General features: G+C 35.7%; 1 protein-coding gene across 1 annotated transcript; it reads left to right on the top strand.

Moving 5' to 3' along the window:
• The first annotated feature begins 425 nt into the window (after positions 1–425).
• LOC129756459 (putative phosphatidate phosphatase) lies at positions 426–56,138 on the top strand. The gene is made up of 7 exons (XM_055753350.1): positions 426–745; positions 6,768–7,346; positions 26,196–26,302; positions 26,893–26,937; positions 52,211–52,411; positions 55,205–55,384; positions 55,481–56,138. Exons 2-7 carry the CDS (start codon positions 7,055–7,057, stop codon positions 55,775–55,777), a joined length of 1,122 nt encoding a protein of 373 aa, XP_055609325.1. The 5' UTR covers positions 426–745; positions 6,768–7,054; the 3' UTR covers positions 55,778–56,138.
• Positions 56,139–56,854: the final 716 nt, after the last annotated feature.

The raw sequence follows: 56,854 nt of genomic DNA, 5'->3' as shown, positions 1-56,854 counted from the left end.
TCTGCATTACTAGTGTTAAAGTTTTTATTTTTATTATTTTGTTCACCCATAATCCATGTCTCTACACTGGGAAGGGATTTTTTTACATTTATAATGCTCTTCTTAACACATTAGGAACCACGACGAAAATTAAGCCGAGCATCACCGCTGAATATCGAAACCAAGGTGAATTTCAAATCAATAAACGCGCTTGTACTGTAAAAAAGCTTGAAAAATAAGCTTTAATCGTCTGATGGATTTTTAAAACGTGTCAAGCTTCCAATGAATGTTTAGTAACGTCACCCCACAAACAACTTTAAAAAGGGAACACCAAAACAGAGCATTTCTGGGCATCTCTCGCGGAATTTGGTTGAGTCGGAGAGCGTAAAATGTCATTCAGACAGAATTCTGTCTTTGCATCGAGCATCCCGTCGGAAGGAACGGAGCACAACACAACACAAACGTTTGAGATATCGAGGGGGACGGTTGTTGTGCGCAGTATCGGTCGAGTACGCGAGAGTTCTGTGAGAAAATGTAACAGCATTTGTCGGTGTCGCGTGAAAGACATTCATTAGCCGACTTGTCGCGGTTGCGGAAATAAACACCACCGAACCAAAACCAGATAATGATTTAAGCTATTTTCGTTTATCACGATTTCTGAACATTGTGCTTCTGTAGCCAAGTTAAGTGATAACCAAAGTGCTGTGACAATAACTGAATGTGCCATTCCAGTGCTCATCGTTTCTATCTGTTTTCATACAGCCAGGTGAGATTTATTTTATGTAAAAAAAATGGCAAGCGGATTATTTCACACAACTATTGTTATACTCTTCGACCGGACTTCGGTTATACAACTATCGATCCCGACCCGCGGTTTATGCCCCCGTAAAAAGAAACGCGAACAGATTCAACGAGCTCGTCAAACCGGTTTCCAGTTTGCCAAATATAATACGCCGAGAGGGTTTTTGAGTTTCTAGATTATTACGGTGAAACTTTTAATGAATTTCTCATCATCTGTGTTGTTCCTCGTCTTTTGGCGCAATTATCGAGATTGCTCGAACTTCCCTCTTACGAGTTGATGCATGCTAATCATCTAACCCTTCACAGGTTAGAGATAAAATATCACCATAATCGATGTGTGTAAATATACTGAAAATCATAAAAGTGACTCCTAGAACTCACACAGCAAATAAGAGGGCGCGGAAAACCAATACAGGCTGTTTTGTTATCAGGTTTTTATTTTGAGTGGTTGTTTTCTGTTTACTTGCGATCGTCTCGCGTGCCTTTTCCATTCGAATCCAATACACGATTCTAGAGGATAGAATGAAAAGTTTGTTGATAACAGTTTTGGAATGGGCTTGTTCGAAAAATTAAGGGAAATTTTTTAAAAACTGAAATCGATGTGTTTTGAACCACCGTATCAATAATAAAAGATTATAATCGAAGGTTTTTTTTAAACAGCTAAGCGACTTAACATTCACTATTTGCAAATTTTTTTGCTCATCTCAAGTCCCAAGTTTGTTCTCCAAAACTGCTATAACTAATCAACTAATTTATTTATTTATTATAATTAAATTCATCGAACATAAATGTTTAAATGAATAGGTGTATATAGTTACAATCAAATTTAGTAAAATAATTTGGACTGACGAATTCGACGAAAAAATCGGATTGATGATTCTTCGAACTAATGTAGGTGTTCAGTATCCCGAAACATACGCATCATTACACTAAGTGGTTCATTGTAGCCATACGATGTTCGGTGAATTTGATGTGACATCAACGAATTAGATCGCAGAGTTCTCGACGAGACACTGAGGTTTATCATCCTTAGAAGATTTGGCGATTGAACTTCTCCATTCATAAGCCTATTGAAGTCTTTGAAGCCTATAGAGTCTTTTGGCGACATTCGAGGGTATCGAGACCCAAAAGCTAACACCGATCCGAATAAGCTGGAAAATCTTCGGTATGACGCCAAGGCAGGTGTCGCAAGACGAATCTGACAAACCGCTTCTGTACACGTACAATCCTCAAAAACCAACTTAGTTGATACGGAGCCCAGACTACAGCAGCATGCTCAGTTAGATATAGATCTGACGCAGTACTGTGATTTCAAGCACAAAGGATCTTTGAATTCACGTGACACTTTGGTGGTGAAGCCGAGCTGACGATTCGCTTTGTTGATAACTGAAGAGCGTTGACTGTTGAAAGTGAGCTGCGCATCGAGGATCACAACTTCAAATTAACCAAATTACACTAGCCCACCCACAGTGGTCCAAAAGGATAAAAAGGGGAACTTTTTTCCTAGCGTCTTTGTCTTTCATTTCAGCTCTAAAGTGTCTTCAGAATATTTGCTCTCAAACAGATATTATAACAGAAGAAATTCAAATCACGTTTTGCACTAGATTTGAACGACGTTTCCTAGCCAACTTATTGCGACTTAGTTTTATTTTTTTATCAATCTCACGAGCGTTTATTGCAAAAACGTGCAAGTGGATTTTAAAAACTCAAAAATCACATTGAAGCTTGAACCAAGTGCAACAAATTGGTGTTAGAGCCATTTGTTTTCATGCTTTCATATTTGAATACAACAAGCATATAGAGTTGTTTTTGACATTTCTTACGCACACTTGCTGAGCGTGTACAGATGAGATGGGACAATTAACCTCAAAAACTCCCGGTACAAAAAACGGGCAGCCGGACGACACACATGGTCGTTTTTGAGGTTAATTGTCCCAAAACTCGAAAGTGTTGGTGAAACAACCAGCATAATATCACGAACACTACCAGCGGCAAATAGGACTATACTGGATGTGTTTTGCGTGTTTCCATACAAAAATTGCCTCAAGGCATAATTCTGCATAGCATGGAATTTTTGTATATAAATTTTGCTACAGGTATTTCTAAAAGCGGAATATTTTTGATGTGTGTTGAGATGAAAATCTCAATCCAACTGTCATCGCCGTCGCTTTGCGTAATCATAACTTTCTATATGGGTCATTCCATGTCAAGTGTGCACAGCGAAAAAAAATCTTATCAGATAGCAGATTTTTTTTTGTTGACACCGAGTGGCACTGAACAATAATTTTTTTTTAACTGATTCACTGACCATTGTGAACGAATTGTTTGCCTCTACTGCTCGCTTGCTGCTACTTGCTAGTAGTCATAAATACAACTTCTAAAATCGGAGATTGCGGTATCAAAATATCCAGTTGCCTTCTGTAACTGCATTAGTATGGAGTTGACTAAGTGACTTTTATTGTTAAGCTTCTAAATAGTCGGGAACAGAGAACGATGTTCAGAGGATACATTTTTCAAGAACACACGATTTTTTACCTCACTGGAGTGGAATTTGTTCAAATTGCGATCAGAAGTGCATAATCTAAAGTCTATCTGCAAAAACCATTCTAACAAGTTCGGTAAATTGAATCCTGTTGAGAGCTATGTTTTGACGTTTAAAACGTCACTATATCAAAAAATGAATAACATAAATTGATAGGTTTTAATAAAATCTTCACAACGCATATTTTGTCATTTTGGTATGATTTTTCAGTCCGGAGATATAGCATTTTAAAAATGATGAATTTTTCAAAATCGTGAAAAAAAGGGAGGGTCATGGAACGAGGGGTGGGCGGATCATTCTCAAAAATTGAGGATTTGTATTGTAGGCCTCAGAAAGTCTTTCGGCCAAGTTTGGCGAATTTTCGATAAGATTTTTTTTTCGCTGTGCACACTTGACATGGAATGACCCATATGCTGTTGACTTAAATACGCATCATATGCTTCTTTTATTCATCATTATTTTTATTTATACATATTTTATGTTTTATACATATAAACTATATTTTTATGTTTTATACACATTCCGAACTTAAAATACTATCTGTAGAGTTTTCTTATGCCATATACAGAGTTATGAAAAATCCATCCTATATAAGGAATTTTGCCGACGTTCGCGAGCCAGCAGGTTTTAGAAATTATTCGATCATTCACAACTCTCTTTTTTGTTTCGTCATCTGGAATTGCTTTAAAACATCTAAATGAATTATGAAATTTCAACTCATTAACTTTGCACGTTATCTGGTCAATTTCCCACGATTTCTTACAATTTTTCAAAATAGAAAAAAAAACTAAAACAGACAGAACTTGGAGAAATTAATTTATTCAAAAAATAAAAAGTTGCCTAATGATACCCTAAAAATGTAGAAAACCATACCGTTTTTTTCTTAACCTTTATAATAAAGAAGTTATAAAGCAAAGAAATAAAGTAGCCCACACTCCCCTATTGAAAGTCAATAATTAACACGTTCGTTGCCATGGGACCCATAAACGGGTGACGGCTCTCTTACGCAAGGTAGCATTGTTTTTAGCAGCGTGGAATTGGTTCGGAAAAACGGACAAAATCCGAACAATAATCGGACGGCTTTGAACTGAAAAATTTCCTTTTGACAGTAATCGGTCCTTTTGCGAGACACGCTCCGATTCGGGATCAATTGAACCCACAGACCATTTGTGCCCATAAGCCCATTTTTTTTAATTTTTTTTTTGAAAAATTTCAAAGTTCTTAAATATGGCGTTAGAGATTCATATTCTCCAACAATTGAAGTATTGAAAAAAAAATTATCCATGTTGAAAACGACTGAAAATGACGAAAGATATCTTCTAGTAACATTTTTTAAGAAGATCCACCAAAGTTAAACAACTAAAACATATATGTTTTATTTTTTTTTAAATGTTACAGCAAAGATGCTCCATTTGGTACATTTTTCTGGAACATAAGATCTTCTGGAACATAGATTCATGGATCTTAGTTAGATAATCCAGTTACGAGATATGGCTGAGGAATCAAGTCACCCCAGGTATCAAGCGTCCTCGCTCTCCCCTATACACCTGACACTTACACTGAACAAAATCCGGCTATAAGGTTTATTGGGAATTTTAGTGTTTTCGCACTAAAGGAAAATCCAATACTTTTTACCATGTAGACGATAGATTGATTTTATAGGAAATTTCAATGAATTCAACATCTAGACAAATTGGTAAAAAATATTGTTTAAGGTAGTGAAATGAATTGTTTAATCAGAGTAATAAAATATGATCGTATTTTTTCTAATTTATTGATTTTTATTTTTAAATTGTATTTGTTGTCGTATGTGATACGATCAATAATGTTATTTACATTGTAAGCTTTAAATTAAAATAAACACTATTATTAAATGCAATACAATTTTGCTTTTTTAAATAAGTTCGAAAAAGGCAACTCTTTGAAAATCGGAACACTGCACGGGAACACGGAACACGCGTGGCGTAGTTTGTATTCGGGACTCCGCCTGCTCCAGCTCCGCTGCTGTTTTCTCTCCTACTATAGTAGTACATTCCCGATGCACGAATCTTGAGCTCAGTTCGCCGATGAGTCCAACGGAATCTTTTTTCAATCTGAAAAAAACCATTTGTGTGAAGTTTATCATAACATTATCCATTAAATTCTAATTTACCTCTACTCCCGTTTCAACTTAAACTTTTAAATGTAAAAAAGAGCTCCGATTTCCGCCCAGCTGTGTTTAGGGTCGGTCGTTTCTAGTTGAGAATTTCTGTATGCTGGGTTATGGCTTGCGCTTTTTTTGGGGCATAGAAACATTCCGGTGAACCCTGAGAAATTGGATGCAGCACCATATAGCGCTTTTCCTTGGACATCCAAAGCACATCCGACGGTCATTCGGATGTCTGAAATCGTAATTTTGTTATATAAAAATGCACAAGTTTATGCATATAACACAACTTACCGTTAGTAAATCCTCTTGATAAAATTTAGCACGGATTTTTCCAACCCAGTGCTTTAGGGAGGCCAGTAGATTTTTGACCAGAGCAGATGATAGTATAACAATAATTCTTCCAGAAATCCAACTGTCGTGAGCATTTTTACCGAATCCCTGATGATGGTGGCGTTCCATTGTTACGCCTCATCTCCCAGCGGGGGAACAATTTTTTAAACATGTTGCATTTGTTCTAAAGTCGAATGTCTTTTTCGCATCCTTAGCCTTGTTTAATGTTTTTGTCCAACAGAATAGCTACCTCTTCCTAAAACATAAAATTAATGACATTATAATCATTTGTTTGAATTACGAAACTTATAACTTACCAATCGAGTAGCACTGAAACTGAAAAATAACGAACCTCAAGACCACCGAATGGATAAATAACAATCTGTTAAGATGTATATTACCATAGAACTGTTTGAATTTATAGGAAATTTTATTATTCGATATTGACTTCAACTAGCTGCTGAGATTCATTGGAATTTCCTATACTTTGTACTGGATTTATCAATAGTTTCTATTACACATTGAACTTTAAGATTCACTAGATTGACCCTATAAATTTTATTGCCAGATTTGGTTCAGTGTACTAGTGAATCCTTGTTTTTAACATATATCTTGCCGCCGACCGTGGCCTAGAGGATAGCGTTAAGTCTTCTAAGCCAGAGGTCATGAGATGGATTCTCGGCCACGACATAGTACTCTTTCTGTGGGCTGGTGGTGTTAGCATTAGTAAGATGCTACCCATTATATCGTTAAAAGATGTACGCTTTAGTCCAAAATATAATTTAGATCTTTTCAAAGAAACATGAAATTTCACTGAGATCATCTAGCTATGTGTGTGTTCGTAAAGGCCTTTATGTCCACATAAAGGAGAACCTAGTTTGAAAAAAGGGGTTCAGGTTCTAAAATCATCCAAAGCATTTGCTAATACCCGAACTTTAACAGTTCTTTTTTATCTTCTACTTCCAGATATCTGTCATTTGTATGCTTCTTTATAAACGCGCATAACCTGAACAGAATGAATGAGTCATTCCCATCGGAATAAAAAATCTCCACATTTGCAGCAAGTCAATTGGTAAGCAGCAGACCAGCAACTCAGTAGGGGTGAATTGTGATTCACCTTCATAACTTATGTCCAAGCTAAGTTCCCGCGATATTGTGTTTGTGAGAAAGCATTATCTGAAATTGTGAGAAAAATACCTCAGATAAGAAGGCTCCACTTGAATTCAATCATCAAACGTGTGCTAGTAGCCTAAATGAGTGTCTCAGGTGCAGTGCCGACCGAAGTTACGCCATTGAACAGAAACGGTAGTCAAAATCAAACAGTGACAGTTAGTGCTAATTATAATAGCCAGCAACAACATCATCAACAGGAAGTGACTGTTCATTCTGTTGGTGATACGAGCACAAACAGCAGCAATACCAGCAGTGCCGCATCTAACCCACATAGTGAGGCTGCAATCATCGGACGAGATAAAAAACGAGCCATGGATGACACCAAGCGAATATTGATACGGGTGGGCTTCGATTTTATCATCCTGTGTTGTGGTATGTATTCAATTTCGATCAATCCGACGCCAATTTAAATTTACCAAAACATGTTCAACAATATTATTAGCTAGCTGACTATAAGTTGGTTTTTTTTCTGATATTTTACTATTGTTCAATGAGAAGGTCAACATCGTTGTACTGAATAATTTAAATTGTGGAGTGTTCAGGCATAACTTTCTCGGATAAATTGTTGTGGTTAGTAACCACATCAACTGAGCATAGTCAAACGAAATATATCGAGACAGACAACCATGCATGACTCACTGGTGGGGAAGTCAGAAACAAATATCACAATAGTTTTAGAAAAAAAACGATTCTCGACTCCGTACATGTAAATCAACGATCGAGGAACCGGGGCAAATTATCCAAAATGGGGTAAAAATGAAATTTATTATCTATTTTATAAACCTGTTGGTATTTTTTTCTCTTAAGCAGTTTAGCGACATACATATGTACACAGCAATTTTTTTTTTTTGCTGGAAACCAGCAAAATTTTGCTGGTTTTTGTCCCGCTGACTTTCCAGCAAAATTTCCAGCAATTTCAATTGCTGGAAAAAACAGCAAACGTTAATGCTGGTTTCCAGCAATTCAAATTGCTGGAAAATCAGCAATCCAGATTGCTGGAAACCAGCTATTTCTTTCAACACAACCGGCAGTATTTAGTATAAAATTTATATTTCAATTCAAAATTAAAGTTTAATATTGGCTGTGCATATAATTAGCAATAAAAACAACTATTTTCTCCCATTTTCAATAAGGGATTAATTTATTTTCCAAAAAAAAACTTTTTTTTCACAACTTTCTAACACCGGCTCTGGGGTGGCCGCTTCGTGCCAAAATGTTGATCATCCGCCACCTGTAAAAATAGATTTGATTAGTGTCTTCTATGGAATATCTACCTGTGCAATAAAAACTTACCCTTGACTTGATGCCTGGTTGCTAGAATATAGAGGAAAATAAAATAATTATATTAATTTAACCTAAATTCGTAAAATAGAATCTCACCTTACTTCAGCGTACGAATCAAAAACAAACTCCAAATTGACAACTCGATTTTTTTTTTATAAAAACGAACACACACATATAGGATCTCAGTGAAACTTCATGTTTCTTTGAAGAGATCTTTTTTTTTTTTTACTTAACTCTAAGGCGTACATCTTTCAAGGATATTATGGCTAGCATCTTACAAATGCTAAAACCACCAGACTACAGAAAGAGTACTATATGTGCCGTGATCGGGATTCGATCTCATGGACTCTGGCTTAGAAGACTGGAACGCTATCCTCTAGGCCACGACCGGCGGTTTGCTGATTTTCCAGCAAACTAGATCAATTGCTGGAAAGTCCAGCAATTTTAAAAACCGATTGCTGATTTTTCAGCAAAAATGACAGACAAGCACATAACCGAATGCTGAAGAATCCAGCAATTCGAAAACCGATTGCTGGTTTCCAGCAAAAATTTGGATTGCTGAACGTTTCCAGCAATTTTTTTTGCTGGAAATCGAGGCAAAAATTTACAGTGTAGCAGTGATTGAATTTCTCATGAATATTGAATGGGAAAAATGTCGGCTTGCTGTTAAATTCCTTACAAAAAAGTTATTGAATTCCTCGTGAATATTTTCTTATGGGGCACACAAATGACATGCTTGCTCAGTGCGTACGGAGACGATACATATATTTATAATAAGATTTTTTTTTAAGTTTGCGACAATGTATTTTATTAAGTTTATGGTTTATCGGCAAATTAAAATTCTAATTAGAGAGTAATTAAGACAGAAATGAAAATTGATAGGTGAAAAGGTCAAAGCTAGGGCACTTTGGGTAGAAAAAACGAATAGATGGTGAAAATGTGAGCTAAGAGCTTTGTGTTATCGACAGCTTTAAACTACTTGTGTGATTCTTTACCCAGCGCCAGATGGTTGTTTGTAGTAAGTGACGAAGAAGCAACATTGCTACCCACAACCAGCTACGGAAAATATAACCTGCAATACAGGTACAATTATAAGACATCCTATGAAACTCAGAGGGCGGTTTTCAGATTACTTTCCAGTTTTTGATACACGTACTGTCAGTTGGATTGTTTTTGCGCGCGCAAGCTCGTGGTTTACCTTTTGCCTCCACACTCCATTCTTCTGCACGCCGCCAAAGATGGTTCCTTAATACTAGTCGCTCGAATACTCCGAGCGTGCGCTGGTCCTCCTCAAGCAATGTCCAGGTATTGTGCCCGTAGAGGACAACCGGTCTAATAACGTAACGAATTAGGAACGATTAGTTATTAGTTATTAAAGAAATACAAGAAAACAACCTACCACATTGTAACAATAAAAAAGATTGTAATCTTACCTTGCAAGAATGAAATAAACAAATAATAATAATGAGCGTCGTGTACAGTACGGTGTCCCAAAATTGCATAACTTCTGGGAATCTGGGGGCTCACCCTCCAAATGGTAGATTAAGATGTGCAGAACCAACTTTTGTATGGGGCCGACTGAAAAAAAATATGTTTAGAGGTTCCGCAAGCGCGATCTTTGAAAAAAGTCCACTTTCAAAAGATTTGATTTTAAATAAATTCTGGGTCCAAAGATTTTCATGTAATTTATATATTTTATATTTTTTTAATTTTGTTCGAGTTAAATACTACACGTAAAATATGAAAAATGAACCAAATTTGTATCAAAATGTAAAACAAGCAAGCTATTTCCAAGAAAGAAAATTTTTTTGGTGAAAAAATGTCGAATTCAATTGACCAAAATGTGTACGAAGCCTAAAATATTTTTGTTACTAATGTCATCAAAAGATGCTAATTTTTGTGCACTTAAACTTTGCTCAACAAAGCATGTTGTTTGTATCATCGTGTGAAGAGCTATTTACGGTTCAACGCTTAATAAAAATCACAATTTAGGATATTTTTTATTTAATTTATCAAATTTTTCTTACACTGAAAATCGAAAATACCCAAACTTGAGAACTGCCACCCGCCAAACCTAAGTTCAAGATAGACAACTTAAGTTTGTGAAAAAATCACAGCTTGCCAATACGCCAAACTTGTCCTTCAAGCGGAGAACTGTTTTTTTGGGGGTTTTTTGTTGTAAGCGCATCTGATTCTGTTACCTCCATCGTGGCAGATTTAGGTTTGGGGGGTAAGTTCAAAGCGAAGAACTGTTTTTTTGGGGGATAATTTTTATTCCCGCTTCATTCGCAGAAAGTCTCGCATATACAATGATGTAGCTGCCTCTCTCAACAACTCTTCGGTGGTCGAGCGGTTAGCATCCTGAAATGGTAATCGCAGAGCCATTGTAGGTATGGGTGTGATTTCCGTACCTGCAGTTATTTTTTTTTATTTTGGTTTTCATTTTATTGCGGTATCAGATTTTGGGGGATGAGTTCTCCTTTAAGAGCTTAACTTTGGGTTATGCCACCAATAGCCAAACCTGTAGGGAGGGAGTTTCATTCGGGTTGGCGGGGAAAGTTCTCAAGTTTGGGTATTTTTGAGGTTCAGTGTAGTGAATACCTACTTTAAAATCAAAATACTTGCAAGAAAGTCTTGGATGGTTTAAGGAAGTCATCAGAAGGCCATATGCCAAATTTGAGCGGAATCGGATAACAGGAAGGGGTTGCACTGAATCTCAAGTGTGAAAGGGATTCTGAGACATAGTGATCTAAAGAAGCATAAAAAACTGGTTTTTCATCATACATTTTTGTCTTTACCAATCGATTGCTTGATTATGTAGATTTTATTAAAATTTCAATTAAGACTAACATTTCACCTGAAGACTACAACTCGATTGGACTTAAAACAAAAAAGTTATGGCTGTTCAAAGATTCCCAGAAGTTATGCAATTTCGGGACACCCTAGTGTAGGCTTGCCAGATACTTTTAGAAAAAAGCGGGACATTTCACGAAAAAAAAGCGGGACACAGCCGAAAAAAGCGGGACACAGCCGAAAAAAGCGGGACATTAAAGAAACTCTTAAAAAAGCTTAATTGTGTAGCCAAACTTTCAAAACGTTTACCTCAGCCAAAGTTGTTAATAGAGAGTACACAATAGTTTTTTTTAACGCGGATTTATTTTGCTCAGTTTTTTTACACGTGATTTTAAACGGAGAGATAGAAAATGTTTCAAGTCGTGCATGTAAACGGCGGATTTGATATAGGATAAAAAACCTTGTGTAATTTGTATAAATATAAGTTTGTTTTGTAATTTGTTCAAAAATTTGAAAACTCAAGAAAATTTTTATCTTTATATACTTTGGATAATTGAGTCGGAAAAGGTGGTGTAAAATAAAAGGCAATTTAATCAGGATTAATCTCTATAATTCTATAATTTACAATTGTTTGGAAGCAACTTAAACAATTTTCTCTTCATACATTGGTTAAACGTTCTCCAAGAACACTTAACACAATCAGAATCTTACTGTAAGGCTAAGAGCTTTAGAGTTATTCAGTATTGTCTTACATAAACTATGAAAAATGCTGCTTATTTTTAGAAAAGGACGTATTCGAATGATTTTCTGTTCATCACAGAATTCAAATTGAAACAAAAGTTTAATTTTTTTCCAGTGTTAGTCAGTAAAAGTTTCCTAAGAAAAAAAGCAGGACATTTCGAGAAAAAAGCGGGACAGCGGGACATTCAACAAAAAAGCGGGACATGTCCCGCTTTTGCGGGACGGATGGCAACCCTACCCTAGTGTACAGGTTACACTCCGTGAGATGACTAAGTCTTCTCGACCGCCGTTGCTTGTGGAGTCCATAGTAGGCACGACTTCCTAAATCATTAATTCATTCAAAACCCCTGTTACCCCCTATGTTACTATAAATTCCGAATGATTCTGTGCTTTGATTGAGGCACACCCTTTTGTGTTTAAAAAAAAAACCGTTCATAGGTATTATCATATTGAGACGTTCAACACTTCCAACCGCAAATAAAATGCCATAAGATATGATGACTAAACGCTACACAGATTATTATTGTCTTATCAGAAAAATAACAATGGCGAATTTGCACATGATAAGTTCAAGCTCTTTATTTTTGTTTCTTCCGAATCTTGGGACATGAGTTATGACAACGAGAATAGCGTGTAACTTGCGTATCGTTGATGCAGTTATCATAAATAAATCAACACGAATGAAATGCGACTAAATCAGACAAAATTGCACAAAGTACATAGGAGAAACATGCTCAGATCAAGCTTAGAAACAGGCAGATCATCTTTACCAGTGCACAGGTTTTCAAACATTTTTTACCCACCCCCCCTTTTGTGAAATTTCAGCGCTAAACTTCCTTCTCTGAACAAATAAAATTGTAAAAATCTTTAAAAATTAAAAAAACAGACCAGTGAGAAGGTTGTGAAGCTTTGTGTATCATAATGTTGTTTCGAACATGTACAAAACATATTGTGTTTTTTTTTTCATATTAATTGTTGTAAAGACTGATTTCATAATTCACTTCATTCATTTTCACTTATATGCCAGTAAGAAACCGAGAAACAAATTTAGAACAAATCAGGAACATCTCTTATTTGTCTGAAAGTCCTTAAAACTGCTTACAGATCAAAATATTGGAACACTTAAATTCGACTCGTTTTATTTTCCTCTTAGTTTTCAAAAGAAATAGAAATAATTGCCAGAGAAAAAATTATCTTTGGTCAGCTAGAGTCTAAACTTTAACAGGGATCAGGTCATTAAGTGTTGGAAAGCATATTGTATCGAAGAAAGTAGGAATAAATATAAGAAAATTGTTTGCGGGCTTTTCTCAAATTTTTCGGCTTTTTTACTTTAAAAACTAGAGTACATACAAAAATTTCTTCTTATATAAACTATTATATTGTATATATATATTATGTATTTTTAAAGGTTTTGGCTGAGAGGGCAGCCTTTAAAAATACATGCTTTAATTTTAATTTAATTCATTTCTGATTCATTCTGATTCGTAGCTCCTCTTGCTTGCACTCCATTTTGAAAACTAAAGAACTTATGTCGAAAGCCATTTTTTCCTTATTGAGTTCCTACCACTGCGACCAGATGTTAGAGCTTTTGTGGTTTGTCCCCTGTTTAATGTAGCTAATCAAGATAGATCACTCTGATTGATTTCAACAGTGTCACTTTCTTGTTGTTTAGCATTTTCCCAATCTGGAAGAACTACACGAATGAAGTTGACAACCTTCTTGGAACTTATAGAATGTATTTCGGAAGGATCCAATATACCTTTTCCGAGTAGTTTTGTTCTTTTTGATATAAGACAAGGGCAGTCACACAGAAGATGCTCAGATGATTCCTTCTCAGCCCTGCAAAATCGGCATACGTCAGAATGACTCTTGCCTATTAGTTTTAAATGATAAAGACATTCACAGTGTCCTGTCATTAGTCCTGTAAATGTTTTAAGGTCTTTTTTAGATAATGCTAGAATCTTTTTCGATTTGTAAACATTTGAAACAATCAAAAGCTTTGATTGTCTTGCTCCTAAAATGTTCTTCCAGTTTGTTTCAACCATTCGTTTTTCAATATTTTTGAATTCCATTTTTAGAAAGCAGCGAGAGACGCCGCAGAAGAGTTCAGGACCTAAAAGCGGTGTTGAGGAGCCCTGTCTAGCTAGCATGTCAGCTTTTTCATTACCCTCAACTCCACAGTGTCCTGGTACACAACATAAAGTAACTGAATTATTTTGAGCAAGTTTTTCAAGTGCCTCAATACTTTCCCAAACTAATTTTGATGAACATTTCATTGACTTTAAAGATTTAAGTGCTGCTCTGCCCTCAAAGTACTCTGCAAAGTGATCCTGAACAGGATCCAGGAGAAAATCGACGCTACACTCCGACGGCAACAAGCTGGATTCCGATCCGGACGATCATGTGTGGACCACATCACAACGCTACGAATCATACTGGAACAAATCAACGAATTCCAGGACTCTCTTCTGCTGGTGTTCCTTGATTTCGAAAAAGCATTCGACCGACTTAATCATGAAAACATCTGGGCGGCTCTTAGACGACGAGGGGCCCAGAGAAAAGGGATCCAGCTCGCAATTCGGGACCACCTGAGTGCCATGTACTACGATTAGGTTCTGAAACACTGAATGAATGATTGAAAATTGGTTTACCTAATGTCCAATCCTGATTAAGGCAAATGATTGGATTTATTTTGTATTTGTCGAGAATTTTTGAGTTGGCTCCCTCTGTTCCTCTGTTGGTTTCCTCAATTAATAGTTTGTTGTTTTCTAGCCTTAGAACTTGTTTTTTTTGCTTCAAGTTGTACGCATTTATGAATAGGTAGGAGCCACAGCATCGCTTCCATGGATTTTGTTGGTGTACTACGCATAGCACCTGTTATGCATAAGATTGCCACAAACATTATAATTAACGACATATTTTTGAATAATTCTCCATTCTGTTAATCGGCAATTGTATAACTGGTTCCACCATTTTCGGATTTCTCTGGCCACTGTTGCTGTTTTGGGTATTCTTTTTTGTCTTCCACGTGAGATCCGTTGGCAGGTTTGTTTCGAAATGAAGTTCAAACCACCAACCGGCGCTCTTCCTGGAATCATTTCTCGAGTCTCGAAATCGTTTCATCAACCAACTTTCTGAGATCATCGCAAGTTTAGTATGTACCGAAAGTTGCAAAATTGGAACACGGCTGTGCTTCGAATGAAATTAAGCATTCCGCTCGAAAAAATTTTAGCTATTGGAAGCAGTAAAACGAGCCGTGCTTTGATGGGATAGATTCAGATAAAATGTTTAGTGCTGTAACATATAAGCCAACTTTACAATTTCCCCTACCTTCAAATATGATCGGACTTACTACCGCTTAAACAACAACAAAAAAAAACTAAATTGGAAACATCGTTGTTGACACAGTAAATTGGAAAATAAGCCTATTAACGTTAAGTATGTCAACGTACGCAATTCTATTCTTCCCTCTACATCTGATGCTGGCTGACTGACGGCATGCGGGGATGCAAAACGTTAGCAAAATGGCAGCAGTCAGGCAGTTTTGATGGTTCACGTTTTTTTTTTCTGATCATGCAAAACAAAAATCAAGTTTTTGAGAGACCGTTGAAGTCAGACATAAAGTTACCTACATCTTTTGGGTTTTTAACAACAAAACAAACAAGAAAAAGTATTCGAAAAAGCATCTGATAAGTAAAATGCATAATTAGCTATATGTACCTACATTAGACCACTGCAAAAAAATACTTTTTGCTCCCATATGTTGTTTCGATGCCAAAACACTGAATTCCACAACTTTAGCTTCTTTGAGTTACGGCAAGTGTTGTGTTCAATTTTGTCGAAGATAGTTAAATGATTAAATATAGAACATTTGAATTATGCTTCTATGTATAGTAGACTTGCGACTAGTATTTGGTCCGCAATCTGTTAAGATGATTCTTTACTCGATTTGACTTAGAGAAAGGTTTTTTTATAACGTTTTCTAAAATCTGTTATTATTTGTTTTCATTGAAAAAAAAAATTGAGTTGCTGAACGTTTCCAGCCATTTTTTTCGCTGGAAGTCACTTAGGCTGGAACAAATATCAATTTCTAGTTTTGTCACACCCCCCCACCCCCCTTCAAAATTTCCAAAAAAAACCCGAAGGGGGGAATAAATAAAGTTTTAAGTAATTTATGTTAATTTCGATGAAAAATTCGAAAATCTAAAGATTACAAGACCAAGAAAACAAATTTAGTAAGATGGAAGTTATTTCACCTTTTGTTTTCTTGATTTGATTGAATTATTCGATAAAACATTACTTGATTTATAAGTTTTGTGCAACGATATAGCATGCAATTTTGTTGCACACAAGCTTCCATGCAATTTATTCCAATTTATTTGTTTTTCGCATTATTTTTTACGGCCATGGATGTCAGTCGAATGGTTCATGCCGAGTTTTAAAAATCTACCATATACATTTTGTAGACTTTCTCAAAAAACTGCCCATTTCAATCAGCTCAATCGGACATAATTTAGGGGTGCCTCAAAGCGCTCAAAGTTTCGATTTCAATCAAAAATCCCCTTAGGGGGATACAATGGAAATTGAAAAAATCGAAATCTTAGTTTCGATTTCAAATAACATAAAATGCATTAAACATCGGAAAACATTCTCATTAGTCCAGCGCATCTACATTTATTTTACGCTGCTACCGGACAAAGTTATTTTTTTTAAGCCACGCAAACATTGACAGAATCGAGTTGATTTTAAGTCAAACAATTTTTTTCGAGAAAAGATTATTTCTCTATTTCGACTCTTTAGAGGGGGGACACAGAATCAAATTTCCCATAACTTGGTCAGATATTTTCCGATTCCTTTTTCTAAAGCTAGGCAACCTTCAGAGAACATTCTTAACACATTCTTGTTGGTTCCAACGCACCTGCAATTATTTTACACTGCTAACGGACTAAGTGATTTTTTTCAACCTAAGCAATCATTTTCGACCCATTTTGGTCAAAAATCGACTCTAGGATTTCAAAAATCACATAAGAGGATCAAAGGAAATGCGAACAATCGAAATTTTAATTTTTTATGCCAAATTACTTAGAACTGCATGAAACGTCGAGATCTGGAGTTATCTCGAAAAAATGGCAAAAAATCTACTTTCTGGGATTTTCGGTTTTCCGGTCTTAGAAAATCAGTATTGATAACCAACGTAATTTAATCATCAAAACAACATTCATAGCTCGAGGTTTAAGCTGATGTGATAACATTGTTTCCCTGCATTGATCGAATTTTCTCTGATGAACAAAGGTAAACATAATAATAATTTGATGCTATTGAGACATGGGGACGGCACCTTTTACAGCACTTTCGTTTTACTTAAACCGATGTACTTGTGCTTGATTGATCCTTTCATTTCTCAAATCAACAATCAAAATAAACCTTTGAAGCGAAACGGTAGGAAACTCACAATAAAGCAATTTGCGCCCACATCAACACTTTTGCTACTGTGCGTACTTGACATAACATAAAACTCACATAATCCGTCGTGACCCCTCATCGTCGTCGTCGTGGTCGCGACACGGAACCAGCTGGCTGACAAACGCAATAAGCGCTTAAAGAAAGCGGAAAATGGAAAGCACGAGTGTCTTTTCCAGTTCAGTTGACGATCTCTTGAGAGTATGCACTGCTAAATTGTGCACTCGTGAAGATGTTTTGAAAAGCAAAGAAGTGGTCGGCTCTTGTGTTTTTGTATAAATATTTATTTCGCGCCTCTTGTTCCCAATTTGTCCGACCGCAGCAAAACTTTATCTCGTGTGTTGAAAGTGAAGTAATCGTAGAAAGGCAAACGACAATTGGTTGAGTTAGGTACCTACTACAGCATGCGTACTGCATTTCGGTACTGCCGGTCACGATCTATGTTGGTGTAGCTAGGTGTCATATTCCTACTTCAACAAAATTATTATTCTAAAATAGTAATAGTTACTTCCAATTCCAGCATAAAATTTCTTCTTAGTTTTTTTAAATTTAAATAAATATGACTAATTTTTATCAATAGGTTTACAAGTTACAACACAAGCAACGGTTTGGTAACGTATTCGATGGCTAATGTTGAGCTCAAAGTAGGTTTGTAATCCAACCTTATTAGCTTTCACGGAGTCTAAAATATGAATTAAAAGTTCCTTAAAACTTCACCGGCACATGCGGCGAGAATCGTTCTCATAACCCCAGATGCACAAAGCTTTTAACTTCGTATCGTATGGTTTACGAAGATTCTGATGAATTGAACTCTTCATTGCAGTTAATTCTCATTGATGTACTGGTAAAGACAACCTAATTTTCAACTTAGTTCTACAACTAAAACGATTTGTTTTGTAAGCCCTATCACCAACCAGCAGAAGAATGTTGTACATATTTTCTTCGGCCATACGCACGCCGCCATCACAAAGCGGCATTAAAGAACTGCAGCCAGCTAAGTGAGTGGATTAATTAATTATTGCTTGTTCAGTTAGAAGTTTGCCCCTTACGATCCGATCCAATCCGATTATGTATACATTCTGGTTCTTCGAGCGTCGTGTTATATGCTCAATTGATTAATCTTATTTATTCTAGAAGAGAAAAAGGAAAAAGAAAGAAACTTTACACTATATTGTGAAGAAAGCTATTTGTAGGTTATCTGGCCAGCTCAAAAGGTCAATCGAAAAAATAGTTTATGTACATTTAACATGTGGTTTACACATTCGAGCCATCTGGTATCAATCCCACACGATCCCCAGGCGACGATCAAAGCAAGGGTGCGAGAAACTGTACTTATCTTTAGAAGTTAATCAACAAGGCGCGAATTAACACGATAGTTATTGTCGGCGTGTGGAATTTGCAATACCAACGATCGAACATATGTAATTATCAGTTGGTCCTACTGCGTGTGGCCATTTGTTTCCATCGTTGGGTGAATGTGTCGAGGCAAGTGTGAGTCTCTATATGATGAAACATTTGTGGTCATATGCTGTGAACTGCAATAACTTGAGTCGTACTTTCCATTACGATACAATAATTGTTTATCATTCTACATATTGGGCTTGTGATATAGCTCAGTTGGCAGGTCAGTTGCTTCCTGAGCCGATGTCCGCGATTTCGAGCCCAAGAGTGAACACAGTTGAACCAGATAATTCTATACTGGCGGACAGTTACGCCAACTGCAACGGTGACACAAAAAGGACCGCAAAGATTCTAAGCCCGAAAACACCAAAATTTGGCATTCTCTATCTCAGAAACAACTAGACCATATTCTTTTAATTCAGTATCTTTGAGCTATCGAAAGTTTTCTACTTTTTGACCATCCTAGTACTCATGTTACAAAACGACATGCTTTTTCTCAAGCATCTTCTAGGTTTGCCCAAAAAAGTTGTTTGACTTCGTGGCTTTCTTTTTAAAAAAGCATGTTTCTCTTTGGTATTAAGCTCTTGGCAGCATCGTTGTAGTGGATGATTTCGGCCGAAAAATGTTCTGCTTCTTGGTAGCCAGAAAGAGTCTGGTAACGTAAAGCGCGTAGGTGCAAAGAATCAAGCAGCAGACAATCGATAATGATATAATAGACGAACATTCGTTGTAGATAAGTTCTCCTTTGGCTCAGCAACGTCAATGATAATAGGCCCCATCTATCGGAGTACGGTGGCCCCAGCCAACATGAAAAGGTAATAGGTAAATGATAATCCAAATCGAATATTAAAACATTTTCAATGACCACCGTAAACAAATTGGTGATTTTCTATCATTCATTTACGACAAGCTTTTCAAAAAAAAAAGTTGAATCGCATAGCAATTTAGTCAATTCGTAAATATGTCTCCAAGATGTTGACTATGCTCATTCGAAACTTACGATTTGAGTGAACTGATTTACGATAAATGGGCGGTCCTCGACACTAAGGGAAGAATGCCACGATGTGGTAAATTCCTTGCAAAAATAAAATAAAAATAGGTCCTCGACACTCTATCCGGTCTCTCCCTTCCTTTGACCGGTTCGTGGAAAGAGAATCTCATATATACAGGGTGACAAAAAAGTCCTGTCACACTTTTTTGGAGTCGCCTGTAGCCTACACGTTGCATCTCTCTGGTGCCATCTATATGTAAAATGAAAGGGCTAACTTCGCTGCCCAAAGTGGCAGAGTTTCGTTTCTGTGCAGTTTGTTTACATTGAGTTGTGAGCTATGGCAGAGTTTAGAGCAGCTGTTATCGCTGAATATGTGAATGGGTTCAAAACCGGACACATATTCAAACATCTGAAACCGCTCGGAATCAACCGGAAATTCGTGTACCGGACCATAAATCGGTACCTAGAGACCGGAGGCACCGAGGACAAGACACGATCTGGACGACCAAGGTCTGTGAGAACTCCAAGGCTGATAATGATTATTCGAGACCGGGTTAGACGGAATCCCGCCCAATCTGCACGGATTCTGGTCAGGAACCTCAAAATGAACCGAGAATCAATCCGCCTGCTTCTGCGTAAGGATTTAAAACGTACACCGTACAAAAACAGGGGGTTACCAAAGCTACAATGGACAAGAGGTACCAACGGTCGCGGGAGTTGCTCGGTTGGCGCGCAGATGACGAGATCATTTTTTCAGACGAGAAGCTGTTCGTTTTGGAGCAAACAGTGAATCGTCAAAATGATCGAGCCTACAGCAAGCTCCTGCGAACAAGCTGAACGTTTCCCGGTTCCAAAATAAGACGTAAGTGATGGTTTGGGGAGCCATTTGCAAGAGAGGTAAACAGCCTCTTATTTTTATCGATAAAGGGGTCAAAATCAACGCAGCGTACTACTTGGACACGGTTTTGAAGAAAAATGTTTTGCCTCAAGCTGAACTATTGTTTGCAGACGATTACTACTGCTTCCAGCAAGATGGTGCCCCATCCCACACCGCAAAGGTTGTTCAGGCGTGGTGTGAGGAAAATTTGACAGATTTCATTCCAAAGAACGAATGGCCTCCGTCGTCTCCGGATCTGAATCCACTGGATTATTTCGTGTGGGGATATATGATGTCGAAGCTGAACGACTATAAATTGACAAATTTGGAGCAATTCGAGCGAGTTATCAGTAAAATCTGGGACAAGATGCCGATGGAGCACGTGCGCGCCGCCTGCGACGTCTTTCCGAGACGTCTGAAGCTGGTTAGATTAGAGAAAGGTGGTGTAATTCCAAGATACCTTCTGTGAAGTATCTTTATGAGCTACTGAATAAAGCTATGAAAGCCAGATTCTGATTTTCTTCTTATTCTTTGAAATATTGAGATTTTCGTGTGTGACCGGACTTTTTTGTCACCCTGTAGAGCTATAGCGTGGTTCATATCACATGGTGAGTTGGCATCGTGTTAAGATACCGAAGAGCAAACTCGGAGGACTGGAGTTCAAGTCTCGGTCGCGGAAATGTTTTTCGTTTTATTCATTTATTTATTTATTAATTCAAACTTTGTAGACTACAATACTTAAAACTACTTAAAACTAATGTAAGCTATTGTTGTGTTTTTGTATGAAGTTATTTTAAATGCCTTTTTTAATTGTGTTTTGTTCATTGTTACCTCTATAACTTCATATTGACAGTAGTACACACGAACACCACCTAAGCAAGAGGCCTCAGCCCTAACCTCAAACCATGGGAGAAAAGAATCGATTTTTGGAAGCGGAAGCGATGTGGAAAAGCGATACACATATGTTCGTGTTTTGATTTTTTTTTTGGGTGTTCAGGGGTGCAAAGTGCATTGATATTTGGAAAATGATTATATTTTTCTAATTGCATTGTTATTGAAAAACTTTATCATGAGCATTGAGAATTTGCAACTTTCCCGTAGATTTCTATTCGAATGGAAAATTAAACGCATCATTTATATGTTTAAAATAACAACTGTATGCAACCCACACTTAAACGATGTAGTGAATTATATGGATATGTTTAAAATAATCAGAGCATGTAGGCGATTATTTTTAAAGTCAACATAGAGACGGGGCTTTCATTAATTTACTTTTTTGTATCTGTAAATGATTTTGCAGTTGCAGTTAGAGACAACTCTTTTTCAATCTATCAAGCAGTACATGAAAATATATTTAAGATGTTTTAACCCTCCAAAGCCGTTCGGGTCAATATGACCCGAAGCGCACATTTCAAACATCTTTATCATCATTCCAATATACTGATGAACTGGTAGTTTAGACAGACCAAGTATGTTCTATGAAAATAATGATCAAATTAACGCCGAAAAACTAAAATTTGAGTTTTTAAAATCGGTTCATTGAGAAATGAAATACAGCTAAGCAAAGCAACAACTGGATGTCGTTTTTTTAAAGTACGACTTTTTTCTACCGGAAGATCTGTCATTGCGGTAAAAACTTTCATTGGACCCCAACATATTTATACATTGTCGGATAGATGGATTCTTGACAATTTCAAACATCAATGAAATAATTAAATACAGAAAAGCTGTCAGAAGTTATGAGTATTTTAAAAATAAAATTGATTTTTCGGACTTTTAACTTTCTGAACCAGTTTCTGAAATCCTGGTAATACATATCGACTTTATTTTGAAATGTTGAGTAATTAGAATAAATTACCTACACAATGAATATAATATCATCAAAATCGGTTAACATTTACAGCCAGGAGAACGAAATCAAATTACAACGCATATTTCCCCGAAACGGATATTTAGCGAACGGCTTTGGAAGGTTAAATTCACCTTTAAAATTCATAAGCAAAAGATGGCTTATCTTCATCCATTTAGGGACGCCCCGTAATGAATTCAAACGTTGAGCTATTGATAGTTAAATAATTGAATCCATCCGGAAATATTATAATCAGTTCGCAAATACTGATTTTAGTAACGCACCTAGCATCACTGGTGAGGCAGCCAGCAAATCAAAGTTTGAGGTTATGGCTGAGGCCAATTTTTCGCCAATATTATCGTCCATATATACCCTTATAGCGAGCCCAGAGTGGTTTGAGAGCGTATTTTTACGCACACTTCAAACAAGCAAAAACGTAATCCCATGGGCCTACTGAGCTTTCCTTATGCGAAAACAGTTCTAGCTTCTGTGAAAAGCGAAAAATCGACAAGAAGCAACTATTCTCAGCGAGAATCTGAAAAATGGCAACGTCGAGGGAGATTAACTAGAATATACAGGAACTATAATTAATCAGCAGAATTAATTGAACAAGCGGAAAACGTTTTCTATCCAAAAATCAGATGACTTTGGTCCAAAACCCTAATCAAATTCATTATTTTTTTCAACAGATATTGTTTAGACCAAAGAATTTTGAAAAATCGAACATAAGTCTAAAATTGACTTACTTCAATGTATTATACATCAAAACCTGTTTCAAATCATCAACAACAAAATCAATTCATTCTGATAGTCTTGGGAGCACATTGATACTGGCATTGAAAAATGAACATCACCTTCTTTTTAATTATACGCTTCTTTGCCGACAGTGGAAAGGAAGTATCAATAAGAAGCATTACAGCTAGTTGAACAAATATCCGGAATGCTGCCTCGGCGGTGTTAGATCGGTACAAAAAAAAAGTACATTTAAGTATACATGCGTTCCCGGAAATATCTCAAAATTTATTACCTTCATAATATACCGGAGAAAGTTTTTCAGATCACAGCAAAGTTTTCTGCAAAATTTCAACAATCATTCCTAAAACATTACATTTGTACCAGCCTTGTTATCCATGAAAGATGCCATGTTTGCATTGATGTATGCTGCTGATCGTGTATCTGCCAATTTGCATGGTAATGAGATTGTCTGTTTATTTTTGCTGAACTTGTTTACATATTAACGACTATTTACCAATTACAAAAAAATGTCACCGAAGCTGTTTTTTCCTTCTTTTTTACTTTGATCCATTTGGTAGTGAAGGGTAATTGTATGTAAATCAACCTTGATGCTTTTACTTAGTTGGGTCCCCTGGAAATCTTTATGAATCGATAAATTAAAGACATGCGCATAATTTTGTTCGGGAGAAATGAATTTCATTTTTGTTATCTTAAGCCTGATTTCCTCAGTGTTATGGTTGAGGCTGTGTTTTCGTCTCGATTCAATTCACATACACTATCTACATGTTTGTCATCCGTGACCTCTTAGCAAATTTGATCAACAGGTCTGTCATCTTGATCAGACACATAGAACCACGAAAAAAAATCCTAAAGGGACCATTTCAGGCATTGTTGTGCTGTGTATCGGAACAAGTTCCCCAAATTAAATACTTTGAAGTTATTCAAAGTGTCATATTCATTTCATAAAATATTATTTCATTGTTAAATCTTTAGTTATGAAGTTCTTTCTTTTTAGTGAAACAATCAGAACTGAAAGAAGAAGAAAAACATCAAGTATTTTGTCCTCAATGTGTAAATAACAAGTATTAGAAAAAAAAAACAGCGAAAAAGGGAAAAAATACCTCAACGCTGATTCTTACGCATTTCGGATAGTAGGTTGATGTCCTGCGGCTGTCTTTGTCCCAATCATCCGGTTGACTCACGTGATAATTTGTTTAGCCAGTTCGTGTACCTAATTAGCATAACCCCGCTACTGTGAAGCGAATTCCAAACATGTTGCTCATGATGGTCACCTTTTGAAAAAGGCTATACGGATATACCTATACGATTGTCATGCTGTAAATAACTCTCAATATCAATTCGCATGAGCTTTTTCGTGAATTAAAGTGTTGATGTGCTTTACTCTTTTTACCTATTAATATTGTAATCAATATGAGCAAAAAAAAAAACACGACTTTGTTTGAAGATAAGACATTTAACGTGAGTTTTAATAGAGTTTTCTGTGTAGGACATGTGGACAAGCTATACTGCCTCGGACCAACCCCTTTTATAATCAATCATTAATTCGTTACGCAAACCTTTGAATCAAACTCTGACCATTTCTGCGCTGTGTACTATCATGGAATTTGTTTTCAGACATATCTGTCATCAGCTGATGGATAAGGCTGTGCCGAATATAATAAAATAACTCGAACCATGGATGGCATTAAGCATAATCACCGTATTCAGCACAAGCATGCATTCATTTTTCCAAAGAACTGAACTCAAACAGTTTCCAATGATTTATTTTTCTTACATTTTTTTTTTGATAACATTTTATTATTTTTTGTTAAGTCAGTACAAATTTGTCCAAATTCTCATGTAATTCATACAGTTAAAAATTCGATTTCCCGTAACTTGGATTAAAAACAAAAAGTCGGTCCCAGAAGAAGGTAATAGCACATTTCAACTCCTTAATCGAGAGGAATTTCTTCTTTTTTGAAAAATATTATACAGATGGGTCTAAATTGTTTGAAAAAGTCGGTATAGGATTTGTTGGCCCTTCTGTGGCAATCACAAAAAATCTACCCGGACAAATGACTGTTTTTTCTGCCGAAGTAGCAGCTTTACTACTAGCTTTGCGCCATATCACATCTTCTGGAAACGCTGTTATTTTTAGCGACTCTGCAAGCGCCTTAAGTGCCTTGCAGAACCCAAAAAATCGACATCTCTGGATCCAAAGAATACAAAAAATCAATCCAACAAATGTATCTTTCTGCTGGATAGCAGGTCACTGTGGTATTCGTGGCAATGAAGAAGCGGATAAACTAGCTGCACTTGGCCGTGATGAAGAATCTGATCCTATCAATATCCCTGCATCGGACCTACATCTGTGGGTCAAAAACAAAATTTGGGAAACATGGCTTACTTCTTGGCGAACCAACAGAAATCTATCATTGGCAAAAATCAAAGGAGAACCTTCAATTCGGAACGACCGAGACATTAGACAAGATCAAATAGTTTTGTCAAGACTACGAGTAGGACACACAAGGTTAACTCATTGTCATACCATTGAAGAAGGAGCTGTCCTGAATTGTGAGCACTGCAACTGTAACTTGAATGTGGAATACAGCATCGTAGAATGCCCCGGATTCCATGACATTAGAGAATTGTACGACATTGATAAATCTCTCCGCAACGCACTATCAAACAACCCAGCAAACGAAGAAAAATTGTTTAGTTTTTTAAAAGAATCATGTTTATATAAAGAATTGTAATCCTTTTGTATGAATTATAAATTATTTTTTTTAGAGGCGAACCAGCCTGTGGCTGAAAATCTCTCAAATAAAGACAAAAAAAAGTCGGTATTTTGATGCTTCTGTGACACACTTTGTAACTGACAATGTGGTTTTCTATGCCACCGCAAAGCTCAAATATTGATACTGAGATAAGCATAAAGCTGTACAGTGTTTAGGGTTGCGACAACCTGTTGTCCCTGAACAATTTGTCGTCCCGTCACTTCAATCCGAGTGCTTTATACTTAAGCCGCCTTTGTGCCGTCGTCGGTAAAACGTAACTTACTTTACATTTCTGTTCTGTTCTTTTTTTCAGTCGGCTTTCCCATTCTTATTTTCTACCTCGCCGGGCAGCCCTATGAACGAGGATTTTTCTGTGATGACGAGTCTCTAATGCATCCTTTCCACGAGTCTACAGTGACGGTAAGTTGAGTGTTTAATCCACAGTTTAAAGAGTTATGCAAAACTAACATGAGCTAACATCGTTGTGATTTGTTTAATTGGCCTTTCTCATCTTATCGCCTGAACGGTATTTGCATAAAGGGAGTGCTTTATGTTGTTCAATTAGTTTTACGGTTCAATGAGTGAGAGCAGGTGTTAGTCTATTTATTTTATCGATATACTCTTCATATTACGCAGGCATATATGTCTTTTAACATTGAAATAATCACACTCACAACATTGCTGGGGCCTACCGAGGTATTGAACAACTACATCGCAAATAGTTTAAATTCAAATTGACAAAAAGAAAATTAGTTAGCTCAATTCCACAGTAGAAACAATATCATGTTGATTTTCAAGACAAAAATATTTTCAAGAACACAATACAAACAAATATGTTGAGATTTACTTACTAATACTTTGAAATTCTGCAAAAAAAACATGGATGAATCCTTTAAGATCTCAGGCCCTTTGAAAAATAACAAATGACCCTCAATCGACTTAGTCTAATGATTAAGTCGAATTTTAAACTATTTTACGACTAATTTTCCTATGTTTTATGTAATTCACAGAACTGGATGTTATATATCATCGGAATCGCACTACCAATCTTAGTGGTAAGTATTTTATTTTTAAATTTTTATTTGACTGTTGTATTTTGTATTTCACGTTGCCTTTTTTGGATCATTAAAATGAAAAAATTGACATCTCTGAAGATTTGCCACATTATAGAGGAGACTCCCCTATCCAACGCACTATTAAGGGAAAAAATCGATGGGGGGGTTTCAAACAACTTTTTTTTAAAGATTTGCGAACCAAATTTTCAAGTTTTCTCTGTAAATTTGTCCTCAGAACTTCAAATTATGTATATTTGAGCTAAGATGTGTTATTCCTTCTTAAATTAATAATGACTACCTCAAAATTTTTGGAAAAAATGATTCTAAATCAAAAATTTTGGCTAACACGTTAAATTATGAAGAAAATATGAGAATTTTATCTATAATTATCTAGAAACTACATTCTGTCTAAGAAAGAAATGATTTATGACCGTGTTCTTGCTAATTTGCTACAGTGTTGCCAGTTAATTTTAGGGCTAATTCTAGATTATTTGAATTGATAATTTTCAAATTTCCTTCGAAATTTAACATTTTTGCCGAAATTTTTGATTAAAAATAATTTTTATCCAAATTCTTGAGGTTTTTTTTTAAGTGATAAGACATTTGAGCTCAAAATTGTAAAACTTGAAGTTCGTAGGAAAAATTATAAGAGAGGAACATGAAAACCAGTTTTTCATCAATAAATTTGTTTTCCTTCAGCCGATTTTTTTTTAATACGCTTTTTGGGAAGAGTTGGATTAAATACTTGATTTCCTTTTCTTGTTTACTAACCTTTTAGGAAAATTAACCCTCTAAAACCCATTTTTTCGCTTAAAAATTCACAGAAACTTAGTTTCATGATTATAAACAACTTTGGTTTAACGATGAAATATGAAGCATGAAACTCTCAATCCCAACTGCCAATTTTTTTTAGATCGAAATACACATGGACCAAGGATTTCTGATAAAGGTCAAACACGAAATTATTGCGACACCGAAAAAGTCATGCCAATTTCTTATGTTTAAAATCAAACCAAAATTTTAGGGTAGTAGTGGGGTAGGCGCTTCTCGGGGCACTGCACAGTGGTTTAAAACTCGAAAAACGTGATCATGTGCTTTTTGAAGGCTTAAATGTCAAAATAGGTTTATGATATGTTCTACAATGTTTCATCATTTTGAAATGCGTATATTGTATTGGAATTTTTTTCCTGATTAAATCACCTGTAAGTGAGATAGTTTTTCTATTTTTTGTATTTATCATTTTATCACTATGGCGCCTTTATAAAAGTTAAAAAAAAGTAATTTTAAGAAATTTTATTGAAGACGTCAAAGCTCTATCTTTTGAAACAACTGGTTTTAAAGACATTTTTTCAAAAACTAACCTCAAAAAACGAAAAATTCGTTTAGCTTTTTTCGACGCGAGTTTTGAGACAAACTATGTATGAAAGAGTTGTGACAATTGTAAAACTACACAACTTCATCGAAGGTGTCAAGTCACTATTTTGAAGTTTAATGGTACTTTTTGGGTGATTTCTTTTAAAAACTGAATGTTTTCATTTTTCAATATCTCTGAAAGGCAAACATACCAAAACAAAAATATATACATTACAAAGGACAAGTTTTCAACTTTCATGGACATATAGTTTCATTTGTATGGCTGAGGTTTTACTACTAAAATAATTTGACTTAAAGAGGGTAGATTGGCAGTATTTTTTCACACACTTACATACGTTCCCGCTTCAATACGAGAGTGGCATAATTGGCTGATCGAGGAATTGTTGCATCGGCTATACTAAATCTTTAAAATTGACGTCTTCAATAAAGTTTCTTAAAATTTGATGATCTACAACTTTTTCAAAGACGTCATAGTGATAACATGATAAATACAAAAAATAGAAAAATTATCTCACTTATAGGCAGTGTTCAACATTTTTTTCCAACTGCGCCGGTGCGACAGGTCAGGAAATTCCAGGCGTTTGGAAAGAATTTGTTCTCTTGACTGGTTCACCTCGATTTTCGTTGAATTGAAAAACACGACTTCAAGTTTGACAGCATGTGAACAATACACATCAATGAGAAAGTGTGCAAAATTTGGTTGATTTTACCCTATAGTAAAAAAGTTATGCCCTGTGGAATGTGTCGCAATAATTTCGTGTTCGCCCTTTACTGTAAAGATGATATATTTTTTCCAAAATATTGTTAAATTTATAATTTTTTCACGTTTTTTAAAAATTTTTCAACCGTAGTTTTTTTTTGTAAATCGAATATGAAGATTACAATTGTTTGCATTATTTGTTGATTTTCATAAAGTATTTCATTAGGCTTAGAATATCATAACAATAAAAAATAAAATTAATGAGGTTTAAACATGAAATTATTCCCTAGAAGGTCTTAAATTACAGATAAAAACTTCATTATAATTTCATTATAATATTTCTAATTCTCGGCTTATTCACAAAGTAAATAACGATGTTCATATTCAATGTACAATATTTGAGTTAAAATCATTTCTTGTTGACGATTTGAATTTTTTTCGATGTTTTTCAACTAATTGGGTAAACATGTTTGAAAAGCTATTCATAGTTTGTTCATATTAAAAAAATTTATTTGAGTATGGTTCACTGCTCAAGAGAGTTTATCGGTTCCTAGAAATGATCTTTTGATAACTAAAAGTCTTCTTCAACAAAGAGCTATTAATTGCTTTAAAATTCCTCGGTCCTACAGCACAGAATATATCTTTCATTCCGTTATCTTTTTATCAATCGGTCCATTGACTACTAGGAAGTGGCCGGCGCCGTTATTGACGTTCAAAGAGAGAGCATCAGTTTTGTGCAGTGTGAATTAGCTGCTAACCCCAAGCACAATTAATTTGACCTCTGAACAAAATTGATTGGCCTCGGACAATCACGGAGTAGTAAAGTGACCGGGCCGGGATGTTCCTCATCGCAAGCCACGTTTTCAGTTCAGCTTTTCGGAGCTGAGAAATTCGCGAACCGTACTTGTCGAATCTATTTTATTAACTGCCTTTCTTCCTGTTCCGCATCACGCATGGCACGAGACGAGACTTGCCCGAATAGGATTCGTTCACCAATACATTATCAGCGGTTTCAGCTGCTCTTGCTCTTCAACCGCTTTCGCTATACAAACAGAAAACCGTATTCTCAGTTCCCTCTCGTATCAAAAATGATCACAAACACACGCTTAGGCTGCGCTCTCAAGTAACGACGTATAACGCTTACGCTTATTTCTTATAGGGCACTTTCCTATGATTGAAACCTACATTGACTATGGGCTCATATTATTTTACGCCTTATATTCTATCCTGATTCCTACAGTAACCATTGGCAATGTGGAACTTGTTCTACTGAGCCACACCAGTGATCGTGGAACTCGAAGTGATTGTTATCATAATTTGATTTGGAACAAGTAATGCATACATTGCATATAACGATGCATTTCGGGTTTTACGATTTAAGGTACATGTGAAGCTTGAAGCTTAGCTAAGCTAAGCTAAAAAAAAGTATCATTGCCAAATTCGAAGATTGATTTCCAATTTCTTGGTTGAATTATTCCTAGCACGCGACACAATGCAACATGATGATGCTAAAATGTGTCACGTAAATGGTTCAAAACTCATTTCATGCCACCAGTAGTGCGTTCTGAAGAGCTAAACTTTAGGAACACAATTTTTTCCCTCTTCGATTCATCCGGTACCTTCAGCCGACATCTTTTTATGGTTGAACAGCATTTGTTTGTGGCAGAAGAAGAACAATGTTGTTTGTGATGAAAACAGAAGAGTAAATAAACTTGACTCATTTGGGAAGTATGTGCTAAGTGAGTGTATTGCTTGCATCGAAAGATGCGGGTCGGCGTATTTCATGATTCAAATACTGCGGACGACACGGGAAAAGGGCAAACCGGGTCTGATATCTTCTCGGAATGAAGAAACTGTCCATTTGAGTGTTAAATTAAAGACTAAAGGGCAAACAGAAGTTCAAACATCAAATTACAATGCCACAGCCTTAAGATTCCTGGAACAACTCAAGGGAATCGAAAGTGTCTGCACCAGCTTAACAGGAGAAATTAGAGAAAAGTGAAGGTTGATCAAATGTAGTGATTGACTTCAGATGAATACAATTTTAAGCTAGGTACATAAACCCATTTCGTAGATTAGGTATTTTAATCGTCACAAACTGTTTGTGTTTACTTTCAATCAGCTTATCTGAGAGTGAATGAACCTTTACGGTCTTACGAGTTACGTCCCGATAAATGTCACATCAATTAATCGGTTATTCCATTGTACAGCACTTGCATTGGCTTTCGTAGTGTTATTTCAATAAAGAATGGAAAATAAATGGGAAAAACTACCGGGAATGCGACGCTCCCATGAGACAAATATCATAAAGCGATGCATCGTAAAACAGCTTCTCCTTACAGCATGTTATTTGGTGTTGTTACCTTTTATAGCCAAATGTTTGTTTTGACGGATTATTTGAGCATAAAACGAACAACAAAGCGATAGAATGGTTCCATTCATGCACCACGCCTCATAGAGATTTGGCGGATTACCGAAATATATACGGTTGCGCGCACAGTCCAAAGGATTTCTGCCACTATACGGTTCACGCATCGGATTAAGGCGGGCACGAGCGAACGTTCTTTATCATAAATACGCAGAAGAACAAGCACAAACATATGTCGGGATGCTTTCATCTCAGCTGCATCCGAATGCAGTGCGCTTATACGACATAGGTATAGTATAAGAAGAAGGGAACAAGGCCGCTATGTTGCCTCCGGTTAAGCTTCTGAGACCAGTTTCATAATAAACCAACTACTAAATCGCCGCTCTTGTCATTAGCACACATCCGACTGTTTGCCGGGCGTGGTTTTTATTTCGAAAAAGTCGTTGGAAGACAATTCGCTTTGTATTTTTTTTTCTGTCTCTCGCTTGCTTCCCTATACAATAAATCATTTCGAGGGATCAATGGAATTCAACCACAACATTCGTCGATGTACTTGAGAACAAAGTCCTATTGCATGTGCGCACAGCAGAAGATTCTTTGAATCTTGCTTCTGTCCTCCAACGTAGCTCCACAGCTACGAAAATCTAATCTCTTTTTTTGTCAATGATCATTGCAGCAAAGTTTCCAATCTAGCGGAAATATAATTTGCAAAACCGGCAAAATCTCTTGAAAAGTGAGTGAAAATCCTTTAGCTAATTTGAATAATTTGGAATATGCTATGAACTGAAGGTCGTAAAAATTAAGGTGATAGCGTTGGTTGTCCAACGAAGACTATTGATAGAAACCTTTATCTACATGTTTATAAATTTTCTATTCTGCATAAACTTTTGGCAATGCTTTATTTTTGCAACACTAAACACCTCGAATGATAGAAAATAAATCCAATCAAAATCTGGGAAGGTTTTCAACAATATCTGGGCATCTTTACCAGATTCGAATCATAAACTGAATTTATGGGCAAGCCCGGATATATCCAAGCAAATCAGAAATAAACGATAATCACATTATAAAGCGATGTGCGATACTTATCAGCTTCTCCAGTATGATCTACAGTGAAAGATACACGGATAAACCTAAGATCTTAAACTGAAATCCTAAGTTTTTGGCGATTGTGTAGCTTTTTAAGATTTTTAAGATTTCTTTTGGAATTTTTTTAAAATATCCAACATCATTTAAAATTTTTGGCAAGTCTGTTATTGTATAAAATAAAAAAAAAATTAGGCCGCAAATTTAGATCAACTATTCGGTGAGCCGAATATTTGGCTAACGGTTTTTGGGTGTTATTCGGTCGTCCAAATATTCGGTACATCACTAATTAGGACTTAAACAATGATCTAGAGAATGGATAATACCTGGCAAAGGGTTTCCAACTTTTCTTCCACCTTTCAGGAAACCGCGACTATAAAAATCATGATAAATTAGGATTCAATAAACAAGCCGAACTGATAAGTATTTTTGTCTGTCTTACAAAAGGTTTAGTCGTCGATCGTGGTGATATCATAAATTATGAGTTCTAGACCCCTTTTTCTTGATAACTATCGGTTCAGTTCGATGATTTACTTAGCTGTAATTGTATTTGTGCGTGCGTGTGTATTTGTTTACGTTTTTAAGCTAAACTGGGCTTAACAATTTTAATGAACTTTTCATTAACAGTACAATCGTTCATCATGGTGTGGTTTTTTTTTCAATATACAACTTTATAAAATATGCAATTAAGTAAAATTTACAATTTCTTATAAATAACGTTCTCATCATGGCTCCAAAATAGGTAATAACAAAGTTAAACAAAAAAATATAAAAATACCAATTGAACTGTACGCAAGGTGGACCATCAACCTAATTTACAAAAATTGGAATTAAGAAGAATAAAGAATAACTCTTAGTTTTCAAGCTCACTAGTCCTAAGAACTTATCCAAAGACTGTTGACGCTCATGGAAAATCTTTGCTCATTCTCAAAAAGGTTTAATTTCCACTAATTTCTGAGATCTGATAAAAAAAAATTGCAAGTTCGTTCTTGCGTTTGATGGTAAAAACTCTCCATAAATAAATTGGATAAGCATTGTATGCCTAGTCATAGAAGATTGGAAAATAAACAACATTAGTCGTCCTTAAACTTGTCATCTGTTACGAATTCAAAATGGGATTCGAACTCCAAATCTAATATTAGGGTTCATATTCTGTAAAATATTCAGATTTCCGAACTGGAATCATTTTAAAAGCTCGATCAAATATGATATTGGAAATTTAAAAATAAAATTGCGATTACAAATCAAGTTCATATTTTCACTTAGAGCAGTGCATAGGTACAGAAGTACACTGCTACCTTTAAAAATTCGTTAAAAATTTGTGTTTCGTATTTTCTAATGGTGCCAAAATGTGTAAATATACGATTGAAAAGTACGGTTTTTACACTTATTTTTTAATTTTTTTGTGGTCATAATCTTAAAAACAATACATCCATATGTAAATGTTTTTTTAAAATTCTGCAAAAAATCATGGATGAGTTTTGAACCAAAACGAAGCTTTTTAGACCCCAGGGTTTGAGAAATTCAAAAATGACCCCAAATCGACTCAGTCTACTGTCGCAACCAGACCCCCTTTTTTCTATGGTCCGAATACAGAATAAAGGGAACTATAATTTTGTGTTAGTTGAACGTCCTGGCTAAAATCCGTGTTAATGAATAGAAATGGGGGGAAGTTGTCTACTACCGGACACTTAAGGTTTTTAAGCAATAACTTCAAAAATAGATTTTTGTAAATATTGGTTCCTCTACTGATTTGAAGAGTATCAATATTATGATCACTTAACTATATTAGAAAAAAAAAAAAGCTTACAAAATATTCATGTGGCAAGAGAAATCATTTCATGTTAGTTTTCACTCATTTCCAAAAGTGTTGTCTATGGCCGGACACTACGAATTACTTCACCAAAGTTGTCATCAATGGCACAAAAACGTAGCAAAATGACTGAAATCACTTGCACAGGTCTTGTGAGTATGTGTTTTCCAATACTAAACGTTCTATGAAGCCAGTCATAAAATTTCTTTTGACAAACCAGAATGAAACATTTGTTTCGGAAAAAGTAAAGAAAAATTGTCTATGACCGGACATCAAAATTTAAAGTTTCTCAGAGGACCAAAATAGTTTCGTTATTGAATCCTTATGTTCTGCTAACCATTCGAGAGTGCTATAGAGATGAAAAATGTAAGTTTCAAGTTGAAATCATCTATAATCTTGAATATTTTCTTGTCCGGTCATAGACAACTATTTGGTGTCCGGTCATACTACTTAGCGCCATACAAAAGTCTCTGTGACACCAGAATATCCGACTTCTTCCAAGCACTTGGAAACTTACCAGTGCACCAGTTTATCAAGATAACTGAGAGTGGCTTCCACATAGCGTCTACACAATTTTCTAAGTATTGGGCGGAATTCCATCAGCTTGGATGCTTGGATATGTTTGAATATTGTATGTAACTCATTAAAAAACACCAGTCGATAGTGCATAAAAATGAAAAAGGGAATAATGTTATGATCGAATTTTGAAAACCGACCATATACACCTGTGAAAAATTTCAGCTCAACCGGACTTAATTTCGGGGTGCCTCTAAGTTTCGGTTTTTACCCACAAAAATCACTTAAGCGGGGATCACTTGCCAAACGAATTTTGAAAAATCGAAATTTCAATTTTGATGCCAAATCACTTAACCCTCCAAAGCTGTTCGCAAAATATCCCTTCGGGGAAACTTTACCTGTAGATTATAAACTAGTGTTGCCATCCGTCTCGCAAAAGCGGGGCATGTCCCGCTTTTTTATAATAAGTCCCGCCGTCCCGCTTATTTTTCAAAATGTCCCGTTTTTTCTGAAAAAACATCTTCTCCAATCCTACCACTTCAAAATAGTTGGTGCTTGATGAAAACGCTTCTAATAAAATCTCTCCTCGATCAATTTCAACTCCTGTCATTTTATTCTAACTTATAAGGCTGTAAAAATTAAATAACACTTTTAAGAAGTTTCACTGACTTATACTGGAACCACCTTAATTTAGCCTCAATTAAAATTCATTGGTTCAACACAGAAAATCATTCAAATATTTCATATTATTTAGATAAAACTTGCTCAAAAAATCGTTTTTTGGATGATTAAATAAAAAAAAATTAATAACTCAATTTAAGTTTTTTTTGTTCAATTTTGAAAAAAAAAGTGATCCAGGCATAATCCAGGCTTTTTCCTACGAAAACCGGGAAACCGGGTCGGACCCAATGTTCCGAAAATGTTCCGAAAATAACTCATTTTCAATGAATGTTTCTGATTGCACTTCGCACCTGAACGTACAGCGGTCGGGTTTCGTTATTGATTGCTACTGGACCTACCCGATCATCGATCGTTCAATTCATCGCTAAAATGCAGATCACCTTGCACGATGCTTGCTGTCAAAACAGTGCAGCACCATCATCAAATTGGAATCTCACCAATGCGCAATGTCTTCGATCAGGAGTGAATGGATCAGGCAGTGAGTGAGTGATACATGAAGCCGATCCTTAGCGTATTTTGTTTGATTTGATATATAGCAAATTAATAAATTTATTTGTTGTTATAACGTTTTTTAACATCAGTATGATCAAAATCAAATTGTAGTTGTGTTTGTGAGGGAAAGATGTTCACTTTCACCGTGTTTTTCAATTTTTACAAGTTCTCTTATTAAACTGTCGTCCGTCACGTTAAAACTACTGAGAATTTATGGTGTCCCGCACAACTGTTTGATTTTTCTCGTCCTGCAAAAAATAATTTTGAATTTCATATAATTCAGGCAGATACTGAGTGAGCTACATTCAAAATGGATCAGTTTGTATCTCACTCATCTCCGATATGCGATGTTTGCTAAACCGATGATTCTGAATGATGCGACTCGGTTTGCATAGCTGATAGGAGCGCTGATCGAGATTGCATACCAGCCAGGCGAAGCAGTTGCGAGAGGCGCTATCCCATTGTACAATCAGAATGTTTCCAACAGGAAACGCATCCTGAGTGTTTGTTTTGATTGATTTTCGGAAGACTGGTCGGACCGAACTTTTCCTAAATTTTGGGTAAAAAATTCGGGCAAGTCCGATTAAAACCGGGCTTATCTTGTTATCACCAAAACAATCTGGTTCAGTGAAGCGTTTTTTAACACATTAAAGCGATGTAAATATTTTTTGATTGAAGAAATTACTCTTTATGTTTCATCTAAATGATAAATAACTCCAGATGTTTCTCCGGAATCCTAACAGAATTTTTTGAATGTAAAACTTAAGGAAAAATCAAATTCTGGATAACTACCGAATGAAAATAAACTACCTATTTTCAACCGAACAATGAATGAATGGATGAGTTGAATTAAATAAACTTGGTAGATGATCATAAATGACTATTCAAAAAATTTTAAACTTTCTTCAAATTCCGGATGTTAAATCACTTAGAACTACAAAATTTTCGACATGAGTGTTCGCAGTAAACAAATATGGAATATTTCTTGAAAATTCAATTGTTTGAACAAATTTCGTTTATTCGTTAATTTTTTAATACTTTCTATGAACTATTTTACCTGAAGGAACATATACATATGTACGAATGGGTATAAAAATAAGGATTTTAAGAGTATCTGAAATGTCCCGCTTTTTCGGCGATGTCCCGCTTTTTTCTGAAAGTATCTGGTAAGCCTAATATAAACTGAATCCACCTGGCACATCAAATTTGTTACTGTTGACCTTTTCTTGACGAATTCATGTTGATTTTCCGAGATCAAAGGTTTAACAGCTGCATACACTCGCTCGTGCATCAGACTTTCGAAAATCTTCGCTATTGCATTTAAAACCGATATTGGCCGGTAGTTTTCCACGCTGTGAGCATTTCCGGATTTGTGTATCGGAGAAATAGCCGCAACTTTCCATGCATTGGGAAAACATACATAGAACATACTTAGTCTCTCAAAAATTTCAGTTCTTCAGTATATTGGAATGATGATTATGATGATTGAAATTTGCGCTTCGGGTCATATTTCCGAACAGCTTTGGAAGGTTAAAAAACGTCAATCTGGTGTTCTCGCGAAGAATAACTTCGAATGAAATTGACTTTTTGGGAATTTTATGCATTGTTGAGGCATTTTGCATCAAAATGAAAATTTCGATTTTTCGGATCCCTTAGGTGATTATTGAGGGTCATAAAACTGAAACTTTGAGCGCTTCAAGGCACACCTCAATCAAGTCTGATCGAGTTGAAATTTGGCAAAAGTCAGTTTTTTGGGTCAATCTACAAAATATATTTGGTCGGTTATTGAAAATTGAATGCGTTGTTGCGTACTTTATGTTGTCCTGTAGTCCATAAGTAATGTTCAATCAACTGCAACACTATTTTCAAAATATTGAATCAATCCCATCTACTTGTGATGTAGTAGAAAGTGTTAAAATAAATAAAAAGAACTCCCACATGTAGCAGTAAAAATTCGGCCTGATTCTAAATTATACGAAAGGATAAATTGATAAAAACACAGAACTTCCAGCTTATCCCAAAGAATTGCAAAGGCAAAGGGAAAATGATATGATGCGTTTATTTTTAGATGACAAGCGTCCGCTCGAAATATGGGATGAGGATTAATTTAGTATCAAACCGCACATGGACAACTAACGCGTTCAAATCGAGCTTACATTTTCAAAAGAACTTAGGTGACAGCATGGTGTTCACTTTTTTTAATCGCCAACCGTGACGACAAGAAATTGATGAAAATCAAAATTTAGCTTGGTTCCAGTGATACACGGATAAAACATGTTGAAAAAGCACACTAGAAATGTCTTAAAGACGACTAAAATCAGTAAGAATTTATGACCGGATACGAGCAGTCTTCGGGGAGGAGAGTCATATTATTAGCTTAATGAATTCAATTAGAACTTCTGTCCAATGCAGTGTTAATGCTGGCTGTAAAGAACCGTTGTGTAGAGTTTGTTGGACGAAAATTTGCTTACAGATATTTTTTTTATTAGTTTTCATTCAGACAATTTGTTTTTTTTGTCAGCACTTTACTCAAGCCTTCACATTGTTATCCAGTTTCTGATTCTTTCTTTCCAAATTAATATTTTTTTTTGTTTGTTTGTTTGAATCCTTCTGTAACCTCCCAGATATGTCCTAAACAAATATTTAAAGATATTCGTAACAAATCCTTTACTCTCAAATTATCTGCCAGAAATGAGTTAAGGCTCTGTGGGTTCACAAATTAATTTTATACACCTAAATGTGTATGTTAGTATATGTCCAGCCGAAGCTAGGACTGCAAATTAATTTTATACACCTAAATGTATATATAGCCTACCTATACACCGTCTGAAAACACTTCAAAAGACAAACTTCAACTTTGTATGAATAACAAATCGTTCTGATACGTTATCTTCGAATTGATAAACTATTCATTTCCAGCAAATGACTGCTATATCGAACTAATAAATAAGATCAACCAATGTAACATATAGTGACAAAACGTGTAGATCTTATCGTTGAATTAATAAAAGATTGATTACCGAAAAAGGTGCATTTTATTGAACACACAAATTGGAACCCTCTAGCTAGAACTTGTTTCCATATTTATGGCCTTCTTCCCGCTATCATCTTTTTTCCAATTTGTGGCATGTACTCAAGCCAACCAGCATTTTACTATCAACTCGAAGCGACTGGAGAATAACTATATGGGTGTGGACGTCGAAGGCGTTCTTGATCTACCGCAACCTTTAACGATGAATGATGTTTCTATTCTTCGTTGCATCGAAAATCGTGATGCCGCATATCATTAACCCCTTTCTTCGGGATGCTGTACCATTCTTTGTTTAGCCGTTTACAGTGGTAGACGGAATCCGAAAACGGTGATTTTCTGTTCGATTCCCGTTGCCTTCCAATTGCAATGGGTGTTTTATGAAAAATCGAAGTTCTTTCTAGACGAATACCCGAATTGTCAATTTTCCATACTTTTGTTTCAGTTTTGAATTGGATGTTTAAAAATGTTGACAACCACTGTTCTCGCCCGTTAAGAAAGTAGTACCTAACTGCCACTGGCATGACAACTTTGAGATTGCAGGAAGAGGAAAAGATAAGTCACGTTTTAAGCTCAACTCTGACGATGTGATGTGCTTCCCGTAGTAAGACTAGAGTTAAGGATAGAGTTAGCTAGACGCAATGAAGCCGAGCTTTACACGTCAAGGTTGCGAAATCTCATGAGATTGAGATTTTTTTGAGTGAGATTTTCCCTTTTTGAATCTCAGTGTGATGTTAGGTAATCTCATCGTGAGTATCACAAGCGGTTTTTGTCTTGAATATCAACGCCTTCTCAGCCTGAGAATCACGAGCAGAAAAACTACTTTTTGGAGGGCAGAGTTGCCATGGAATAATATTTGTGCAAGCTCTTGAACAATGAAACAATGAAACAAGTTTTATAGTTCAGAAAAAGCTGAGCATACCACAACTTTTTAAAAACTGTCAGTTATACTTGATGAATGTTAAAGGTCATTTTTTAAACATTTTTATAGAGAACAAACTGTTAAAAGCTCAGTATAATCAGGTTGATGATAATAATTCGTTTTTTTTATTTCTGTCTAAAGCAAAGTTGCGAAATCCTATTTAATTAAGATTTTATCGAGTGAGGTTCTCCCTTTTTGAATCTCAGCGTGAAACGTTAACGTTGATTGTGAATGAAAGTTTTGATTTTAAAACATCTTTCTGAAGAATGTATTATCATTACTTGTAAGAATTTGATTTGATTTCTGTCTTAGGTTAATGAAAGTTTTACAGGATGAGCAGAAGGTTTTTATGACCAAACTTAGCACTGAAATATGTTGATAAGTCTCGCCCGTATTCAGACGATTAAAGACATGCAAGTTATGAAATTGTATTTCCTACAGTAATATACTTTTAAATCTCTTAAAAACGTTAATGCAAAGCTTTGCAATAATGGAAAAGAATCGCAAACATTGAAATGCCCAAGCCCCAAGAATTCTTCAAAAAACCCCCAATGGCTTAATCTGCTTGCCAGAAAAAAACATTTCAAATCTCCTGGACATTACAAGAAACTAGATTAAAAATTAGTAAAATCTTAAAAGCTAAATATTAACACAAAAAGTACCGCAAAGACAACTAAGCTGAGAAAGACATTCAGAATTAAAATTATAAGGATCCACTGGGCCTAATCTTACAAATTTAGTATCTTTTAATTACCGAAAGTGTTTTGTCAATTTTGCAGCAAAAAGTTTCATGATTTTATTTATAGCATTCGAGATATGTATGCTTTGCATTAACTTGAAGCGGAAACCTTAAAAACAAAGTTGAAATTTATAGGTAGCTATGTAGAGTTTTAATAATGAAGAAAATAGTTTCTTAATCTTCCAAACAAATTAACTTTTAAAATATAAAAATAAAAAAAAAGATTGTAACCAACGAAAAAACCATTCCAATTAAAACGCATGGCATCCCAGCTTATGCAACCGGCTGGAATCGACCACATGTGAAAAGCATTTATAAACCAAATAAAAAAAAATAAAGAAATAATTAAATTTTCCCTTTCAAATGAAAGCGGCGGTTTGTAGCTTCTATCCTAATGGTTAATATTTTTTATTACAATTTAAAAAAGACATTTTAATGTTTTTTTATGCATTTTAAAGATTTTCTTTATCTAGAGAACGAAAGCCGGTTTTATTTGCGCCGGCTCACAGATCTTTTTCAAATATTATCTCGACTCGCGTGATGTTTGAACTTCCCTGTAGGAAATTTCTGAAGTAGAAAACATTATCGTCGCACCAAAAAGTAGGATATGATTCATACCAGCCTATCTAATGTCCGATAAAATACTTATTCTATTAAGAGCGTTTCCAGAAGATTTATAGAATTCAAAATAGAAAAAAGCATATGATGTGTCATTGAATATTAAGATTGATCAAATATTTTTTACTACCATTTGGAGTAATTGAAAAATCGCTTCTTTTGTTAAGCGGCCTTACTTCAAATTTTTTTATTATTATCTTATTAGCTTTAAGACACATGCATCAGAAATGAATTGTTCTTTAATTATCATAACTGGTTTTTTTAAAAGATTTTTGAGAACGTTTAAAAATGCCCTTTAAAAGAAACTCGTGAAACCCTTGGAAAAAACACTGTTCAATTTTAGTAAAATGGCTAGTTTAGACTGTTTATTGATCATTCACAGCCTAGTATATCATTTTGAAGTGGTTTTTGTGAAATCGGGAATGTTAAGGTTGGTTTCAAAAATTGGTTTTCTCTACGGTTGTTCCGGATCTTTTACAGTTTTACAGTGACTATTACTGTCAAAACTTCTGCAGAAAAATGCACCACCAATGAGTAGTTTGGAACAGCGAAGGAATGTCAAGGACCAAGGACGTTAAAAAAAATTCTTTTGAAAAGAGAATTTAAAAAAAATTGAAACAAAGGACAGCTTATCTCGGACATCACGGCTTCAATCATTAAATTTTTCATTTAGTTGATATAAAAAAGTAGGTTTTAATTCTGAATGTATAGATGCATTTTTTTTTTTAATTCATGATCTTTATTAATATTTCCAAATTTAGTTATCCTTCACTCGTACACAACATGCTCTGAAGAAGAGACCGCATGAGATTTGATGACTGATCATAATACAGTTCAACATATGTTATTTTTTTTATGCCAATTTTTATGTTTAGCTAACCAAGCTTATATAATTGATTTAAAATAGCCAGAAAATCGATTAGAAATATTTCTCCTAATCCCATATTATATTGTTGCTTTTAATTTTGAAAACCAACAAAGCGTCAACGACTGAATTTAATTTTTTTTTCATTCAAGTAGTCTTGACTATGACATTATGTTATAAATTGTTTAGTACCAAAGCGCCGTATTTGCAAATGATATTATAAAACTAAAGTGTTGTTCTCAACATTTATAAGGTAGTGTGTTGTGTACATAGACACTTTTTGAAACATAGGTATCACGAGCTTTAACACTTTCGTTATTAAAAAGTTTCCATAAACTCCAATCATCGCTTTTGTATTTTTTTTATATCGAAGCGTTTGGAGTCGTTCAACTTGGCGTGTCGCTAGTGTGAAAAGCTAATCACAATCTATGATACATTCAAATACTCCATGGATTCGTTACAAATTTAACTGTCGTCAAAAAATAGTAGGGGAAAAAGTGGGGAATATAGCTGAAGATTTCTCTAATGGGATTCTGGATTTCTGATTTTTTTCTAGATGTGATGTTCAGTGAATTTCGTTTGACATCGAAAGCTTGGAGCATCACAACGAAATTCATTGTGCTGCTTGATTGATACTCATCACGGTGAGTATCAATATAAAATGATTATCTGAAAACTTGCAACTCTGTTACACGTTGAACTTTAGACAATTAATCACTCGAGTGCATCTACAAGTCTGGAAGACTGTATCACTTTGAATAATGATATCAACATGACAGAACCGATTTTATGAAGGCGGGTCCAATCTATACAAATATTATGTTTCAATAGCTTCACAACTAACTGTGTTTGAAAAGGTACAGCATAAATCTCGATTCGCCTTGATACTGAATCCAGAACCCCATTTAAGGTGCAAGATTACTAGCACAACTATTTGCTGAAAATTTTAAATAGTAAATCAAATCTTGGTTTAATAGTTAATTGCACTCCGAAGTTAGTTCTTTAACGTTTAGTAATCTCAGGTTTCAGTTTTTTTTGCGTATCTAGATGATGATGAGGATGGTCCCACTTCATTAAAGCATACGTTTGAGCTGGTCAAGTTATCTTTTAGATAATTTTAATATAAATGAATGTTCTTTCAGAATCAGTAGATATCAAATGAAATTTAAAAAAAAACCGACTGATTTCTTTTTTGCGCTTGCAATGCAGATTCAAAGGTCCTTTTTTAACAGAATGTATACAGTCCCCCCACATTCATGGGTCACACACAATAGTTAGTCACCGATCATCAGAAATCAGAACCATTGATATCTAGTGAAATAAAAGAAATTATTTTATATTATTATTTTTAGTTAATCGACAATATTATCAAAATGCATTAAAAAATTTATTTGTGCGTTTGATAACAGTAAAATTGCTGTTTGAATACTTTTTCTCATAGGTGAACTATGAGCAATCGAACTATCGCATAAAATTCCAATGTTATAAGGTTGACATCGTAAACCGTTAAGCCCCTTATGCGGATATTTCAAAGATTCCAACCAAATAAATTGGTCCCTTCAAAGCACAACGGACGAGTTTACATTTTCCAAGCGAAACTGAGCGAATTAAATGCGAAAATTCAATATTATTTGGTAAAATAAAAGTGACCCATAATTGTTACAGAATCCACCAAGTTCCACACAATCATGGGTCACTTTTTCGCAAGCAAAACAAAACATTTCTTGGTTGCTACCTAAACCCAATTGCCCCTTGAATGTATAGGTACTATCGAAGAATGCCCCTGAATGTTTGCCAGAAACTTGTTGATTTTCATGTTGATATTCGGGTGTTGCTATGGACTTCTATGTGACTAATAATTGTGGGCCATTTGACTAATAATTGTAACAAGCTACAATTTTGACCTAAAATTGTGGTTTTGAAAAACGTTGATTGTTTCGGTAAATTACGTTATTTTTTAACAAAATTGAAAATACAAACATATTTGAAATCAAAGAGGAAGTATTTAATGACTGAAATTCATGCAAAGCTTGATATTTGGTCAACTAACACCCGAATAAACGAAAATGTTGTGGTAAAAGGATACGTTCATTGACTAATGATTGTGGGGGGACTGCAAAATTACAGAAAAACTGTTTTGGATTTCAGATGGAAAAGTTGGCTTGGCTCGAGTGCGGTCGCATATTTTCCGCGGTCGTGTTTTGCTTCGTGATTCTTCCAAATTTTATTTTTCCTCCATTTTTTATGACCAAGTTTCAATGATTTTGTTAGTGCGGTTAATTCTTTTATACCGGTCGATTCTTCAAGTGGAGTACAATGGAGTGCAACTAAACTAGAGCTGGTACTTCGACTCCCGAACCTTATAACGAGAGCCCCGACACACTTCCGTTTCGTTAGCGGGTGGCTTAAGCGCCACTTCCTTACGGAAGACCACCCACCTAGTCTTGGTTTGCCCAGCTGAATGAGACTCGGACGTGAGTTCCTTTTTTGGTTCCCTATTTTGGGAAAGAAGCAGAAGGGTCTCTGAAAAGGGATCCGTACTTCGGCTTCGAATTCGAATCCGCCCCGAAAACGAGAACAGCCCGCAAAATCACGGAAAGGGGGATCATTCGTTGCTCGCTAAAAAGTTGAACCAGAGAAGCTGAAAACTAACGGACGAATTCCAAACCTCTTAACCTGCTCAGGATGAGAAAAGACCGTGATTGGATTCGCAGCCAATCACCGCTGTAAAGAAAGTAAACGCAACAACGAATAGCTTGTGACCCCCTTCCCAATGCCCCAATTATGTCATCATCCCTCTAGTGTTTCCGGTCCAAAATGCCTGAGACGATTTAGTTAGCATTTATTGGGTCCCTTTTATTTCGGCCTCCACTGTCGTGTGTTAGTTTTACAATTTCGTTTTGGTTTTGATTTTCAACTGCTATTGCTGGTGGAGACGCTTGGTTGTTCGTTCGTTTTACGGTGCGCTCGATGATGAAAATTTCTTCATGCAAATGGTTTGATTTTTCATTGCGGGGGTGAAAATTGGCTACTTTTCCGGCTCGCCAGTCCAAATCACATCGATTGCATGTCCAAAAATTGCCGTAGGACGAAATTTGCAAATTGCAACTCAAGCGGCTATAGTTGCATGCCGTTCATAAAAATTGTACATGTACATTGAGCGATCAATCGCTAATAAACAAAGTTGGCCATAGGTGAGTACTCACGTTATTTCCTTATACTAACGGGGGTTTTTGATGTTTCCCTGGTTCTGCTGCCAAGTGCGGTGAACCGCCGATGTGCTCTCCCGGCAGATGCGCTGGTGACGGGCTATCGGCAAAGATGATGAACAGCTATGCAGGTGATAATGGCTGAACGCGTGGTTGGATCTAATGTGATCCCATGCATTCAGCGAAACTTTTTGGCCGAGATCTCCCGGCTGCCACAGCTGGTCGAAGATTTCGTCAAATCGAAGTCTTTTGCGAGGGTGTTTGCAAATGCTAGTATGTAAACGGATTTCGGTTAGGCATTTTCGTTTCCAAAAAGAGGAAAATTCTGCTGACCTAAACCCTTGGCACTGCTGCGTGCCCGTCCGGGGTGTTGTTTCGACAGACGGTTTCCTGGTTGCCTTGGTGGGTTCTGGGTCGTCTCGGGAGGTTTCCGGATCGTCACGGCGGGTTCAACGGTCGATGAACGGCTGCTTGAGAAAGCTGTAGTGGGCTTCTCAAACCTGTCGCAAAAACAAGCGGCGTTTTATATATCGTCCGGCGTTGTACCAGCGTTCTCGCACCTTACCTGGCTGAATAAGCACTTTTTATTCGCTTTTTTGGCACTACACTTTCCTGCTATTTCACCTAAGTGTAAGCTACGCGGAAAACACAAAAAGGGTCTAATTAGTAACCAGAACACTGGTCCACGGATCACAGGTTTGACTATTAAAAATTACCACGCGAATTAAACGGTCTTCACCCTACTGAATTTCAAGATTAAGTGATTCAGGAAGTCGCATTTGCAATCAGCCTTCTTGAATCTAGTTCAACTTCGTACCGGAACTACCCGATACGAAGACCTTATCGAGAAGTTAAACAAACAACTCTCTTTTTCGCGATTTTACAATGCAGCCTTGTTTTCCCCTTCCAAATCCGAGTCCAAAAACCAAACCTTTTCTCTTTCAAACTTAGGTGCACAAAGGCATCCCGAAAGAGGTCATTCACCTGGTGCACAACAAGCTTGCAGTTGGTGATCATCTGGAAGATGACTCTCTAAACCATACTTTCTACTCCAAAAATGTGTCGGGTGATCGAATACATCTACAGGCGCGCTTTGATGTTAATGATGATCAAGTTAATGATTATTTTAGGGTGGTACCTGGCAGGAGGATTTATTCGCTCAACTTTCTTCGTTGATTTTACTCTTTGAAATCTTTATTTTAATTTTATGTACTAAGTGGAGGTATTTTATAAATAATTAATTTTATTGTTGTTGTTTCATTGTATTTAGTTTCTAATTGGCTCTTAGATAAGTAATTTAAATGTTATAAAGGAATTTCTGTTGTTGGTTCTACTAATAGATAGTGTACCCGTTACAACCTATCCAGAACCATTTTGCTTCCAAAGTGCTGTTGGGTTGCAGGTGAACTCTTGACTGATTCGAAATTTTAAGGTATATAAGTATCTGCTTTTTATTTCGTTGGTTCTAACTAACGAGCCTATAGTAAACAAAAAGACGAAATGTCACGATTGGAATTTTTGATTTTCTGTCAGTGTCATTCCAATCGAGCAAAACCAAGCAGTCTTAAAGGCAGCCCTACAGAAGGGTTACAAGCTCATTATTTCAAAAGGGATCAGATTGCGCCTTTTTGTTTACTATAGTTTCTTTAGTTCTAACTACACGGAAAAAAATTGAGTGGTCATCCCAAAGACGCTGTCATGATAATTTTACCATTTCAGCGCTATAGTATTTTCAACCACGAAAAGTTTAACATCGATTTTGTGAAAGTGCGCATGAAACAATATTGAAATTACTATGTACCTGGTAATTTACGATAACTCTCAATGTTTGTTGTCGAAAATACTATGGTCATGATAATTTCATCATCATTTCTATCACAACTACCGTCCGCATAGTAATTTTGACATTGTGGCACCAATTCATATCAACAAAATACTAGGCACATCGTACTTTTGAGAACAAAACATATTTGACTCAAAAACATAAGTGCGTATGATAATTTTACTATGGTAAACATTCTTGTTGTTTACACTAATTCAGGATCATTAATCATCAAACCCGTTTGTAAAAAAAACTAATTTTGAGCTGCTTTATAGTTACATAACTTTGAAAATCATTCCAGAGCATCGGGAGAACACACTAACATTGACCGACGTGTTTCGGAAGTGTGAATTTTCATGTTTCAAATAATGTCATAATGCATGCATGCAAATAAACAAACAAACATACATAGTCATTTTACTATTTAAATCAAGCTCCTCGCTCCTCCTAATCTTTATCATAACACTCACTAGTTTCATCATGAAACATATTAATTTTACTAGGGACAAAGTAAAACAATGCATCATTTCATTGACAATTTTACTAAAATGCAGTCGAATTTACTATGCGCAGCCAAATTGAGCACATGGTAAAATAGCCATGCGTATGGTATTATAAACAACAAAACATATTTGACTCAAAAATATGGTCGCCTGTTGTTCGTTTAAACCACGGATTTAGTAATTTTACTATGCTTTTTTTTTGTGTGTATTTGAATTTCGTTTAATTGGGGTCGGGCGCACTGGTTTTCGACAGCTGAACAAAGTGAACAATGATGCGTGTGAACAACATTTTCTGAATTGAAATACTTGCTAAATTTTCACAAAAACTGGTGTAATAGAGAGTTTGGAAAATTATTCCAGATTCTTCCTGCTCCTACCCCAACCACTTCATCAGCATTTTTCTCCATGGATAACATTAAATTTAACTGTTTAAAAACGTTAGCAAATATAACAAATATATAACAATAAAGCAGTTTTTTATAAAATATGCTTTTTATAGAGTGTTGCCTAGTGAGACATTATTGCTTTGAAACTAACTCAACATAGAGACAATCAACTTGATGAAAATTTCGTATCTTGTTCGTGTTTTAATTGGAAAGTTAAAACTCAAAGAGCCCGTTTCCAGCAAAAAAGTAAAAAGGCCCCAAAAGTCAAATGGGACACTTTTGCGTAATAATAATACTTAGGCTTGGCAAAAGTCATCGTCATGAGGCGTGGAGCTGTGACTGTGAAGCCTCTTGGTTCGTCAAACTCAATTGACTGTTCCTTAACGACCAGTCACTTCGTTTGCCAGTCATTCATTCCCCATTCATTTGAAGCTAAAATAATAACCTAGTCAAGCAATCGCATTCAAATGACCGATGACGAAAAAGAAACGCATATATTATTATTGTTGCTCCTGCCAGCAAGCCGAAGACGACCGAAGAGGAACAAGAAAAGCATTTATTATTATTGTTGCTCCTGCCAGCAAGCTCGTTTTCAGTTTTTATTGCTATTGTTGCTCTCTGCCAGCAACACTGAACTTCGAAAATACAGAAACTTGAGAACTTTCCCCGCCAACCCGAATGAAACTCCCTCCCTACAGGTTTGGCTATTGGAGGCATAACCCAAAGTTAAGCTCTTAAAGGAGAACTCATCCCCCAAAATCTGATACCGCAATAAAATGGAAATCAAAATAAAAAAAAAAATTACAGCTGGTACGGGAATCACACCCAAACCTGCAATGGCTCTGCGATTACCATCTCAGGATGCTAACCGCTCGACCACCGGAGAGTTGTTGAGAGAGGCAGCTACATCATCGTATATGCGAAACTTTCTGCGAATGAAGCGGGAATAAAAGTTATCCCCCAAAAAAAACAGTTCTTCGCTTTGAACCTACCCCCCAAACCTAAATCTGCCATCGATGGAGGTAACAGAATCAGATGCGCTTACAACAAAACCCCCCCAAAAAAAAACAGTTCTCCGCTTGAAGGACAAATTTGGCGTATTGGCAAGCTGTGATTTTTTCACAAACTTAAGTTGTCAATTTTGAACTTAGGTTTGGCGGGTGGCAGTTCTCAAGTTTGGGTATTTTCGATTTTCAGTGAAGTCGTTCAATTAGTTGTACCTGCCGTCAGCAGCCGATCGAAGTGTGAAGAGATTTGCCAGTCACTCTCAGGAGAAATTTTGACCATGTGTAGGAGCTTCGCCAGTCGATGATGGAGAAATGTTGATTGTTGTCGTGCTTTACCCGTCATGCGAGTAGTGAGGCTCCGTCAATTGAGAACAGTGCCAGTCGTGATGATCAAAACTAGTCGGGTCAAGCGTGACGGGCGAAATTTACCATCACTGATAATAATATTTATTTATCCCTATAAAATGGCAGTGTGGAATATTACAAATATATTGAAAATAAAGATTTTGATCCAATGATCAACTTTTGCGAAGACCTCGATCGAGTAATTCCGACTCCCAAGAAACAAGTTATGGAAATTTTCTTTTAGTTTATTTCTCCCTGTCTCGTGGAATATGGGAATGTTGAGGTTATTTTCAAGGAAATTTAACCAAAATAATCCTTAGTTATTTCTTAAAGAATTATTGAAAACGGTCTACAGTTTCCAGCAAAGTTGTAGAATACACTGAAATCTTTAATATCAAAAACTCAAACACGTTTATTTGTAATTCCAGAAACAATTTGTTGCATTGAGTTTTAAAAAATTAGTGGAATTTCATTTTATGAAGCATTGATTCTCTGAAACTATAATATTTCTATATAAATTTTGAACGCTTGCTTGAATAAATTGATTAACTGGTTAATCGCCGCGATGAATTGTTTGATGTTATCATCGACTTTTTTCGGCGAAAATAAAAACGAAATTACTTGAAAGTTGGTCCAAACGTTTCGAGCTACTTTTGGCGTTTCGCTCCTCCTCAGTGGACCTTAAAATTAATTTTATTAATAGTATAATTTTCCATTTTACAAGAACTAATTATCTTACTTTATCTACCGATCGTCGTATTGTTATTCGCTGTCTGTTGTTTGTTTTTGATGTTATGTTTACATTGATCTGTCAGTGTCTTGATCTTTGATAAAATGGAGTTGTATGCTGATTTGAAGTTAATTGAATCTTTCTGTTTGTTAACAACGTCGTTGTCGCCCCTAATTTTAATGTGAAACATTTCTGCACAGATTCTGGTGTTGTACTTCGAGACTTTTTCTAAAATTTTGGTATTTTTAAAATCAAAAACACGACCGTACTCGATACTATGTTGTGCAAGTCCGGTTCCTCTTATTTTTTGTTTTTAACATCGTTTTTATGTTGTTCCAATCTTTTTTGTAAGAATTGACTTGTTTCTCCAATGTAGGATTTTTCACATCCTCCACATTTTATGTTATAAACCACATTTGCTGTTTTATCTTTTGGTATTTTGTCTTTAGTTTTTGTGAAAATAGTGTTCTTACATTTGTTTAAAGATTGGAAGGCTACATTAATATCGTATTGTTTAAAATATCTGGCTAGTTTCTCACCTAGACCTGCACAGTATGGAATTGTAATAAAATTTTTGGGTTGCTCATTTTCTGTTTCACTCAGACTGTTGTACATTTTGTGGGTTCGTTCTTTTATAATTTTTGTAACAAGTTGTTGAGGATAGTTATTTATTTTCAAAATATTCTGTACTGTTCTTAGTGTTCCATCTCTATAGTTCACATTAGACAATTTTAAAGCTCTATCAACTAATGCTACCACTGTGTTAATTTTGTGTGAAAATGGACTTACAGATCCAAAATCCAAATATCGGCCTTTCTCGTACTTCGGAAACCACTTGAATAAAGGGTAATCATGAATTCAAAATCAGTTTTTTTTGTGTTGGTTGATCATTCATCAGCTATCATTGATTGAATAAACTCAAAACTGGTTAATTTCGAAATTTTCAAATGGCATATCCCCAAAACTAGATGTTATAGAAAAAATCTGTCAAACGATTCAAATTCAGGACGCCAAAATATTTTATATTTAGTTACAAAAATGCTGTTCCCCTGTGTTATCTTTTATCGTTCTTAAGTCTTTTGATCATATAAAGGAATTGTAAACTGTTATTAGGTCAGAATATTTAAGAAACACATATCCAAAACAGCTTTCAGAAAAAAAAAGATTTATTGAGTAAATTGAGTAATCAGAATTCGTTATCTGGAATCAGCTTTTGAGAAATCCCTTATAAAACCTTATAAAGTAGTTTTGATCCTGTCTAGAAAACCTCTTTAAGAAGGGCCTTTTTATCACTTGAAATGTTTACAAAACTTAACGTTGTTTTATAACAGAGTTTTATAGCAGCTTTGCAGTCTCTTTTAGAATCTTCATAAAAGCTTCCCCAAAAATAAACGTACGGTTATTAATTGTTATAATAGAGTGATTCTGTGGGTATGTGCGGTTCTTTTTAATACCATTTAGGTTTGATTGAAAACCCAAATCCATGCGAACACAATCATGTCTCGAGTAATTTACTTTCTCTTTACCCTCCAGCAGCACTCAAATGCGACAATATTTCATTTTCCTACCTCAGAAGAGAACTCATGAACCTTAATTTCTTCACCGATAAATTTTATGCAATTGAATTAAAGCAAAGATAAATATGGCATGAACAATTCAATTAAAAAATCAGCGTGCAGCGGGCGGATTATTCACGCCGCGCCGTCTCGTTAAACTAACCACTTCGCAGCGCCGAACCGTACACCACATTTCACCCATAACTAAGCCATTGCTGGTCACAGTGTCACGGTATGTCATATTAATCTTGTTCATCATTGAATTTCCGCTTTTTCTCTCCCTCGGGTGACTCGGTTCAGCCCAGAGACAGCATCCAAACTGTCTCACACATGTGGTCCCCAGCAACCCAACAGAATTGAAACCGCAATCGTGGGCCCACGGAATTGAACACCGTTACCGCTTACAATGAAAATATACACATATTCAACACTGAACCCTTTCTCGCAGCTTATAGCCCACTCGAATAAATGTTTATATTTTGTTTTTTTTCCTGTCTCCCTATTCACTTCCAGATACTCGGAACTGAGCTGATCCGATCGCACGTGAAAAAGCAGGATGCACAGCCGCTCAAGGTGTACAGCTTCAACATTCCGTCTTGGGTAGTGGAATCGTACAAGTCTATTGGAATTTTTGGCTTTGGGGCTGCCTGCAGCCAGCTGTTGACCGATGTAGGGAAATACACAATCGGGCGGTTACGGCCTCACTTTTTCGATGTAAGTAAGCATCGATGCGAACATAAACCCCTCTATTCGACAGCAATCAATCAATTAATGCATGAATTATGGGACACAGGAAAACATAATTTAGAAAAACTGACTGACCTTTTTAATTTGACAATTTGTTATTAGGGATGAAGAGAATTATGTACAGGAATCTCATTGAAATTTTATGTTTTCTCTCACTATCACTTATCACAATCACAATTACCCTCAGCATTAATAAAAGCTTGCCATCTTCGCGGACAAGATTTTGCGCATATTCCTCAGAAAACGATCTCCAAATTTTGTGAATCTGGCGACAAGCTGCCTCAAATACAAGGTCGATTCTTAAGCTTCATTTTTATTTGAGCCTAAACGTTTTCAATTGGATTGGCGGTATCAGGCGACTGAGACGGCCAATCCAAAGTCACGACATCCTTTTGCTCTTTCCACGAGCGACAAGCCTTGCTTCGATGTTTCGGGTTGTTGTCCTCCTGGAAAATCCTAGAAAAATGCTGAAAACGTATTGCAAACAGTAGTCAGCTGATTCATTTTCACAGCCAAAGACAAACACAACAACTTAAAAGCGTGTTTTCTCGAAATAAACTTTTATGCATTGAAACTAGGCATTCCAGAATTGTTTTCGCACTTAGCCGGGCCGGGCAGTTCCAGGCATATTTTTTTTAAATGAACTTATTAAAAACCGGGCAATTGCTTTAAATTTTTCCATTTTAACAAATCTGAGCAAATTTCAGACAATGATCCAAAAAATTAAGGAAAAAGTGAAGAAAATTTATTTCAAAATATTTTTTTTCGAACCACATCAGCAGTGTTTAATTAAAGTGTTTGAAATTTCAAGGCAAATCAAGGCAGTATCCAAAATTTCATTGAAAAACCGAGCAAACCGGATAAATCCGGGCAACATGGAAGGCTAATCTTATACCCCTTTGGCTCCAAGGGCCTCAAATACGATTCCCAAAAGCGCCTTTCTTTTATTCAAAAGATGACATTCCTCGAAACTAATTCATTTTTCGTTTGATTTCATGATACTTTTCTTCACTTTAAAGTCGTTTTTATTTTAATTGGAAAGGATTCTTTCTTTGGTTCTATTAATGTGGTCCTAAAAATTCTAGTACTTCCAGATTTCTTTCGTTTGAAAATTTGTGACAAATTATTAATTGATTTTACTGAAATATGCATTTTTGTATGTTTTAAATTTAAATTACTTAATCTCATTATTGTTTAAAAATGAGAATTTATTGACCATTCGTTATGTCTCGTATTGGTTATCTAACTAAGCTCTCAGGACAACATTTTTAGATGTTGCAGCCAATCTTTAATGAAAAAGTAGAAGAAATTCTAATTATTTTATTTTATTATTTAAATTTTAAACCTTATCGTGGAGGTTATTAACTTGAAATCATGCTTACAATAAACGACTTTAAAATTTATGTACAAAGCATAGAAAGTATTCACTGTTAGATATCGAACTATGTTTGTTGGCAGAAAGTTCCATTGCAATCGCTTAGCCGGAGTCGTAATCAGTCCTACAGTAACCGCTTCAAATTGTTTTAATAAAATTTGTTACGTTGACGTTGTTTTAAGTGAGATACTGAAAGAGCTACCTACAGTGACCGAAACAAGAGTAGTACCCCTGTGTTTTGCTCGTGAATGCCTGAGAAAAATTTCGTTAAAACACTTGAAAACCTGGTGGAATTCTAGGAATCGCCTAAAAATGTAGACATTTCGTGATTCGAAAAAATGTTTGTTTGTTTCGAAAAATAAAATCATCCTAATGAAAAAATTTTCACATTGAATTTTAGTTTAAAAAATCTATAATTTCAAATTAAATTTTTCGATTTCAAGATCATGTATCAAACATTATTAAAATTCGGTTAAATACTTAATTTACTTGAATCAAAGATAATTGGGTTTTGTTTCAATGTACACAAGGGCTTTGAATCAAAAAGGGTTTTTTTTTTGTCTTTTGCGCTTTTTTCGCTGCGTGCACTATACAGTTAGTCACAAAATTGATCGTACAACTACATTGTTCTCTGTAAAACTGAGTTCAAGGCGTAACTTTTAAACGGTGCAAAGTAAAAAAAACTCAGTAGAACATCAAATCAGTCAAAGTAGAACTTCGAATTACAGAAACTAGCAAATCAAGCATCGAGTGCGTGTAACGGCGAGACGCCAATTTTGGTGTCAAGGATGGCAAGTGAAATTGTTGGGATCAGAGGGGCTAGTTTAAGTGATTTTTTTTTCCAAAAAAATAGGTGACTATTTTACCTGTGTGACTGTGGGTTTAACAAACCAGGGTCATTCTTCCCTAATTTATTATAAATTTATTTATTCAACAATGTCATCAGGATTCAGTCACCCTTAACTTTCAAAATATATCGCTTCACGAATAAATTTTTAATTGGTATACAGGATCGAGTAACGTTGCTGTCAGAAACTGTGAAAAAACTGCGAGTTTATTATTTTTTACAAAAAAAGATATCTAATATTAAAACTTAAAACAGGACCTAGTCACCCCATTCTCTCCTTTTGTTTGACGACGTTACTGTGCTAAAATTCATCGTAAAAAATTGCTTAAAAATTGTTTTAGGTGTTAGAGTACTAACTATATGTATGCTTAAACTTAATACGAACTCTAGCGATTTTTTCACTACATAATAGGATAGAGAGATAAAGAAAGATATGACACTGACATTCTGGACTGAATAATTTTCCAACTTTAACATCCTCTGAATCATCGCTTGAAAAATCTGTTAACATTTTAACAATTGTTACTGTTTGTTTTAGGTCTGCAATCCCGTAATGCCAGATGGTACAAATTGTAAGGACCCAGTAAATCAGGGCCGATACATCGAAGATTTCAAGTGTAGTGCCGAAAAGTCTACACCTCGAATGCTGAAAGAGATGCGCCTATCATTCCCAAGCGGACATTCCAGTTTCTCCATGTACACCCTAGTGTATTGCGCTGTAAGTTTCAAATATTTTTTAAAAATATTGTTTGGAACTACACTAATTTTCAAATTTACAATTCAAATTCTTTAATTGTCCATTTTTTTCTTCCAGATCTATCTGCAATCGCGGATGAATTGGCGGGGCTCGAAACTATTGAAACACTTTCTGCAATTTTCGCTGATCCTGTTGGCGTGGTACACCTGCCTGAGTCGGATTTCCGACTACAAACACCACTGGTCCGACGTGTTAGCCGGTGCTGTGCTAGGATCAACGGTCGCCATCGTCGTGTCCAACTACTGTTCAGATTTGTTCGACGCCCGACGGAAGCAGACGCTAGCCTTGCCACAAACTCGATACGAACTGAGCCCCAACCACACGATGTCCAACGGGTCGAACCAAGAGCGGTAGAACGAAGCGTGATATTTTCCTTCAAGTTCCTTCAAAGCTGAGGGAAACCCCCCACTAATACTATATTTATTATATAGTAATAAATTTTATTTATTTTTTGTAACGAGTTGAAGCAGCCATAAGACAGTTTTTCGTACTATTGATCAGCAGCTTGGGGTAGCTAAACTTGAAGTTTTTGAAACTGTGCTGCATTTAGTAAGATAAATCAAACCAACTATTCTTTTTCTGCAATACAGTACACGTACATCAAGAGTGAGAAAAGATTCAATTACGAGTGTATTGTTTGTTATGTTGCATGCAACACATGCAGTGAAATTGTATTTTGTACTACTTAGCAATAAACAATCTTAATAAGGAAAAATGTTTTTTTTTTTCTGTACGTTTCGTTTTTAACTGACAAAATCCCAGGGAAAACACTAGAAATGGCGTTAGTAAACTTATTCGCTAAAAATAAATGTATAATGTGAGCTCTCTACAAAAGCTGGTCGTTTCAATAAGATTTGAAAAAATAAATCATTTTTTTAATTTACAACTAGTTTATTGAAGGCCTTTTACTTTTACATAGTTTCAATTTGCCGAATGTATTCGTTTCACTAGATTAGTAGAGAAGGGGACCGTAATAGTCACGGCGACTCAACTGTTAGAAATTTTTAACTAAGGGAAAGGAGGGGGTTTATAGGAGGGTATCCTTCAATAACAGTTTTCCATTAGGGTTCGGTGGTGGCCTCCTGAAACTGAAGTTTCGTTAGCTACGGTTTGGTATCGGTTTCCATCCTTCTGGCCCGCCTTCTTTACGTTTGTGTCGAACCCGTGGGGAAAAAAATCATTATTCATTATTAATTTGAAATAGGTGAGGCGATATTCTAATCAATATCAACCTTTTAAAACTTTTTAATAAAAAAATTGGTAAAAAGCAACGGTATTTTTGTGAAAAAATGTCTAAGTTTGCACTTGCCCCGTTTATGGGGGCAAGTGCAAACGCAATACTTTTTCCAAACAAATTCACAGATCGTATCGATCCTAAAATACATTAAATACATGTTCCGGTATGTTTTATCAACTTTTATCGATATATTT

The sequence above is a fragment of the Uranotaenia lowii genome, chromosome 3 (genome assembly GCF_029784155.1).
Source record: "Uranotaenia lowii strain MFRU-FL chromosome 3, ASM2978415v1, whole genome shotgun sequence".
Taxonomy (NCBI): Eukaryota; Metazoa; Arthropoda; class Insecta; order Diptera; family Culicidae; genus Uranotaenia; species Uranotaenia lowii.
Note: the sequence above shows the minus strand (reverse complement) of the source record. Positions and strands in the feature narration are given on the sequence as shown.

Excerpts from the sequence above, each read along its gene's own strand:
- LOC129756459 (XM_055753350.1), top strand. The coding sequence starts at position 7,055 with ATGAGTGTCTCAGGTGCAGTGCCGACCGAAGTTACGCCATTGAACAGA. Across the intron at positions 52,412-55,204 it reads TACGGCCTCACTTTTTCGAT|GTCTGCAATCCCGTAATGCC; the intron begins GTAAGTAAGCAT and ends TGTTTGTTTTAG. Across the intron at positions 55,385-55,480 it reads ACACCCTAGTGTATTGCGCT|ATCTATCTGCAATCGCGGAT; the intron begins GTAAGTTTCAAA and ends TTTTTCTTCCAG.